Source organism: Zea mays, chromosome 3 (genome assembly GCF_902167145.1).
Source record: "Zea mays cultivar B73 chromosome 3, Zm-B73-REFERENCE-NAM-5.0, whole genome shotgun sequence".
NCBI classification, from domain to species: domain Eukaryota; kingdom Viridiplantae; phylum Streptophyta; class Magnoliopsida; order Poales; family Poaceae; genus Zea; species Zea mays.
In genome coordinates this window covers 206,698,489-206,770,577 of record NC_050098.1, presented here as the reverse complement: position 1 = coordinate 206,770,577, position 72,089 = coordinate 206,698,489, and the positions used below count along the sequence as shown (strand labels likewise).

The 72,089-nt window shown below is 49.4% G+C and overlaps 1 protein-coding gene across 1 annotated transcript; it reads left to right on the top strand.

Annotated features, from left to right (window-relative positions):
• Window positions 1-50,791: 50,791 nt before the first annotated feature.
• Window positions 50,792-51,562, top strand: LOC100285934 (uncharacterized). The gene has a single exon (NM_001158823.2). The coding sequence runs from the start codon at window positions 50,919-50,921 to the stop codon at window positions 51,450-51,452; it is 534 nt and encodes a 177-aa protein (NP_001152295.1). The 5' UTR covers window positions 50,792-50,918; the 3' UTR covers window positions 51,453-51,562.
• The last annotated feature ends 20,527 nt before the right edge of the window (window positions 51,563-72,089 follow it).

Sequence of the window (72,089 nt, the reverse complement as noted above, 5' to 3'; positions counted from 1 at the left end):
ACACACATCCGCCATTTCCCCCCTTTCTTCCTCACAAGCACAGGGTTGGCAAGCCATTCGGGATGGAATACCTCTTTGATGAACCCTGCTGCCATTAGCTTGTGGATCTCTTCGCCAATCACTCTGCGCTTCTCCTTGTCGAATCGGCGCAGAGGCTGCCTGACGGGTCGGGCTCCGGCCCGAATATCCAGCGAGTGCTCGGCGACATCCCTCGGTATGCCAGGCATGTCCGAGGGACTCCACGCAAAGACGTCGGCGTTTGCGCGGAGAAAGTCGACGAGCACTGCTTCCTATTTGGGGTCGAGCCCGGAACCGATCCGGACCTGCTTGGTGGTGTCGCCACTGGGGTTGAGAGGGACGGCCTTAACCGTCTCCGCTGGCTCGAAGTTGCCGGCATGGCGCTTCACGTCTGGCACCTCCTTGGAGAGGTTCTCCAAGTCGGCGATGAGGGCCTCGGACTCGGCGAGGGCCTCGGCGTACTCCACGCACTCCACGTCGCATTCGAACGCGTGTTTGTACGTGGGGCCGACGGTGATGACCCCGTTGGGGCCCGGCATCTTGAGCTTCAGGTAGGTGTAGTTGGGGACGGCCATGAACTTCGCGTAGCATGGCCTCCCTAGTACGGCGTGGTAGGTTCCTCAGAACCCGACCACCTCGAACGTCAGGGTCTCCCTTCGGAAGTTGGAGGGCGTCCCGAAGCAGACGGGGAGGTCGAGTCGCCCGAGGGGCTGGACGCGCTTCCCAGGGATGATCCCGTGGAAGGGCGCAGCGCCTGCTCGGACGGAGGACAGATCGACGCGCAGGAGCTTGAGGGTCTCGGCGTAGATGATGTTGAGGCAGCTGCCCCCATCCATCAGGACCTTGGTGAGCCTGACATTGCCGACAACGGGGTCGGCGACGAGCGGGTATTTCCCCGGGCTCGGCACATGGTCGGGGTGGTCGGCCTGGTCGAAGGTGATGGGCTTGTCGGACCAGTCTAGGTAGACTGGCGCCGCCACCTTTACCGAGCAGACCTCCCGACGCTCTCGCTTGCGGTGCCGAGCCGAGGCATTCGCCGCATGCCCTCCATAGATCATGAAGCAGTCGCGGACCTCGGGGAACTCTCCTGCTGGGTGATCTTCGTTCTTGTCGTCGTCGCGGGCCCTGCCACCCTCGGCGGGTGGCCCGGCCCTGTGGAAGTGACGCCGAAGCATAACGCACTCCTCGAGGGTGTGCTTGACGGGCCCCTGATGGTAGGGGCACGGCTCCTTGAGCATCTTGTCGAAGAGGTTTGCACCTCCGTGGGGCTTCCGAGGGTTCTTGTACTCGGCGGCGGCGACAAGGTCCGCGTCAGCGGCGTCGCGTTTCGGTTGCGACTTCTTCTTGCCTTTCTTCTTGGCACCGCGCGGAGCAGACGCCTCGGGAGCCTCTTCCGATGAGCGGCCCTAGGGCTGCTTGTCTTTTCGGAAGATAGCCTCGACCGCCTCCTGGCCGGAGGCGAACTTGGTGGCGATGTCCATCAGCTCGCTCGCCCTGGTGGGGGTCTTGCGATCCAGCTTGCTCACCAGGTCGCGGCAAGTGGTGCCGGCGAGGAACGCGCCGATGACATCCGAGTCGGTGATGTTGGGCAGCTCGGTGCGCTGCTTCGAGAATCGCCGGATGTAGTCCCGGAGCGACTCTCCCGGCTGTTGCTGGCAGCTTCGAAGGTCCCAGGAATTCCCGGGGCGCACGTATGTGCCCTGGAAATTGCCAGCGAAGGCTTGGACCAAGTCGTCCCAGTTGGAGATCTGCCCCGGAGGCAGGTGCTCCAACCAGGCGCGAGCAGTGTCGGAGAGGAACAGGGGGAGGTTACGGATGATGAGGTTGTCGTCGTCCGTCCCACCCAGTTGGCAGGCAAGGCGGTAGTCCGCGAGCCACAGTTCCGGTCTCGTTTCCCCCGAGTACTTCGTGATAGTAGTCGGGGGTCGGAACCGGGTCGGGAATGGCGCCCGTCGGATGGCCCGACTGAAGGCCTGCGGACCGGGTGGTTCGGGCGAGGGACTTCGATCCTCCCCGCTGTCGTAGCGCCCCCCACGCCTGGGGTGGTAGCCTCGGCGCACCCTTTCGTCGAGGTGGGCCCGACGGTCGCGCCGATGGTGCTCATTGCCGAGGTGGCCCGGGGCCGCAGGCGCGGTGTTGCGCGTGCGCCCGGTGTAGACCGAGGCTTCCCGCATGAATCGGGAAGTCGCGACATGAGGTTCCGAGGGATATCCTTGCCTTCGGGAGGCAGTGCTCTCGGCCCGTCGGGCCGCAGCGCCTTCCAGGAGATTCTTGAGCTCTCCCTGGATTCGCCGACCCTCGGTGGTTGATGGCTCCGGCATCACGCGGAAGAGCTTCGCTGCGGCTGCCAGGTTCTGACCAACCCCGCTGGATGCGGGCGGCGGCCTGACCCTGGCATCGTTGGCGACGTGGTGCTGGAGACCTTGGGGCAGGTGACGTATTTCTCCGGCCGGGGGTTGGCCCGCCCATACCTGCCCGACGTCCCGACGGATCGGCTCAAGCGCTCCTGTTCCCTCGTTGAGCCTGGCCTGCGCCTCGCGGACTTGCTCGAGTTGTGGGTCGTAACCCCCCGCCGGAGCGGGGACCACAACTAGCTCCCGTGGGATGTCGGCGCGAGGCGCCGGCCTAGGAAGATCACCGTCCTCCGGCATGTCGAGATGGTTGCCTTCGGAGGGATCCCCTAGCTCGATGTGGAAACATTCGCGGCTTGGGCCGCAGCTCTCGTCGCCAAGGCTGCGGCTTCCGTCGGAACAGTCGGATAGGCAGTAGTCACATGCGGTCATGAAGTCCCGCATGGCACTGGGGTTGCCAAGTCCGGAGAAATCCCAACAGATGCTGGGATCGTCATCTTCCTCGGACCCAGAGGGCCCGTAGGTCGAGACGTCCGTCAGTCGGTCCCAAGGCGACCGCATATGAAACCCCAGTGGGGTTGCACTCGCCTCAATGAGAGCGCCCGCCAAAACGAGGTCGTTTGGCGGGTAGAGGCCGAGTCGAAATGACGCAAGATGGGAGTTAGTCGGTACCTTTTGGTCGACGAGGAGCGACGTAGTCACATCGGGGACTGGTTGCACCGTCATCTCAGGTACGAGGGCGACGTCCTGCAGGCTTTCCGCGAGCGCGCTGGCGTCGTCTTCTTGTTCGGGGTCAGCGTGTCGCGGGGGGACGGCGCTTGCCTCCGTCTTGAACGCGAGGTCGACGTCCGGCGTGCCTTCCGTCGGGGCGTCGGGGGCGTCGATTCGCTCGACGGCCAACGAAGCGCGGCCTCCCGCCTGGCCTTGATGGCCCCGCCTCCTCCTCCGTTGGCGGGGGAGAGAACGGAGCGAGCCCGAATGTTGCTCTTCCACCACGCGGGGAAGATGTCGTCGATTCCGCCGCCGGCGGGCGGGTTGTCGGCCGCCATTGTCGTTGTCGCGCGGCGGTGGAAGAAGTATCATGTCGTAGCTGCCGTTGAAGGACATGAACTCAAGAGTCCCGAAACGAAGCACCGTCCCGGGCCGGAGAGGTTGCTGGAGACTGCCCATCTGGAGCTTGACGGGGAGCTGTTCGTCAGCACGCAGCAGGCCCCTACCTGGCGCGCCAACTGTCGGCGTTTCGAGACAGGGGGGTCCCTAAGCCGACGAGTGAGTGTGCTGCGTGCCCCAGCCCAGATGGGTCATGCGCGTGGGCGAGCGCGAAGGGGGGAGAGGCGAGGTGGCCGGAGTCGAGCGAGAGAGAGGTGGAAGTCCCGCGGCCTTCGTGTTCGTCCCGCGCCCAGGTCAGGTGCGCTTGCAGTAGGGGGGTTACAAGCGTCCACGCGGGTGAGGGAAGCGAGCGGCCCCAAGAGAGCGCCTGTCCCGTCCTCGGTCCCGCGCGGCCAACCTCCTCTAAGAAGGCCCTGGTCCTCCCTTTTATAGTCGTAAGGAGAGGATCCAGGTGTACAATGGGGAGCGTAGCAGAGTGCTACGTGTCTAGCGGAGGGAGAGCTAGCGCCCTAGGTACATGCCAATGTGGCAGCCGGAGAGATCTTGGCACCTTGCTGGCGTGATGTCGTGGCTGTCGGAGGTGCGACGGAGCCTGGCGGAGGGACAGCTGTCGGAGCGGTCGTGTCCCTGCTGACGTCGTCCTGCTTCCGTAAGAGAGCTGGGGGCCGCCATCGTCACAGAGCTGGTGGAGCGCCATCATTGCCCATCCGGCGGAGCTGGCCGGATGGGATGCCGGTCTTGTTCTCCGTGTCCCGAGTCGATTCGGGGTATGATGATGATGGCGCTTCCTGTTGACGTGGCGGGTCTGTGCCCTAGGCAGGGTGACGTGGGGGCTCCTCCGAAGCCGAGGTTGAGTCTGTCTTCTGTTGCCGAGGCCGAGCCCGAGCCATGGGGTCGGGCGAGGCGGAAGTCGTTCGAGGCCAGGGCGGAGTCCGAGCCCTGGGGTCGGGCGAGGCGGAGTTTCGTCGTCTTCTGGGTCTTAGCCCGAGTCCGAGCCCTGGGGTCGGGCGGAGCGGAGTTCGCCGTCTTCCGGGTCTTAGCCCGAGTCCGAGCCCTGGGGTTGGGCGGAGCGGAGTTCGCCGTCTTCCGGGTCTTAGCCCGAGTCCGAGCCCTGGGGTCGGGCGGAGCGGAGTTCGCCGTCTTCCGGGTCTTAGCCCGAGTCCGAGCCCTGGGGTCGGGCGGAGAGGAGTTCGCCGTCTTCCGGGTCTTAGCCCGAGTCCGAGCCCTGGGGTCGGGTGGAGCGGAGTTCGCCGTCTTCCGGGTCTTAGCCCGAGTCCGAGCCCTGGGGTCGGGCGGAGCGGAGTTCGCCGTCTTCCGGGTCTTAGCCCGAGTCCGAGCCCTGGGGTCAGGCGGAGCGGAGTTCGCCGTGGCGCCTTTGGCAAGGCCTGACTGCCTGTCAGACTCACTCTGTCGAGTGGCACCGCAGTCGGAGTGGCGCAGGCGGCGCTGTCCTTCTGTCAGACTGGTCAGAGGAGCGGTGGAGTGACGGCGGTCACTTCAGCTCTGCCGGGGGGGCGCGTGTTAGGATAAAGTCGTCAGGCCACCTTTGCGTTAAATGCTCCTGCAACTTGGTCAGTCGGTGTGGCGATTTAGTCAAGGTTGCTTCTGAGCGAAGCCAAGGCCTCGGGCGAGCCGGTGATGTGTCCGCCGTAAAAAGGGGGGCCTCGGGCGAGACGGAAGTCTCTCGAGGTCGGCTGCCCTTGGCCGAGGCTAGGCTCGGGTGAAGCGTGATCGAGTCACTCGTGTGGACTGATCCCTGACTTAATCGTACCCATCAGGCCTTTGCAGCTTTATGCTGATGGGGGTTACCAGCTGAGAATTAGGCGTCTTGAGGGTACCCCTAATTATGGTCCCCGACAAAGACGCCCGAGCGGTTTTGGTCGGAAGCTGTGAACACAGCTTGCCACGCCATAAACTGGCTCTATCTGCATCGCCTCCTCAAGAAGACCTCCTACGAACTCCTTACCGGTAACAAACCCAATGTCTCTTACTTTCGTGTATTTGGGAGCAAATGCTACATTTTGGTGAAGAAAGGTAGACATTCTAAATTTGCTCCCAAAGTTGTAGAAGGGTTTTTTACTAGGGTATGACTCAAATACAAAGGCGTATAGGGTCTTCAACAAATCATCGGGTTTGGTTGAAGTCTCTAGCGACGTTGTATTTGATGAGACTAATGGCTCTCCAAGAGAGCAAGTTGATCTTGGTGACATAGATGAAGATGATGTTCTGACGGCCGCAATGCGCACGATGGCGATAGGAGAGGTGCGACCACAGGAGCATGATCAACCATCTTCCTCTACAATGGTGCATCCCCCAACTCAAGATGATGTACAGGTTCCTCAAGAAGCGGCGAGTGATCAAGGGGGAGCACAAGAAGAACAAGTTATGGAGGAAGAAGCAGCATTGGCCCCTCCAACTCAAGTCCGAGCGATGATCCAAAGAAATCACCCCGTCGATCAGATTCTGGGTGACATAAGCAAGGGAGTAACAACTCGCTCACGTTTAGCTAATTTTTGTGAGCATTACTCGTTTGTCTCTTCTATTGAGCCTTTCAGGGTAGAAGAGGCCTTACAGGATCCGGACTGGGTGTTGGCCATACAGGAAGAGCTCAACAACTTCAAGAGGAATGAAGTTTGGAGCTTGGTGCCACGTCCAAAGCAAAATGTTGTGGGAACCAAGTGGGTGTTCCGCAACAAGCAAGACAAGCACAGAGTGGTGACAAGAAACAAGGCTCGACTTGTGGCAAAAGGTTATGCCCAAGTCACAGGTTTGGATTTCGATGAGACTTTTGCTCCTGTGGCTAGGCTAGAGTCTATTCGAATATTATTAGCCTATGCCTCTCACCACTCTTTCAGGTTGTTTCAAATGGATGTGAAGAGCGCTTTCCTCAATGGGCCAATCAAGGAGGAGGTGTACGTGGAACAACCCCCTGGCTTTGAGGATGACAGGTATCCCGACCATGTGTTCAAACTCTCTAAGGCGCTTTATGGACTTAAGCAAGCCCCAAGAGCATGGTATGAATGCCTTAGAGATTTCTTAATTGCTAATGCTTTCAAGGTTGGGAAAGCTGATCCCACTCTTTTCACTAAGACTTGTGATGGTGATCTTTTTGTGTGCCAAATTTATGTCGATGACATAATATTTGGTTCTACTAACTAAAAGTCTTGTGAGGAGTTTAGCAGGGTGATGACTCAAAAGTTTGAGATGTCGATGATGGGTGAGTTGAACTACTTCCTTGGGTTCCAAGTGAAGCAACTCAAGGACGGTACCTTCATCTCCCAAACGAAGTACACCCAAGACCTTCTAAAGAGGTTTGGGATGAAGGACGCCAAGCCCGCGAAGACACCGATGGGAACTGACGGGCATGTCGACCTCAACAAAGGAGGTAAGTCCGTTGATCAAAAGGCATACCGGTCTATGATAGGGTCATTACTTTATTTATGTGCTAGTAGACCGGATATTATGCTAAGTGTATGCATGTGTGCTAGATATCAATCCGACCCCAGGGAATGTCACCTTGTGGTCGTTAAGCGAATTCTTAGATATTTAGTTTCTACGCCTTGCTTCGGGATCTGGTATCCAAAGGGGTCTACCTTTGACTTGATTGGATATTCAGACTCCGATTATGCTGGATGCAAGGTTGATAGGAAGAGTACAATAGGGACGTGCCAATTCTTAGGAAGGTCCCTGGTGTCTTGGAGTTCAAAGAAACAAACCTCTGTTGCCCTATCCACCGCTGAGGGCGAGTATGTTGCCGCAGGACAGTGTTGCGCACAACTACTTTGGATGAGGCAAACCCTCTGGGACTTTGGCTACAATCTGAGCAAAGTTCCACTCCTATGTGACAATGAGAGTGTTATCCGCATGACGGATAATCCTGTTGAACACAGCCGCACTAAGCACATAGACATCCGGCATCACTTTCTGAGAGACCACCAGCAAAAGGGAGATATCGAGATGTACCATATTAGCACCGAGAACCAGCTAGCCGATATCTTTACCAAGCGGTTAGATGATAAAACCTTTTCCATGTTGCATAGTGAGCTAAATGTCTTAGATTCGCGTAATTTGGATTGATCTAGAGCATACATGCAGTCTATGCCTTTGATCATGTTACTTCATGCATTTATGTGATTTGTTGCTTATTTATGGTGCTCAAGTTGTGCAAGGGATCCCCGGACCTCACAAGTCCATGTGTGAATGATGCATATATTTAGGGGGAGATGTGCTACAACTTGACCCTTTAAGACTAACCTTTGTGTTTGAGTATACTTGATGTAGTCTCAAAGGTGCATTGAAAGGGAAAGGTGAACTTGGACCATGCAAAGACTTCCACTGCACTCCGGTATTTGTGTACTCATCTCCAAGTTCATACTTATGCTCTCATTGCCATTTTGCTCTTAATTGACATTTTTGGTGAGGCAATGGGGTTAAAGGGCCAAGAATGATCCCGTTTTGGTGCTTAATGCCAAAGGGGGGGAAATTAAGGCCAAAGCAAATGGATCAGCTACCACTTGTGAATTTTGAAAACAATAGAGTTAGAACAACAATAGAGTTAGAACTTTTGATTTGTCCAAAATACTCTTATTGCAAAATTTGGTCTCTTGTGGGGGACATTTTGATTACGGGAAAAAGGGGGAGTTTTTGGCACTTGATCAATTTTTCTCTTGGAATATCTCTCCTTGTGCCCAAACAAGCGTGTTTGACTTAGAGATAGGAAAATGAATTTGATTTACAAAAACAAACCAAGTGGTGGCAAAGAGCGATCCAAATATGCCAAATTATAGTAAAAAACAATTTGGTCCTCAATTGCATTAATGTTGCACTTCTTTTTGTTGCTTTTGGTTGTGTTGGCATAAATCACCAAAAGGGGGAGATTGAAAGGGAAATGTGCCTTTGGGCCATTTCTATAATGTTTTGGTGATTAAGTGCCCAACACATATTCTTTAAGTCCTAATATGACAAAGATTGAAAAAGTGCAAAACAAGGCATGAGGTATGTTTCTAGACTTAGTGCATTTGTTTTTGAATACTAACGAAGTTATCTAAGTGCTAGAAATAGTGAGAAAAGAAGAAGAAAAGAAACTAAAGAGACTTGGCTCGGTGCAGCCAAAACTCAGCTTAGTCTGGCACACCAGACTGTCCGGTGGTGCACTAGACAGTGTCCGGTGCGCCAGGCTGGTCTCCGGTGAAAAGGCCACTCTCGGGAAAAGATCAGCGGCGTACGGCTATAATTCACCAGACTGTCCGGTGATGCACCGGACTGTCCAGTGAGCCAACGATCGCCAGCGCAACGGTCGGCCGCGCAATCCGCGGGTGACGCGTGGCCCGCACCAACGGTCGACAGGGGGCACCGGACTGTCCGGTGCGCCATCGGGCCCGAAGCTACAATGGTTGACTGCGCCTTATTTGGAAGGCAATCGCGCACCAGACAGCTATAGTGACTGTCCGGTGGTGCACCGGACTGTCCGGTGCACCACACGACAGAAGGCAAGATTAGCCTTCCAAGAGTGTCTCCAACGGCTCCTAGCTGTCTTGGGGCTATAAAAGGGACCCCTAGGCACATGGAGGAGTCACTTAAGTTTTCACTAAGTATTCTAAGGCATCCAGACTCTGCTCCCGCGCATTCGCTTTGTTGTGTTAGAGATTTGAGCTCCATTCTAGTCACGAACTCCCTGTGTGGTCATTTGAGCTCGAGTCTTCACTTGTGTGTGTGGGTGTGCTGCGTATTTGAGTCGTGTGTGTTGCTCTTCCCAACCTTACTCTGTGCTTTCTTTGTGATATCTATTGTAAGGGTGAGAGGCTCCAAATTGTGGAGATTCCTTGCAAACGGGAAAACACTTGAAAGGAAAAGACCGTGGTATTCAAGTTGATCATCGGATCACTTGAAAGGGGTTGAGTGCAACCCTCGTCCATTGGGACGCCACAACGTGGAAGTAGGAAAGTGTCACTTGTTCGAACCACGGGATAAAAATCACGTGTCTCTTGTGTTGCTACTCTCTGTGATTGTTTGTGTTCGCAAGAGCTCACCTCATAAACTTGATTAACTTGCACTAATATCTCTTTAATCAAGCTTGTTGGAATTTAGTGTTTAATTTACAGGATCACCTATTCACCCCCCTCTAGGTGCTCTCAGTGCCCCCATCCTGAATAGATAAAGGGACTATATATGTACCATGGGTTTATCATCGTATCATTCCACATTTGAATAGGACAATATATCTACGATGAGTAGGTGGGTGGAAAGTATCCTGGTATCACTGGATAAATAGGTGATGATTGTTGCGTTACATTTCGGGTCGTTTTATTCAACCATTTTGTTTTAGTGGGTGACTGGGGTTTATTTGTTGGGTGATCGTGTAGAATGACCTTCTTGCTAGCGCATTTGGAGAACAATTGATCAAAAGTAGGGCCATCTTTGACCAGCTGACCATGTGTGTTATATGTGCTTTGCTCCTGCGTCTCTTTTTTTGCTTTGTGTGGAGGTCGATGCCTCTGTCCATGGGTGAACTATTCGGCTATGTTAGCCGGACCGTCTGCTTAAGCACCAGACCGTCAGCGCGCAAGTGCCGCACCGTCCACGATGCTCAAGTTAGTGAGCTTTGCTTGGCTGCTCGATTGAGCCTGCCCCCTGACGCCTCTGGACTTGTTAGTCTTTCTGTCTGGAGCTTTCCGAGCAACCCCACCTTGCGATAGATTCGACATGCGAGGATCACCAATGACGATGTTTTTGCCTTTGCCTTTATCGACCACTTCCGGTCGAACTAAGACTTTTTTGCTTGCTAGTTCTATTATATTGTCAAGAAATGGTTGCATGTCCACTTACATCTCCTAAAAACTCAACGGGCCCTCATTTATTGTTGATTGTATCTGTCGACGAAAAATGTTACAATAATCGGTAGCATGGGAGAAAGAATTATGCCACTTGTAGTAAGCATGTTTCTTTAATTCATCTAGAAGAGGAAGAGTATGAATTACTTTAATGTTGCCACTTTTCACTAGTTCGTCAAATATTTTATCACACTTCGCAACATTAAAAGTAAATTTAACTTCTTCTTGTTGATTCTTCTGAACCGGATGTAAAGAAGAACAAGGTGAAGGTTTGGACTTTATTTGCCAAACAAGTTCAGTGGTACATTTATTTGTGGATTCGTTTTCCGAATTATCGCGCTCCATTAGATGTATAGTACGACCGAACGATTTTGATGTCTCTTTATGAAAGGGAAATATGCCCTTGGGCCATTTCTATATTGTTTTGGTAATTAAATGCTCAACACATTTTGTTTAGACTAACATCATCTAATAAGAGAAATGAGCATAGGTACTTAAAAGCAATTTGAGCTTGGAAGGGGGCAAAACACAAATCTATTTGGGACCAAGTGAAAAAGGTAAGCTCTAGACACTTAGTCAATTGTTTTGGGTACTAATTATATTTGTCAAAGTTCTAGGGACTTCATGAAGTCAAACTAAAAGGAGCAAAAGAGATTAAGATTGAAAAATGAGAAAGCGGACTGGTCTCCGTAGCACCGGACGGTCCGGTGCACGGTCCGCCGAACAGCCAGCTCTCGAGAAAAATCAACCTCTGTCAACTATAATTCACTGGACCGTCCACGCGGTGTGCCGGACCGTCCGGTGTGCCAGCTAGCCAACGACTAGTGGCCACGTCGGCCTCAGGCCAACGATCAAATGGTGCACTGTACAGTCCGGTGCCACCTAGAAGCAGAAAGTAGCCGATCAAGGGATTCTTTGCTGTTGCACTGTTCACTGTCCGGTGCACCCATGGACAGAAGGCAACCAGAGCCTGCCAAATGGAGCTCCAACGGCTCCTAGGTCCCTTGGGGCTATAAAAGGGACACCTAGGCGCATGGAGCACTACACCAAGCATCTATTGAACATTCTACAACACTGAGACATTGCATTCACGCTCCTCTCTCAACTTGTGTGCTTGTGTTGTTGTGATTTTGTCTCTTGTGTGTGTTTCTACTCCCCCTTACTCTTGTGGTTTATTTGAGATCAACTGTGTAAGGCATGAGAAACTCCATGTTGTGGAGATTCCTCGCAATGGGGAAAAGCTTGAGATAAGAAAGAGAAATGTGGTACTCAAGTTGATCATTGGATCACTTGAGAGGGGTCGAGTGCAACCCTCGTCCATTGGGACGACACAACGTGGAGTAGGCAAGCATTTTACGCTTGACCGAACCACGGGATAAAAATCGATGTGTCACTTGTCTAAGTTAATTTACCTTATTGCGATTCTACTCTTTCTAGCCTTTAACTTAACTTACAATTTTGCTCTAAGTTTAATACTCACCTTGTGAGAGCAATTAAGTGAAGAAGTTCTCTCCTCTCATACTCTTCATTCGAACTTGGTTTTTGATCTCACTAATCCAATTTTAGACAAAGTTTGTTTTGTTGAGCTATTTTTATAGGATCACCTATTCACCCCCTCTAGGTGCTCTCACTTTACATCGGCTTCCACAGGCCAAAGATCGCTGATGTAGCTAAACTGTTGAAAAGAATTGAGTGACATCTAATTTGTCTCTTAAGTAGGATTGAAAGGGAAATAGGGTCAAACCTTTTCCTAAATGATTTTGGTGGTTGAAATTCCCAACACAAATAATTGGACTAACTAGTTTGCTCTAGATTATATATTCTACATGTGCTAAAGGTTCAACACAAACCAATAAGAAGATCAAAGTAAGGGTTCAAAAGAAACAGAAGAGAACCCTGGTCTGGCGCACCGGACTATCCGGTGCACCACCAGACAGTGTCCGGTGACCAAGGTCGTACTCCTTCAAACTTGCCACCTTCGGGTTTCTGGAGAGCCACTCCGCTATAATTCACCGGACTGCTCGGTGTGTCACCGGACTGTCCGGTGCACCAAGTGGAGCAACGGCTCCCAACGCAACAATCGACTCCAACGGTCGCCTGCAATGTGAACAGTGCGCGGATAGTTTGCGCAGAGTCAGAGCAGCGCCAGAAGGCGCACCGGACAGTGAACAGTGCCTGTCCAGTGCGGCACCAGACTGTTCGGTGTGGCACCGGACTATCCGGTGCCCCAAGATGTTAGAGCTCCAACGGTCAAAACTGTCAGAACCCTAACGGTTGGGTGACGTGGCTGGCGCACCGGACTGTCTGGTGCGCCCATCGACAGACATCCTCCCCAACGGTTGGTTTGGTGGTTGGGGCTATAAATACCCCCAACCACCACCACTTCAAACATTCAAGTTTTTCATACATCTCATTGAATACACGAGCTAGTGCAATCAATACAAGACACAATTCAATAGAATCAAAGCCTCTCCAAGTCCCAAATCCACTCCAAGCAAATAGTGACTAGAGAGAGTGTTTTGCTCGTGTTCTTTGAGCTCTTGTTCTTGGATCGCTTTCTTCTTCCCCATTCTTGTTCTTCAAAGCACTTGTAATCAAAGCAAGAGACACAAATTGTGTGGTGGTCCTTGTGGGGTATAAGTGACCCGTTTGATTAAGGAGAAAGCTCACTCGGTCTAGATGACCGTTTGAGAGAGGGAAAGGGTTGAAAGAGACCCGGTCTTTGTGACCACCTCAACGTGGATTAGGTTCTTTCGAACCGAACCTTGGTAAAACAAATCACCGTGTTCATCTGCTTTATTTCTTGGTTGATTTGTTTTCCCTTCTCTTTTGGACTCCGATTTATTTCTAACGCTAACCCCGACTTGTAGATTGTGTTTAAAGTTATAAATTTCATATTCCGCCTATTCACCCCCCCCTCTAGGCGACTTTCAAGGATAACAACCCATTAAAAGCCAGTCCATCTTGAAAGCATCTAGGTCCCTGGTTGGTTTTAGTGATTAATGACAACGTAATGTTATATGTGACTAACGTGTGTTTTGCAGAGACAAATGGTAAGTTAGGTCGCATGACAGGTAGAAGTACTACAACGGTGAAAACAATCCCGGAGATAAGAACTCGAAGCGACGGCTAAAACGACGAAACAAAAGGTGAAGGACTACAGAGTCCGAGTGTCAAGGAGATGTGGACACTCGTGATTTAGTTAGGTCTTTTATTCACTTTTAGCCGTACTATAAATAGGGGTTGTCGATAAGTAGTTTGACCAAGAGAGTTCTAGTGTAGTGTTGGTGCACAATCACACTCACATACAGTGTTAGGTGTCACTCTAGAACTCACTCACAAGTTAGAACGAAAACCGATTTGAAAAACAGCTGAAAAACAAGAAGTAGGGTTTCTGGCCCTGGGGCACCGGACTGTCCGGTGTACACCAGACTGTCCGGTGCACCCTCTGCCAGGTGGGGCCAGGCTGGCCCGGGGAAGAGCCTTTCCCACGCAGAAACCCGAGAGCGCAGGTTTCAGAGTTGAATTATAGTGGCGCACCGGACAGTGCACCGGACAGTGCACCGGACTGTCCGGTGTGCACCGGACAGTGACTGTTCACGGTCCGGTGTGCCATTAGCCCAACGGCTAACTGTCAGAACTAGACGTTGGAAACGACCGTTGGCGCACCGGTGGCGCACCGGACTGTCCGGTGCGCCCACGCACAGGAAAATGCTGGTAACGGCTAGTTGGTGGGTGAGGGCTATTTATACCCCTTCCACCCACCATATTCAATGTCTTGCACCCCACATTTATTCCAGCACATTGCTAGAGCATTGCAAGGACCAAAAAGCCTAGTGAGGAGATTGGAGAATCTTAATCCGCATTTGTTCCTCATTAGCGCTAGCGAGAGCCACCTAGAGCACACACCACTTGCATTAGGCATCTCTTGGTCAAGCGAAAGTCTACGACTTGTTACTCTTGGTGATCGGCATCACCTAGACGGCTTCGTGGCGTTGGGAGCTCGGTGATCACCGTGAAGATCTTGTTGGTGACCCGACTCAAGTTTGTAAGCGGTCTCGAGGGATCCACCGCGCCGGAGTGGCAAAGGATCATCTCGTAGTGAGCACTTGGTTCTTGCGAGGACCAAGGGGGAGCGATACCCTTGCGCGGGTGCTCCAACGAGGACTAGTGGAGAGTGTCGACTCTTCGATACCTCGGGAAAAATTGGAGGAGTCTTCTAAACCTTGCTTTACATTCCGCACTTAATTCAAGCACTTTTCATTGTGTATTTGTTTAGCAAGTATTTGAAGTATTGTCTTAGCATTATTGTATTTCTAGTATTATTATCTTAGTGCTAGTTGTTGGGGTGAAGTTGGGCTCTTGCTTAGCTCTTGTTTAGCTTTTAATTAGTGTTAATTTTTAGAAAAGCCCAATTCACCCCCCTCCTCTTGGGCATCGTGATCCTTTCAATTGGTATCAGAGCCTTGTTGCTCTTAGATTAGCTTAACCGCTAAGAGTTACGATGTCCGGTGGGGATGGACCTCCTCCCGTTTTTTATGGTGACGATTTTCCTTATTGGAAAATTCGTATGGAAGCATATTTAGAGGCCATAGACATTGGTGTCTATAAAGCCGCCACACAAGGATTCCCCGAACCTAGAGATCGCACAAATCTTGTAGGTGATGAGTTTAATTATGAGAAATGGAATGCTAAGGCCAAAAACACCCTTTTTAGAGGCCTTTGCAAAGATGTGTTCAATAGAGTAAGAAATCATAAAAATGCTCATGATTTGTGGATGGACATTTGTGCTCTACATGAGGGAACTAGAAGTGAGCGTGAGGAGAGATATCACATAGCCATGAGAAAGTTAAATTCTTTTGAAATGCTTGCTAATGAAAATGCCAATGACATGTACTCACGTCTCAATATTCTTGTAGATGAAGTTAATGGATTGGGGCTTACTCAAATCTCACAACCAGATGTTGTGAGGAAGATTCTTAGTGTCCTCCCAATAGACAAATATGGACACATTGTCACTGTGCTACATCAAATGGATCTTTCAGTTACCACACCTACACAGATTTTGGGAAAGATCAATGCTCATGAGATGTATATGCACATCAACGACAAAGAAGAATCATCTTCCAAAAGAAAGGATTTGGCTCTCAAAGCAAATCAAGAAAGAAAAGGAAAAGCAAAAATACAAGTTGAGGAAGAATCCTCAAGTGATGATGATTTTGATGCTAACATTGCCTTGATGGTAAGGAAGACCACCAAGATGTTGAAGAAGCTCAACAGAGAAGGCATCAAATTTGATTCAAGAAAGAAGAAATTCTTTTCCAACAAAAGAAAGCCCATTTCTGAGATGGATTGCTACAACTGTGGTGAGCTCGGTCATCTTGCTCATCAATGTAACAAGCCCAAGAAGAACAAGTTCAAGGGAAAGAAAGAAGATGACAGCGATGATGAAAAGAAGGAAAAGAAATTCTTCAAGAGGAAGGATGGGAAGCAAAAGAGGTTCCACAAGAAGAAGAATGGAAAGGCATATATTGTTGGTGACTGGCTCACTGACATTGAGTCATCAAGTGGATCTTCTTCAAGTGAAGAAGAGAATGATGAAAAAGTTGCCGCCATCGCCGGGGACTTCTCTTCACCACCACCATCGCCATCATCGACTCCTCACCTATGCCTCATGGCTAGAGGTGAACGGAAGGTACAAAATGATATTGATATTACTGATGATAGTGATAGTGATGAGGAATTTGCTTCACCTTCATATGATGAGCTAGCTGACTTTCTTAAAGAATATACTCAAATTATTAGAAAGTCAAAAGCTAAATGTGATAGGTTGAAAAATGAAAATGAATCTTTAAATGCCAAATATGATATAGTTATGAAAGCTAGTGATGAAATAAAAGAAGAAAATAAAACTATGTCATCAACTGTAAATGAGCTCGCAACCTCCCTAAAAGATGCTAAGGATAAATGTGACAAATTAAATGAAGCTAATAGGGAGTTGCAAGATAGACTAGTAAAAATCAAGGAAGACTATACTCAAATTAAATTTGATCATGACAATCTTCTTGTTGAAAATGAACTTTTATCTTGCAAAACACATGAGGCTATTAACCCTGTTGTTAAGATTGATGTAGCAACCTCATGTGATGATTTGAGTCAAGGAGAGCAAACTAGTATACATGCTGAATTGACTGAAAAAGTTGAAGTCTTGACTTTAGACAACCAAAAATTGAAGAAATACTTGACTGATGCAACTACTAGAGGAAAGGTTGCTATTGACAAAAATGATTTCAACAATGAGTTGGCAATGGATAATGAAAGGCTTAAAAATGAGGTCAAGAAACTAAAGAGTGAAAATGAACATCTTGCAACAAGTGTGCAAAAGTTCAATAAGGGTCAATACCTCCAAAATGAGCTGCTTATGAACACTGTCATGAAAAACAACAAGAGTGGTATTGGATACAATGCTTTTGTGCAAAAGAAAGCTACCACTCAATACAAGCCAAAGCAGACTCACAAGCCAATCAAATGCTTTGAGTGTGGAAATGAAGGTCATTTTGCCCACAACTGCAAAGCCAAACCACCAACTCCCTTGCCTAAGCACTCAAGACCATTTGCTTTCAATGCTCATTATGTTCTAAGAAAGGTTGCAAATGGAAAGGTCAAAGTTACATTCCTAGGTCCACCAAACAAGAGTAGACCTAGACAAATCTGGGTTGCAAAGTCCTTGATTGAAAGAGTCACTGGTCCTATGCAATATAGGGCTCTCAAAACTCAAGCTTGATTTGTCTCTGGATGTAGGTGAACTACAAGACCGGTGGGAGCCATTGGGTTATTGACAGTGGATGCACACAACATATGACAGGCAACCCACAGATGTTCACCTCACTTGATGAGAATGTTGATGGACAAGATAAAATCACATTTGGAGACAATTCAAAAGTAAAAGTGCAAGGACTTGGCAAGGTGGCAATTTCAAATGATTTATCAATATCAAATGTTCTCTTAGTTGCACCTTTGAGCTTCAATTTATTATCAGTGGGTCAACTCTGTGATCTTGGACTTCAATGCTTATTCACTCCAACAGAGGTTATTGTAACAAAGATGGATGATGAATCAATGGTGTTCAAAGGATTTAGATACAACAACCTCTACTTAGTGGATTTCACTTCAGAAGATGCAGACTTAAGAACTTGCCTCTTCACCAAAGCTTCACTTGGATGGCTTTGGCATAGGAGGCTTGCACATGTTGGGATGAGCACACTCAAGTAGGTATTAAAGAAAGACATGGTTAGAGGATTAAAGGATGTGGTGTTTGAAAAAGACAAGCCATGTAGTGCATGTCAAGCTGGAAAGCAAGTTGCTAATACACATCCTACTAAAGCTTTCATGTCAACATCAAGGCCACTGGAACTACTTCATATGGATTTATTTGGACCTACAAATTATGTAAGTGCCGGTGGCAACCTCTACTGTCTAGTGATTGTTGATGACTTCTCAAGATACACTTGGGTGTTCTTTCTCCATGATAAATCTGAAGTTGCATCTATATTCAAGAAGTTTGCCAAGAAAGCACAAAATGAATTTTATTGCAAGATCAAGAAGATTAGAAGTGATAATGGCAAAGAATTTGACAACACCAACATTCATGAGTACTGTGATGAAATTGGGATCACGCATGAAGTATCTGCAACATACACACCTCAACAAAATGGAGTTGTTGAAAGAAAAAACAGGACCTTGATCACACTTGCAAGAACAATGATTGATGAGTATAACACACCGGAGAGGTTTTGGGCCGAAGCTGTCAACACTGCATGTTATGCATCAAACATGCTATCTCCTCATCGGCTACTTGCGAAGACTCCCTATGAACTGCTAAATGGGAAAAGGTCAGACGTCTCCTTCTTCCGGGTGTTTGGGTGCAAATGCTACATCTACAAGAAACGCCATCACCTAGGGAAGTTTCAAAGATGTTGTGATATTGGTTTTCTTTTGGGTTATTCATTAAAGTCCAAAGCATATCGAGTATTCAACCATGCCACTGGCGTGGTAGAAGAAACATATGATGTGGAATTTGATGAGACTAATGGCTCCCAAGGAGCACTTGAAAATCTTGATGATGTAGGTGATGAGCCACTTAGGGAAGCAATGAAGAACATGCCAATTGGAGCTATCAAACCAAAAGAAGATGAAGAAGAGGTGCAAAACATTGGCAGGCCTTCTTCATCAAATGTACCACAAGATGATGATAAAGATGAGAGGCATGCAAATGAGGATACATTTGTCTCTCATGAACAAGCAAGGGTACAAGCCGAAGATGTTGATGCTCCAGGATCTTCTTCCCAAGTGGTTGACAGGAGAAACTCATCACTACTTCAAGCTCATCCTCAAAACCAAATCATCGGGAGTCCTTCACAAGGGGTTATTACTCGATCACATAGACATGCTTCTTTTATTGAACATCACTCCTTTGTTTCTTGTGTTGAGCCTACTTGTATAGATGAGGCGCTACAGGATCCGGACTGGGTGAATGCCATGCATGAAGAACTTAACAACTTCACCCGTAACGAAGTTTGGACCCTGGAGAAGCCCCCACAAGATGCAAGAATCATTGGAACAAAGTGGGTGTTCAGAAACAAACAAGATGATCAAGGTGTGATTGTAAGGAACAAGGCAAGACTTGTTGCAAAGGGATTCTCTCAAGTTGAAGGCTTAGATTTTGGAGAGACCTTTGCATCGGTTGCTCGACTGGAAGCCATCCGTATCCTATTTACATATGCATCATGCTATGATATAAAACTTTATCAAATGGATGTAAAAAGTGCATTTTTAAATGGCTTCATAAATGAACTTGTATATGTTGAGCAACCACCTGGATTTGAAGACCCTAGATATCCTAACCATGCTTACAGGTTGTCCAAGGCGCTATATGGGCTAAAGCAAGCTCCAAGGGCTTGGTATGAGCGCCTTCGCGACTTCCTCATCGAAAAGGGCTTCAAGATCGGGACCGTCGACACAACTCTATTCACAAAGAAACATAACGGTGATATTTTCATTTGTCAAGTATATGTTGATGATATAATCTTTGGCTCGATAAATGACTATCATTGCAAGGAATTTGGTGAGTTGATGTCGAAGGAGTTCGAGATGTCAATGATTGGTGAGCTAACGTACTTCCTCGGCTTTCAAGTCAAGCAAATGAAAGATGGTAACTTTCTCTCACAAGAGAAGTATACCAAAGACTTGTTGAAAAGGTTCAACATGGAGAAGTGCAAACCAATCAAGACCCCCATGCCAACAAATGGACATCTCGACTTAGATGAGGGAGGTAACCCGGTTAATCAAACTCTCTATCGTTCTATGATTGGTAGTTTATTATACCTTACCGCATCTAGGCCCGATATTATGTTTAGTGTCTGCATGTGTGCTAGATTTCAATCTAATCCTAAGAAAGCTCATCTTCGCGCTGTTAAGAGAATTCTTAGGTATCTCAGGCACACCACAAGCGTTGGTCTGTGGTATCCCAAAGGAGCTACTTTTGATCTAATTGGCTATTCCGATTCGGACTATGCCGGTTGCAAAATTGATAGGAAAAGTACTTCTGGGGGATGCCATCTGCTTGGTAGATCACTAGTTTCATGGACATCCAAAAAGCAAAATAGTGTTGCCTTGTCAACTGCTGAAGCGGAATACATTGCCGCAGGTGCGTGTTGCACACAAATTTTGTATATGAAACAAACTCTTCTAGACTATGGCGTAGTTCTAGAAAAGGTACCTTTGTTGTGTGATAATGAGAGTGCTGTTAAAATTGCCAATAATCTTGTACAACACTCTCGCACTAAGCACATTGATATCCGTCATCACTTCCTTAGAGATCATGTTGCTAAAGGAGATATCATTTTAGAAGGAGTGAGGTCGGAAGATCAATTAGCGGATATTTTCACTAAGCCTCTTGATAAGACCCGCTTTTGCATGTTGAGGAATGAACTAAATATTCTTGATCTCAGAAATTTTATGTAAGATGTCAAATGGTGTTGTCAAGCTTGCATTGCATGTTTAAATTTCTTGTATTGCATCTAGGGCTTGTCTAACCTAGTTGAGATAACCGCAAACAAAGCGAGTGAAAAAGCTTAACTCGGGTCAAACTTGACAAGTCTTAGTTTTAAGCTTTTAGCACTTAAATTCGTATTTTTTATGCAATTGTTGGTTCTTGAAATATGCATGAGGTTCTGCACTTAGGGGGAGTATTCAAAACTCAAATCACTCTGAAAACCCCTAGTGCAAGCCAAAATGCAAATTTCACCATTTGCCTATTTTCTCTAAAAATTATCTAGCCTATGGCAAAATATTTTGAAAAATATGAGAAAATATATGAGGGTGCCAATACCTGTCCCAACAAGTGTTATTTTATGTGTTTATAAGTTGGGATTTGGTTTTGTTGGAAATTAGATAGAAAAATTCAAAAAATTCAAATCTTCCCTCTGTCTGGCTCACCGGACAGTCCGGTGTGCACCGGACACTGTGCAATGTCCGGTGCACCGGCAGCCGCGCGCTTCAAATCTTTTTCCCTGTGGGCTGTCCGGTGGTTCACCGGACAGCTACTGTGCGCTGTCCGGTGTGCGCCGGACATGCACTGTAGACTGTCTGGTGCGCCCATATCGCGTTTTAAAAAATCGCCTCCAGCCCGCGACCGAGCCAGAGGCCTTCTTCTCCCTCTGTGCTCTCTGCTCTCTGATTCTCTGGCGACCACCCTATGCTCTCTGATCACCGGCGTCCACCGTCTCCGGCCATGCTCCGGCGACCTCTAGTCGCTGCGCTCGTCCCTTCTCCCTCTGGTGAGCAGCCATGTCTTCACTCCTCTCTCTTCTCTCTGTTCAGCCCAGTGAGCTCACCTCCACCCCTTTTGTGCCCAAATCAATTTTCTGTCAATTCTAGTGAATCCAAGTGGTGGAATGTGTTCCCATGTGTCTCTTAAATATCCTTGCAGGTTCCTAGCTCCTTCGGGAGGGTTTTCCCATCTCAAATAGCCATTTCCCCGAAACCCTAAAACTTCGCCCCCACGTGTTCGGTGAAATGCCCAAACCAGCCAAAAATGCTCCAATTGAACCCAAATTTTTCAGGCACTTTCACAACACCTCCCGTAACATATTCGCCAAATTTCATGCCCATCCGATATTCCAGGCTTTAATTTCACCCAATTCCCCGTTTCGAGCGATCGTTTCCGAGCCGAGTGCCCAAATCTCATTTTCTTCGCCTAAATTCAAACCAAACACATACTTCACTCATATTCACCTATATAAACCTATTCGTGATGTATCGGCTCAATTCCACGTCATGTCGTGCCTCAATTCGAATTCCAAACCTCCTATGGCACTTTTTATCGTTCAAACGCCGTTTTCACGTCGTTTGACCTCTCGATCGTCTCATCTCTTGTTTTCTGTGCCATATTTCTCTGTGTATGTATTTATTCACATTTCATATACTTATGACTATTTTACTAATACGTGCTCACCTCTTCTGTCATTTCAGTGACCTTGATTGACCGTGTGCCGTCTCTTGTCCTACCTAGATCGTCACCTCTCGTGTGAGCTTTCCAGGTAGTCATCTCATCCTTTGATATTCTATCGGATATTATCGACCTGTGCTTAGTCTCTCTCTCTCATTTGTAGTCGTCAGGTCAGGATGCCGCGCACAAAGAATGTGTCGGCGCTAGGGGGAGGCGATGATGAGGATCCTCGTCGCCCCTTCAGGCAGGTCAAGAGCAAGACAGTACACTTGGAGCAGTAGGAAGGCCACAAGAAGCGGCGTATGGACAGAGCAGCCCGTGCAGCGGCAGCAGCAGCAGCAGTCGCTGCGCAGGCCGAGCTTGGAGATCAGCCACAGACTCCGTCAGATCAGATTGTGTACCGTGTTCGTCGCCTCGCCTCCCGACCTCGCTCCTCCACTCACACCACTGCCTCCACTCCACCACCCACTCTGCCTGCTCCCGTCACCCCTGTTGCGCCATCCACCACCACAGCCATACCCTCTACCTCCACTACACCAGCTTCCACTGCTCCTCCTCCCGCTCCCGCTTCAGCTCCTCCTATCCCTCCACCTCGATTCCGAGAGCGCGATGAGACTGAGGTACGACCACTTGCTGCGGATCCCAGACTTTTTGACCTTCAGCGTGCTACAGCGGCACGAGTACGTAGGTTCAGATACGTACCCGTGGAGTCTTGGTTACCGGCTCAGAGGGACCCTGCTGCAGTTGACCTTTTCAGCACCAGGATTCAGGAATCCTTCTTCAGGGCACAGATGTCTGCACAGATTGCTCTGCGAGTGCACCGGCTTTTGGATCTTCCAGCTTTTCTGCTTGCCGTCGATGCTGACTCTGAGGTGCACCTCACATATCTGCCTAGCCTTCTGACTCTTTTGACTACCAGCGGCAGGTATGTTGAGGAGTGGGTCCGAGTTTTCTACGCGACTGTATGGATAGACCCAGATCATCACTGGATGAGGTTTCGTTTTGAGCGAGAGTATGTCACTATTACTGCCAGTCAGATTCGCCAGCTCTTTGGATTTCACGAGTCGTCGACTCGACTTCACAGCTTATGATACGGCACCTCTGACCCTCCTCGTCGCCCTCACGGCGGTGTGGCTCCGTGTACAGCTCACGTCGCGGCTCTGTTCCGCCCACCCTTCTCAGATGGGTCGCGACGTTCACCGGCAGATTTCACTACAGCAGCCAAGTTCTTATTTGAGCTTATCAGACGGACTCTTCTGCCGAGGATGGGATACAGGGAGGCTACCACACATATCCAGCTCTGGCTCCTTGCGTGCTTGACACCAGCTGTCGTATGCTCACTACTTGTGCCACATTTTTGCGCAGCTGATTCGGCCTCCACAGTTTCAGGGCACACTTGAGGCCTCACGCCTTGTCTTTGGGTCCTACCGTCCTGTGCCTGAGGCTCCTGTGCCAGCTTCTGCTCCAGTTTTTGACTCTCAGGTCGAGGATGCTACTCCTAATCAGTTCGAAGCTCAGGATGCATCAGTTGATGATGATGATGATGATGATTTTGGGATTCCTCCTCCGCCTCCGCCTCCTATGCCTCCACGCTCACATGATCATGAGGCTGGGAGTTCTAGTGCTACCCCTGCTGCCCCTCGTGCTATTGACCCCGCACTTGCTTCGATTCTTCAGACTCTCACTCAGCAGCAGGCTCACTTGGCAGCCGAGCAGCCCCGCCAGGCAGCAGCCCATCAGCAGTTATCCGAGAGGATGCTCTCGATGTTTCAGACCATACAGGACAGACAGGATTCCCTTCAGCAGCAGCTTCTCTAGGATCGGGCTGAGAGTAGGGCATTCATGGCTCTTATGCTATAGCATTCTGGTGTCTCGGTTCCCCCGTTTCAGTCTGCACCACCTCCTCCGCTTCAGGCTCCCGTTGTGCCAGCACTTCAGTCAGGACCCCCTTTTTCTTCTGTTGGTCCTTCTCCGCTCCGGTCGGTCACCCTGGCTTTCACGCCACCGGTTCTCAGCTCTGTCTGCCCTCAGCCGCCAGTGCCACCAGCTTCTGCTGTTACCACTACTGCTGTGGCAGTATCTATGACCACTTCAGTTCCGGCAGCTTCTGCAGCGCGGCCTCAATCCGAGTCAGTACCAGCTCCAGCTTCTACCGCAGATCCTGGATCCGAGACTGACTCTGACCCCCCGCCGGCGTTCGCTCTGCTGCCTCGACCACGACCGGATGCGCCCCCGCCGCCTCCTCCCGCCTTAGATGTGTAGGTTCGGGTAACCTTTTGGTGTTTGACGCTAAAGGGGGAGAGATATGAGTTGTGAGAGCTAGGGGGAGTTAGAAAGTTAGTAGAGAGTCATTTTGATGTAATATATGTGCTTGTTACTCTCTGTACTAGCTTGGTGCTTTTGGCTCACAAACTCTTTATATACTCTCGTTGCTTATGATTGACTGTGTGTATTATGTTTTCACCTTATATTTTATCACCAGTCTTCTAGTTCTTGATTCATTGATTTAATTTCACTTTTATATGAACAAGAATCTTACGATGTGTATGCGCTCACTCTTATTATTATAGTACACGTTCTTTCTGTCAAAGATTACTGAGTATAACTAACCATCCTTTCTATTGACAGAAACTTCAAAACAAACTACTCTCACAAATCTTGTAGGGTTGTCATCAATCACCAAAAAGGGGGAGATTGAAAGCATCTAGGCCCCTGGTTGGTTTTAGTGATTAATAACAACGTAATGTTATATGTGACTAACGCGTGTTTTGCAGAGACAAATGGTAAGTTAGGTCGCATGACAGGTAGAAGTACTACAACGGTGAAAAAAATCCCGGAGATAAGAACTCAAAGCGACGGCTAAAACGACGAAACAAAAGGTGAAGGACTACGGAGTCCGAGTGTCAAGGAGATGTGGACACTCGTGATTTAGTTAGGTCTTTTATTCTCTTTTAGCCGTACTATAAAGAGGGGTTGTCGATAAGTAGTTTGACCAAGAGAGTTCTAGTGTAGTGTTGGTGCACAATCACACTCACATACAGTGCTAGGTGTCACTCTAGAACTCACTCACAAGTTAGAACGAAAACCGATTTGAAAAACAGCTGAAAAACAAGAAGTAGGGTTTCTGGCCCTGGGGCACCGGACTGTCTGGTGCACCCTCTGCCAGGTGGGGCCAGGCTGGCCCGGGGAAGAGCCTTTCCCACGCAGAAACCCGAGAGCGCAGGTTTCAGAGTTGAATTATAGTGGCGCACCGGACAGTGCACCAGACAGTGCACCGGACTGTCCGGTGTGCACCGGACAGTGACTATTCACTGTCCGATGTGCCATCAGCCCAACGGCTAACTTTCAGAACTAGCCGTTGGAAACGACCGTTGGCGCACCGGACTGTCCGGTGCGCTGTAACGCCCTGAATTTGGGGGTAGAATTTTTTCTTCTTTTCTCTCACCAAATTCAGGCGTTACTCTTTTCTTTTCTCGTTCTCTCGCTAAACCTTGACCTTTTCCAAAGTTTTAGCGGGGTTCGGCTTGGAATTCCCGTGTTAAGCAAAACCTTAAAATACTTTATTTTGTGTAATGCACCATGCCGAACCATGCACACTTTTTGTTTGATTAAAAATGTGAATGCTTTCGTCTAGAGAAAATTAGAAATTAGAAAAAAAAGAAAAAGCCTTTTCTTTTTTCTTTTCTTTCTTTCTTTTTCTTCCCTCTCCCCCCCTTCTCCCCTATTCGGCCCAGCCGCGCCCCCCCTTCGGCCGGCCCAGCTGGCGGCCCAGCCGCCCCCTTCCCCCCCCTCCCGCGTGGGCCCCGCGCCGGCCCAGCCGCGCGCCCCCTCCCTCCCCCACTTTGGGCTCAACCGGCCCAGCCGCCCCCCACCCCTTTTCTTTTTTTCCAAAAATTCTCCCGCGGGCCCCGCCCGTCATCTCTCTCTCTCCCTCCCTCACCCTAACCCCTGCCCTAACCGCCGCCGCCCTCCCCTGCTCGCCCGAGCTGCCGGCGCCGCCCCTCCCCGCCCGCCGGTGAGGCTCCCCCTCCCCCCTCCTCCCCTCCCTCTCCTTCCTCCCTCTCCTCCCTCTGGCGCCCTTCCCCGCGCCCCCGCGCCCGGCGAGCTCGGCCGCCCGCGCCCCGCCCGCGCCCGGCGAGCTCGGCCGCCCGCGCCCCCGGCGTCCCGCCCGGCCGCGTCCCGCCCCGACCCCGCCCGGCTCGGCCCCCGGCTCGGCCGTCCCGGCGAGCTCGGCCCGGCCCCGGCCACCCCGCGCCGCCCGCGCCCGGCTGCGCTCGCGCCCGCTCCGGCGAGCCGCGCCCGGCCGCGCCCTCGTCCGGCGAGCCCGCGCCGCCCGCCCGCTCGGCCGGCTCCCTGGCCGCCCCAGCGACCCGCGCCGCCCCGCCCGCTCAGCCCCGGCGACCCGCCCTCGCCGCGCCCGGCCCCGGCTCGGCGAGCCTCGCCCGCTTGGCCCGGCTCCCTGGCCGGCACCTGCGCCCCGCCCCGCCCCTCAGCTCAGCCGGCCGTGGTGGCCCGGCGTCCTCCCGCGGCGCGGCGAGCCCCGCTCGCCCGCGCGCGCCCGCCTCCCGGCGAGCTCGGCCGCCCCCCCGGTTCAACCGCCCCCGTGCCCCGGCTCGGCCGCCCGTCCTCGCGCTCGGCCTCGTCCGGCCGTATCCTCGCTCGCCCGCGCTCGCTTTCCCCGGCGTGCTTGCCCGTTCGCCCCGACGCGTGCGCGACTCGTTCGCAGCACGTTAAGTGTGGCTTTGCGCGTGCGCGTGTTCGCGCAGCGTTCCGGCGTAGCTCGTCGTGCCCGCGACGCGATCGTCTACCCCCCCCCCCCCCCCCGTCTCCTATATGCGCTAATCACGTTGTTTATATTAATAAGGTAGGAGTCTCAATTTTGAAATTGGTTACGTTAGTTAATTTGTATAGTCAATCGTCTATCTTATTCAATGTTAATCTACTAAAAGTGATCGCGTTTATATTAGTGCATGTAGCTAATCCGTTTGTTAGAACCAACTGGAACTAGAGCGCGTGACGTCTAGTCATTCGTTTACCCGTAGTGCCCCTCGAGCATAAGCCTTAACCCCTGCGAGACCTTCCCTCGTTTCTTTCTAACCAAGGTAAATCCATTATCGTATATGGTATTCTATGCATATTTGCTTTATTTGTTCTCTTGTATGGTGTACTGTTGGTTTCCTAATTTCAATGGATGGATGTATGTATGTTTGCACCCGCTTAGAGAACGATCCGGTTGAAGAGCCCGAGGAACTCGCAAGAGAAGCCCCTGAGCAGCAGTCGGTTGGTGGAGGCAAGTGTCCTTTGACCTATCTCTGTCCTATTCATTATTTAATTCACCTCCCGCTTTACACATTTATGCCTAAGGATTGACTAGCTTTTGATATCCATGTCCTTGTTTACCTATTTGGGTTGGATTATTATTGTTTAGCTTTATGCTATTGCTCAAACTCTAATCAATGAACATGATGAGATTATCTATGATACGCTGTTTTCCCTTCTCTTAATATGATGTTGTACTTGTGGTCATCAAGGGGGCTCGAGCGGTTTCTCGAGTGCCTCTTCGTAAGGACCTGTTCTATGGATGACCGCCCGGGAAAACAGTGCAACCATGAGGGTGGAATGGGGTGCCCTTAGCTGAATAATTAGAGGATCTGGGGTGTAGTTTGCTTCGCCGTCGTGCCGTCAATGGGGCTCGGTGTATGCGGCTCGCTCTGCCAAGGTTGATTTGTCCCTTGGGGAGGAGTGCGGTACATTTAGGAAACCTAACGGGCGACTACAGCCCCGGGGAATCTTTGTAAAGGCTACGTAGTGAAACCCTGCCTATTCACCTTGGTAGTGTTTAAGGGTTTGATCGGCCCGAGGCAAGAGGGAATCACGGCTTGTGGGTAAAGTGCACAACCTCTGCAGAGTGTTTGAAAACTGATATATCAGCCGTGCTCGCGGTTATGAGCGGCCAAGGGAGCTCCAGTGATTAGTGGTACTTGATCAGAGATACTTTGGTACAGGTGGCGATGAGATCGATGGTTTTGGTTATGACTATGGTGCTGGTAAGTGGTATTCTTTCCGTTTGGAAAGGGTACATCGGGTTAATAACTTGGGTTAATGCTAAAACTTGGCTTTCTATTAGTAAATAATAATCTGACCAACTAAAAGCAACTGCTTGACTTATCCCCCACATAAAGCTAGTCCACTACAACCAAACAGGATACTTGCTGAGTATGTTGATGTGTACTCACCCTTGCTCTACACACCAAACCCCCCCCATCCCCAGGTTGTCAGCATTGCAACCACTGCTCAGGCGAAGATGAAGCTGTGGAAGGAGACTTCCAGGAGTTCCAAGATTACGACGAGTTCTAGGTGTGGGTTAGCGGCAACCCCCAGTCGGCTGCCTGTGAAGGCCGCGGTTATCTACATTTCTTTTCCGCACTTTGATTTATTGTAAGGACTATATGGACGTCTCAGACGTATGATGTAATCGACTATTATTTCCCTTTTAATACTATTTTGAGCACTGTGTGATGATGTCCATGTTATGTAACTGCTGTGTACGTGAATAACTGATCCTGGCACGTACATGGTTCGCATTCGGTTTGCCTTCTAAAACCGGGTGTGACATAAGTGGTATCAGAGCCGTGCTGACTGTAGGACCGCTAACCTAGAATAGAATGGTCGTTCTAAGGACTATAGACCTCTGTCTCTGCCTTGACTTTGATATCCCTTCAAAAGTTGGTCATACCGACCAAACCTATGTTCTACTATATATTATACCTTGCTGAAAATCATGTTTTATTATAATCCTTCATTTACTTATGATTCATTACTTGCTGGTCATATTAATTCTGTTCTCACCCTTTTGCTTGCGATGCCTTTTGTAGATGGCTCGACTTAGACACACTGCACGAAAGTCTGTCATCCCCTTCTTACCCTCCCGCCTTGCTGAGCGTCCGCTTCGTCGTCCCGTGGCCGGACAGTCCAGCCACTTGGAGAGACTGCACCACCGCCTGCATGAGGAGCAGGAACGTCGACGACAGGAGCAGCAGGGCTCTTCCTTCTCGCTCCAGCAGGAGATAGAGTCTGTGAGGAGCTGCTCCCCTGTGCTTCCTCTGGAGGCGCCCCCTGCACCACCACTGGGTGCCCCAGCTTCTGGAGTAGCTGCTAGAGGAGACCCAGACGACGGAGGTGGCGACGACAGCTCGAGCCACGACATCGACTTCTCTGCTAACCATGAGCCGGAAGGATGGGTTGCTCGACCCATCACTCGCGACGCTGCTCGCGGGTGTCACTTCCACGATGCGCTCGACACCCTGCTACGTCGGGCACTTAACCGGCATACTTGGTCCATCGAGTATCGCTGTGTGGTCTACCAGCACAGTCGCGGGGTCTACCCGGACCGCTGGGAGGCAACCTGCTTGGTGCGCCGCCCGGAGAACAGTCTCCAAGGTGTGGAGGCCTGCTCGGAGCACTATTCTATCTTTGAGCGGGACTCAGCTGAGGCAGCCATGCAAGATGCTGCACGGCGTGCGCTTTCGCACTACTGCTCGGTTTTCGGTGGGGTAGCTGACGGCCTTGACCTGAAGTACTACCCCCGCCGTCCATCTGGCAGCACAGGAGGCGTGATTGTCTCACCTATCGGTGAGGGCAATCCTAGGTTGAGCAGCACAGTCAACCTAGCCGCCGTGCTAAACACGGAGCTGGACCATGCATTAGACGAGCTGAGTAGGGCTCGTGCTGAGATCGCCCTGCTGCGGGCTGAGCGCGCGGAACGTCGTCACCTGGATGATGGTTCCCCCGCTCCCGTCGGGACTCATCACCCGTACTGCTCACCTCGGCGTGGACACCAGTCTTATGGCAATCCCGACTGCAAGACCAAGATAAATCTAGAACCATAGATCGTTAGAGTTGGATTTTGTAATTAATACAAAATATATATACGTAGAAGCTTCAGTCTTAGCGTTAGTCTCGCTTTTAGTTAGTCTTAGTTAGACAGGGTAGTTTGCTATATCCTGTGCATTTATGTTTGTCATGATGAACTATGTTTGGTTTGGATCTTTGTAATGACTGTCACCAGAGTGTGGGTATCCCCTGCATTTTGGTTTACCTATTATGTTAATGGAGTTATTTATATAGTTGGGAAACCTTTTTATTCCACTTTCCTCTTTATCTGAGAAGCTGTGTGGTCTGTGTTGGAGATCAGTGAAGATGCTCATCTGTTCAGTGCTGTTGAAGAATTCTAGACTCTTTTCTTATGCTGCAAGATTTGTCAGATCAGTTCTGATGTGTGGTTGCATTCTGCAGATGTCAGAGAACAGGCGCAGAGGAGGAAGGCGTGCTCAGCAGGAGCGAGCCGCTCAACAGGAGGAGGTGCCCCAGCAGCAGCACCTGCCGCCCCCGCCCCCGATGTCCATCGAGCAGATGTTTCTGATGCAGACTCAGGCAGTTCAAGCCATCGGTCAGACTTTGGCCGCCATTCAGCAGCAGCAGCAGGCCCCACCTCAGCCTCAGATGCCTCAGATGCCCAGAGACAAGCGCGCTGAATTCATGAGAGGTCATCCACCAACGTTTGCCCATTCTTCTGACCCCATGGATGCTGAAGACTGGCTGCGCACTGTGGAGCGGGAGTTGCATACCGCTCAGTGTGATGACAGGGAGAAAGTCCTGTATGGTCCCTGTCTGTTGAGAGGAGCAGCCCAATCATGGTGGGAGTCTTACCTCGCCACCCATGCCCACCCTGACGCCATCACCTGGGAAGAGTTCAGAGGTAGCTTTCGTCAGTACCATGTTCCTGCAGGTCTGATGACAGCGAAGAAGGAGGAGTTCCTGGCCCTCAAGCAAGGGCCATCGTCTGTCAGTGAGTACCGGGACAGGTTTCTGCAATTGTCTCGCTATGCTCCTGAAGATGTCAACACCGACGCCAAGCGACAGTACCGTTTCCTGAGAGGCTTGGTTGACCCTCTGCAGTACCAACTGATGAATCACACCTTCCCGACATTCCAGCACCTGATTGACAGAGCAATCATGACAGAGAGGAAGCGTAAGGAGATGGAGGATCGTAAGCGCAAGATCAGTGGACCCCAGCCTGGAAGCAGCAATCGTCCTCGTTTCTCAAGCAATCAACCTCAGCAGTTCAGGCAGAACCAGCGTCCACCTCAGCAGCATCTGCAGTTTCAAAGGCAGTATCCTCAGCATCAGTACCAGAACCGTCAGAGCAATCAGTCAGGAGGTCAGTTTCAGAGGCAGAATCAGCAAGCACCTCGCCTTCCTGCCCCAACAGCCCAGTAGAACAGTCAGGCAACACCAGCTCAGGTTGGAAACAGAGCATGTTTCCACTGTGGAGAGCAAGGCCATTGGGTGATGCAATGTCCGAAGAAGGCAGCCCAGCAGCAGTCAGGCCCCAATGCCCCAGCAAAGCAGAACGTGTCTCAGCCTGGAGCAGGCAACCGCTCTCAGCCACGTTACAATCATGGGAGACTGAATCACTTGGAGGCTGAAGCAGTTCAGGAGACCCCCGACATGATAGTAGGTATGTTCCCAGTCGACTCCCATATTGCAAAAGTGTTATTTGATACTGGAGCAACGCATTCTTTCATTACTGCATCATGGGTAGAAGCACATAATCTTCCAATTACTACCATGTCAACCCCCATTCAAATTGACTCAGCCGGTGGTAGAATTCGAGCCGATAGCATTTGTTTGAATATAAGTGTGGAAATAAGGGGGATAGCGTTTCCCGCCAACCTCATAGTAATGGGTACTCAGGGAATAGATGTCATCCTAGGGATGAATTGGCTAGATAAGTATCAGGCAGTTATCAGTTGTGATAAGAGGACAATCAAGTTGGTGTCTCCACTAGGAGAGGAAGTGGTGACCGAGTTAGTCCCGCCTGAGCCAAAGAAAGGAAGTTGTTATCAGATAGCTGTTGATAGCAGTGAAGCGGACCCAATTGAGAGTATCATGGTTGTGTCTGAGTTCCCAGATGTGTTTCCAAAGGACTTACCGGGTATGCCACCAGAGCGGAAAGTTGAGTTTGCCATGGAGCTTCTTCCTGGAACCGCCCCTATCTTCAAGAGAGCTTACAGAATATCCGGACCATAGTTGGTTGAGCTTAAGAAGCAGATTGATGAGCTGTCAGAGAAAGGTTACATCCGGCCAAGCACCTCGCCTTGGGCCGCCCCTGTCCTATTTGTGGAGAAGAAAGATGGCACCAAGAGGATGTGTATTGACTACCGAGCTTTGAATGAAGTCACGATCAAGAACAAGTATCCCTTGCCCAGAATAGAAGATCTGTTCGACCAGTTGAGAGGAGCCAGTGTGTTCTCCAAGATTGATCTGAGGTCAGGTTATCATCAGCCCAGGATCCGACCTTCGGACATTCCGAAGACGGCATTCATTACCAAGTATGGTTTGTATGAGTTCACGGTGGTGTCATTTGGTTTGACCAATGCGCCAGCGTTCTTCATGAACTTGATGAACAGTGTATTCATGGATTACCTTGATAAGTTTGTGGTGGTATTCATTGATGACATTCTGATTTATTCTCAAAGCGAAGAAGAGCACGCAGATCATCTGAAGATGGTATTGCAGAGATTGCGAGAGCACCTGTTGTATGCAAAGTTGAGCAAGTGTGAGTTCTGGATCAATGAAGTCCTGTTTTTGGGTCACATAATCAACAAAGAAGGATTGGCTGTGGATCCTGATAGTCGCCTAGAGGGGGGGGGGTGAATAGGGCGAAACTGAAATTTACAAATATAAACACAACTACAAGCCGGGGTTAGCGTTAGTAATAATAAATGAGTCCGCAAGAGAGGGCGCAAAACAAATCGCAAGCAAATAAGGAGAGTGACACGTGGATTTGTTTTACCGAGGTTCGGTTCTTGCAAACCTACTCCCCGTTGAGGAGGCCACAAAGGCCGGGTCTCTTTCAACCCTTCCCTCTCTCAAACGGTCCCTCGGACCGAGTGAGCTTTCCTTCTTCTCAATCAACCGGGAACAAAACTTCCCCGCAAGGGCCACCACACAATCGGTGCCTCTTGCCTCGGTTACAATTGAGTGTTGATCACAAGAGCAAAAGAGAAAGAAAGAATGCGATCCAAGCGCAAGAGCTCAAAAGAACACGGCAAATCTCTCTCGCTAGTCACTAAAGGCTTGAGTGGAATTGGAGAGGATTTGATCTCTTTGTATGTGTCTAGAATTGAATGCCTAGCTCTTGTAAGTGGTTAGAAGTTGGAAAACTTGGATGCAATGAATGGTGGGGTGGTTGGGGTATTTATAGCCCCAACCACCAAACTTGACCGTTGGCTGGAGGCTTCTGTTCGATGGCGCACCGGACAGTCCGGTGCACACCGGACAGTCCGGTGCCCCTGCCACGTCATCACTGCCGTTGGATTCTAGCCGTTGGAGCTTCTGACTTGTGGGCCCGCCTGGGTGTCCGGTGCACACCGGACATGCACTGTTTGATGTCCGGTGCATCGGTATGGGCAGCCCTGACGTCTGCGCGCGTTGCGCGCGCATTTAATGCTGCGCAGGGAGCCGTTGGCGCCGCAGAGAGCCGTTGCTCCGCTGGCACACCGGACAGTCCGGTGCACACCGGACAGTCCGGTGAATTATAGCGGAGCGGCTGTCGTGAAAACCCGAGGATGACGAGTTCCGGAGGCCGCGGTTCGTTGGCGCACCGGACATGTCCGGTGCACACCGGACAGTCCGGTGAATTATAGCGCGCCGGCCTCCGCGAATTCCCGAGGGCGAAGGGTTGGAGTCTGAGTCCCCTGGTGCACCGGACAGGTACTGTTCACTGTCCGGTGGCACACCGGACAGTCCGGTGCGCCAGACCAGGGGTGCCCTCGGTTGCCCCTTTGCTCCTTTATTGAATCCAAAACTTGGTCTTTTTATTGGCTGAGTGTGAACCTTTTACACCTGTATAATCTATACACTTGGGCAAACTAGTTAGTCCAAAGATTTGTGTTGGGCAATTCAACCACCAAAAATATATAGGAACTAGGTGTAAGCCTAATTCCCTTTCAATCTCCCCCTTTTTGGTGATTGATGCCAACACAAACCAAAGCAAATATAGAAGTGCATAATTGAACTAGTTTGCATAATGTAAGTGTAAAGGTTGCTTGGAATTGAGCCAATAAAACTACTTACAAGATATGCATGGAATGTTTCTTTCTTATATAACATTTTGGACCACGTTTGCACCACATGTTTTGTTTTTGCAAATCTATTTCAAAGATCTTTTGCAAATAGTCAAAGGTACATGAATAAGAGTTTGCAAAGCATTTTCAAGATTTGAAATTGTCTCCCCCTATTTCAAATGCTTTTCCTTTGACTAAACAAAACTCCCCCTAAAAGAGATCCACCTCTTAGTGTTCAAGAGGGTTTTGATATACCATTTTTGAAATACTACTTTCTCCCCCTTTTGAACACAATAGGATACCAAATGATAAAGACTTTTGGAAAGCACTAAGTTTTTGAATTTGGTGGTGGTGGTGCGGTCCTTTTGCTTTGGGCTCATTTCTCCCCCTTTTTGGCATGAATCGCCAAAAACGGAATCATTAGAGCCCTCGAAGTAAGTTCTTCCCCTTTGGTCATAAGTAAATGAGTTAAGATTATACCAAAGACGAAATCCGGTCCTTTTGCTTTTGAGCTTTTACTCTCTCCTCGAAGGATGAAGTCCTTTTCTTTGATGCTCATTTCTCCCCAAGGAATAGAGAGTTGCTCGGAGTGATGGCGAAGCATGAGTTACGGAGTGGAAGCCTTTGTCTTCGCCGAAGACTCTAATTCCCTTTCAATATACCTATGACTTGGTTTGAAATAGACTTGAAAACACATTAGTCATAGCATATAGAAGAGATATGATCAAAGGTATTCAAATGAGCTATGTGTGCAAGCTTAGCAAAAGAAATTTCTAGAATCAAGAATATTGAGCTCATGCCTAAGTCTGGTAAAAGATTGTTCATCAAGTGGCTTGGTAAAGATATCGGCTAATTGATCTTTAGTATTAATGTAAGAAATCTCGATATCCCCCTTTTGTTGGTGATCCCTAAGAAAATGATACCGAATGGCTATGTGCTTAGTGCGGCTATGCTCGACGGGATTGTCGGCCATTTTAATTGCACTCTCATTATCACATAGCAAAGGGACTTTGGTTAATTTGTAACCATAGTCCCGCAGGGTTTGCCTCATCCAAAGCAATTGCGCGCAACAATGTCCTGCGGCAATGTACTCGGCTTCGGCGGTGGAAAGAGCGACCGAATTTTGCTTCTTTGAAGCCCAAGACACCAAGGATCTTCCCAAGAACTGGCAAGTCCCTGATGTGCTCTTCCTATTAATTTTGCACCCCGCCCAATCGGCATCCGAATAACCAAGTAAATCAAATGTGGATCCCCGAGGGTACCAAAGCCCAAACTTAGGGGTATAAGCTAAATATCTCAAGATTCGTTTTACGGCCGTAAGGTGGGATTCCTTAGGGTCGGATTGGAATCTTGCACACATGCAAACGGAAAGCATAATGTCCGGTCGAGATGCACATAAATAAAGCAATGAACCAATCATCGACCGGTATACCTTTTGATCCACGGACTTACCTCCCGTGTCGAGGTCGAGATGCCCATTAGTTCCCATGGGTGTCTTGATGGGTTTGGCATCCTTCATCCCAAACTTAGCAAGAATGTCTTGAGTGTACTTCGTTTGGCTAATGAAGGTGCCCTCTTGGAGTTGCTTGACTTGGAATCCTAGAAAATACTTCAACTCCCCCATCATCGACATCTCGAATTTCTGTGTCATGATCCTACTAAACTCTTCACATGTAGACTCGTTAGTAGACCCAAATATAATATCATCAACATAAATTTGGCATACAAACAAGTCATTTTCAAGAGTTTTAGTAAAGAGTGTAGGATCGGCCTTGCCGACTTTGAAGCCATTAGCAATAAGGAAATCTCTAAGGCATTCATACCATGCTCTTGGGGCTTGCTTGAGCCCATAAAGCGCCTTAGAGAGCCTATAGACATGATTAGGATACTCACTGTCTTCAAAGCCGGGAGGTTGCTCAACATAGACCTCTTCCTTGATTGGTCCGTTGAGGAAAGCACTTTTCACGTCCATTTGATAGAGCTTAAAGCCATGGTAAGTAGCATAGGCCAATAATATGCGAATTGACTCAAGCCTAGCTACGGGTGCATAGGTTTCACCAAAATCCAAACCTTCGACTTGTGAATACCCTTTGGCCACGAGTCGAGCTTTGTTCCTTGTCACCACACCATGCTCATCTTGCTTGTTGCGGAAGACCCATTTGGTTCCTACAACATTTTGATTAGGACGTGGAACTAAATGCCATACCTCATTCCTCGTGAAATTGTTGAGCTCCTCTTGCATCGCCACCACCCAATCCGAATCTTGGAGAGCTTCCTCTACCCTGTGTGGCTCAATAGAGGAAACAAAAGAGTAATGTTCACAAAAATGAGCAACCCGAGATCGAGTAGTTACCCCCTTATGAATGTCGCCGAGGATGGTGTCGACGGGGTGATCTCGTTGGATTGCTTGGTGGACTCTTGGGTGTGGCGGTCTTGGTTCTTCCTCATCCTCCTTTTCTTGATCATTTGTATCTCCCCCTTGATCATTGCTATCATCTTGAGGTGGCTCGTCTTCTTGATTTTGCTCTTCATCATTTTGAGCCTCATCCTCATTTTGAGTTGGTGGAGATGCTTGCATGGAGGAGGATGGTTGATCTTGTGTACTTGGAGGCTCTTCGGATTCCTTAGGACACACATCCCCGATGGACATGTTCCTTAGCGCGATGCATGGAGCCTGTTCTTCACCTATCTCATCAAGATCAACTTGCTCTACTTGAGAGCCGTTAGTTTCATCAAACACAACGTCACAAGAGACTTCAACTAGTCCAGTGGACTTGTTAAAGACCCTATATGCCCTTGTGTTTGAGTCATAACCAAGTAAAAAACCTTCTACAGTTTTAGGAGCAAATTTAGATTTTCTACCTCTTTTAATAAGAATGAAGCATTTGCTACCAAAAACTCTAAAATATGAAATGTTGGGCTTTTTACCGGTTAGGAGTTCATATGATGTCTTCTTGAGGATTCGGTGAAGATATAACCGGTTGATGGCGTAGCAGGCGGTGTTGACCGCTTCGGCCCAAAACCGGTCCGGTGTCTTGTACTCATCAAGCATGGTTCTTGCCATGTCCAATAGAGTTCGATTCTTCCTCTCCACTACACCATTTTGTTGTGGCGTGTAGGGAGAGGAGAACTCATGCTTGATGCCCTCCTCCTCAAGGAAGCCTTCAATTTGAGAGTTCTTGAACTCCGTCCCGTTGTCGCTTCTTATTTTCTTGATCCTTAAGCCGAACTCATTTTGAGCTCGTCTCAAGAATCCCTTTAAGGTCTCTTGGGTTTGAGATTTTTCCTGTAAAAAGAATACCCAAGTGAAGCGAGAATAATCATCCACAATAACTAGACAGTACTTACTCCCGCCGATGCTTATGTAAGCGATCGGGCCGAATAGATCCATGTGTAGGAGCTCCAGTGGCCTGTCAGTCGTCATTATGTTCTTGTGTGGATGATGAGTGCCAACTTGCTTCCCTGCTTGGCATGCGCTACAAATCCTGTCTTTCTCAAAATGAACATTGGTTAGTCCTAAAATGTACTCTCCCTTTAGAAGCTTATGAAGATTCTTCATCCCAACATGGGCTAGTCGGCGGTGCCAGAGCCAACCCATGTTAGTCTTAGCAATTAAACATGTGTCGAGCTCAGCTCTATCAAAATCTACGAAGTATAGCTGACCCTCTAACACACCCTTAAATGCTATTGAATCATCACTTCTTCTAAAGACAGTGACACCTATATCAGTAAAAAGACAGTTGTAGCCCATTTGACATAATTGGGAAACAGAAAGCAAGTTGTAATCTAATGAATCAACAAGAAAAACATTGGAAATGGAATGGTCAGGTGAAATAGCAATTTTACCCAAACCTTTGACCAAACCTTGATTTCCATCCCCGAATGTGATAGCTCGTTGGGGATCTTGGTTTTTCTCATATGAGGAGAACATCTTTTTCTCCCCTGTCATATGGTTTGTGCACCCACTGTCGAGTATCCAACTTGAGCCCCCGGATGCATAAACCTACAAAACAAGTTTAGTTCTTTGTTTTAGGTACCCAAACGGTTTTGGGTCCTTTGGCATTAGAAATGAGAACTTTGGGTACCCAAACACAAGTCTTGGAACCCTTGTGCTTGCCCCCAACAAATTTGGCAACTACCTTGCCGGATTTGCTAGTAAGCACATAAGATGCATCAAAAGTTTTAAATGAAATGGCATGATCATTTGATGCATTAGGAATTTTCTTCTTAGGCAACTTGGCACGGGTTGGTTGCCTAGAACTAGATGTCTCACCCTTATACATGAAAGCATGGTTAGGGCCAGAGTGAGACTTCCTAGAATGAATCTTCCTAATTTTGCTCTCAGGATAGCCTGCAGGGTATAAAATGTAACCCTCGTTATCCTGAGGCATGGGAGCTTTGCCCTTAACAAAGTTAGACAAGTTCTTAGGAGGGGCATTAAGTTTGACATTGTCTCCCCTTTGGAAGCCAATGCCATCCTTGATGCCAGGGCGTCTCCCATTATAAAGCATGCTTCGAGCAAATTTAAATTTCTCATTTTCTAAGTTGTGCTCGGCAATTTTAGCATCTAGTTTAGCTATATGATCATTTTGTTTTTTAATTAAGGCTAGGTGATCATGGATAGCCTCAATATTAATATCTCTACATCTAGTACAAATGGAAATATGCTCAACATTAGATGTAGGGGGTTTGCAAGATTTTAGTTCAACAACCTTAGCATGCAACATATCATTTTTAGTTCTAAGGTCGGAAATAGTAGCATTGCAAACATCAAAATCCTTAGCCTTAGCAATTAGTTTCTCATTCTCATTTCTAAGGCTAGTAATGGAAGCATTTAACTCATCAATCCTAGCAAGCAAATCAACATTATCATTTCTAGGATCAATGCAAACATGAGAATCTACCTTAGTAATTAATTTAGCATTTTCATTTCTAAGGTTGGCAATAGTGTCATGGCACATGCTTAGCTCACTAGATAATTTGTTACATTTTTCTACTTCTAGAGCATAAGCATTTTTAACCTTAACATGTTTCTTATTTTCCTTGATTAGGAAGTTCTCTTGGGAGTCCAAGAGATCATCCTTTTCATGGATGGCACTAATTAGTTCATTTAATTTTTCCTTTTGTTCCATGTTAAGGTTAGCAAAAAGAATGCGCAAGTTATCCTCCTCATTTTTATCATCATCCTCATCACTAGATGTTTCATATTTAGTGGAGGACCTTGATTTTACCTTCTTTTTGCCGTCCTTGGCCATGAGACACTTGTGGCCGACGTTGGGGAAGAGAAGGCCTTTGGTGACGGCGATGTTGGCGGCGTCCTCGTCGTCGGAGGAGTCGCTTGAGCTTTCGTCGGAGTCCCACTCCCGACAAACATGGGCATCGCCGCCCTTCTTCTTGTAATACTTCTTCTTCTCCTTTCTTCTTCCCTTCTTGTCGTCGCCCCTGTCACTGTCACTAGACATAGGACATTTTGCAATAAAGTGACCGGGCTTACCACACTTGTAGCAAACCTTCTTGGAACGGGGTTTGTAGTCCTTCCCCTTCCGTTGCTTGAGAATTTGCCGAAAGCTTTTGATGATTAGGGCCATCTCCTCGTTGTCGAGCTTGGAGGCGTCAATTGGTTGTCTACTTGGTGTAGACTCCTCCTTCTTCTCCTCCGTTGCCTTGAAGGCCACCGGTTGCGCCTCGGAGGTGGAAGGCTCGTCAAGCTCGTTGATCTTCTTGGAGCCCTTAATCATGCATTCAAAACTCACAAAATTCCCGATAACTTCCTCGGGGGTCATTAGTGGATATCTAGGATTCCCACGAATTAATTGTACTTGAGTGGGGTTAAGGAAAATAAGAGCTCTTAGAATAACCTTAACCACTTCGTGGTCATCCCATTTTGTGCTCCCGAGGTTGCGCACTTGGTTCACCAAGGTCTTGAGCCGGTTGTACATGTCTTGTGGCTCCTCCCCTTGGCGAAGACGGAAGCGACCGAGCTCCCCCTCGATCGTTTCCCGCTTGGTGATCTTGGTGAGTTCATCACCCTCGTGCGCCGTCTTGAGTAGGTCCCAAATCTCCTTGGCGTTCTTCAATCCTTGTACTTTGTTGTATTCCTCCTTGCTTAGGGAGGCAAGGAGGATGGTTGCGGCTTGGGAGTTGAAGTGCTCGATTTGGGCCACTTCGTCCGTGTCATAGTCCTCATCCCCTATTGATGGTACCTGTACACCATACTCAACAACATCCCATATACTCTTGTGGAGAGAGGTTAGATGAAATCGCATTAAATTACTCCACATAGCATAATCTTCACCATTAAAAGTTGGTGGTTTACCTAATGGGACGGAAAGTAGAGGTGTATGTTTAGGAACACGAGGATAGCGTAGGGGAATCTTACTATACTTCTTACGCTCTTGGCGTTTAGAAGTGACGGACGCCGCGTCGGAGCCGAAGGTAGATGTCGATGAAGTGTCGGTCTCGTAGTAGACCACCTTCCTCATCCTCTTGTGCTTGTCCCCACTCCGATGCGGCTTGTGAGAAGAAGATTTTTCCTTCTTCTCCTTGTGGTGAGAAGAGGAAGATCTTTTCTCCTTCCGTTTGGAGGAGTTCTTCTTCTTCTCCCTTTTCTTGGTGCGGGACTCTTCCGATGAGGTGCTCCCTTGGCTTGTAGTGGGCTTGTCGCCGGTCTCCATCTCCTTCTTGGCGTGATCTCCCGACATCACTTCGAGCGGTTAGGCTCTAATGAAGCACCGGGCTCTGATACCAATTGATAGTCGCCTAGAGGGGGGGGGGTGAATAGGGCGAAACTGAAATTTACAAATATAAACACAACTACAAGCCGGGGTTAGCGTTAGTAATAATAAATGAGTCCGCAAGAGAGGGCGCAAAACAAATCGCAAGCAAATAAGGAGAGTGACACGTGGATTTGTTTTACCGAGGTTCGGTTCTTGCAAACCTACTCCCCGTTGAGGAGGCCACAAAGGCCGGGTCTCTTTCAACCCTTCCCTCTCTCAAACGGTCCCTCGGACCGAGTGAGCTTTCCTTCTTCTCAATCAACCGGGAACAAAACTTCCCCGCAAGGGCCACCACACAATCGGTGCCTCTTGCCTCGGTTACAATTGAGTGTTGATCACAAGAGCAAAAGAGAAAGAAAGAATGCGATCCAAGCGCAAGAGCTCAAAAGAACACGGCAAATCTCTCTCGCTAGTCACTAAAGGCTTGAGTGGAATTGGAGAGGATTTGATCTCTTTGTATGTGTCTAGAATTGAATGCCTAGCTCTTGTAAGTGGTTAGAAGTTGGAAAACTTGGATGCAATGAATGGTGGGGTGGTTGGGGTATTTATAGCCCCAACCACCAAACTTGACCGTTGGCTGGAGGCTTCTGTTCGATGGCGCACCGGACAGTCCGGTGCACACCGGACAGTCCGGTGCCCCTGCCACGTCATCACTGCCGTTGGATTCTAGCCGTTGGAGCTTCTGACTTGTGGGCCCGCCTGGGTGTCCGGTGCACACCGGACATGCACTGTTTGATGTCCGGTGCATCGGTATGGGCAGCCCTGACGTCTGCGCGCGTTGCGCGCGCATTTAATGCTGCGCAGGGAGCCGTTGGCGCCGCAGAGAGTCGTTGCTCCGCTGGCACACCGGACAGTCCGGTGCACACCGGACAGTCCGGTGAATTATAGCGGAGCGGCTGTCGTGAAAACCCGAGGATGACGAGTTCCGGAGGCCGCGGTTCGTTGGCGCACCGGACATGTCCGGTGCACACCGGACAGTCCGGTGAATTATAGCGCGCCGGCCTCCGCGAATTCCCGAGGGCGAAGGGTTGGAGTCTGAGTCCCCTGGTGCACCGGACAGGTACTGTTCACTGTCCGGTGGCACACCGGACAGTCCGGTGCGCCAGACCAGGGGTGCCCTCGGTTGCCCCTTTGCTCCTTTATTGAATCCAAAACTTGGTCTTTTTATTGGCTGAGTGTGAACCTTTTACACCTGTATAATCTATACACTTGGGCAAACTAGTTAGTCCAAAGATTTGTGTTGGGCAATTCAACCACCAAAAATATATAGGAACTAGGTGTAAGCCTAATTCCCTTTCAGATCCGAAGAAAGTGGCAGACATTTTGAACTGGAAAGCGCCAACAGATGCTAGAGGAATCAAGAGCTTCATTGGAATGGCCGGATACTATCGGCGATTCATTGAAGGGTTTTCGAAGATTGCGAAACCAATGACAGCGTTGCTAGGCAACAAAGTTGAGTTCAAGTGGACCCAGAAATGTCAAGAGGCCTTTGAAGCGCTGAAAGAGAAGTTGACTACAGCGCCTGTCCTAGTCTTGCCTGATGTGCACAAGCCCTTCTCAGTGTATTGCGATGCTTGTTACACAGGTTTGGGATGCATGTTGATGCAAGAGGGAAGAGTTGTGGCTTACTCGTCCCGACAGCTGAAGTTCATGAGAAGAACTACCCAATCCATGACCTAGAGTTGGCAGCAGTGGTTCATACACTGAAGTCATGGAGGCACTATCTGTATGGACAGAAATGTGATGTTTACACAGACCACAAGAGTCTGAAGTACATATTCACTCAGTCAGAGTTGAACATGAGGCAACGAAGATGGTTAGAGTTGATCAAAGATTATGAGTTTGAGATTCATTACCATCCAGGCAAAGCAAACGTAGTGGTAGATGCTTTGAGCAGAAAGAGTCAAGTCAATCTGATGGTCGCTCGTCCGATGCCTTATGAGTTGGCCAAGGAGTTTGACAGGTTGAGTCTCGGATTTCTAAACAATTCACGCGGGGTCACAGTTGAGTTGGAACCTACCTTAGAGCGCGAAATCAAAGAAGCGCAGAAGAATGATGAGAAAATCAGTGAGATCCGGCAACTGATTCTAGATGGCAGAGGCAAAGATTTTCGAGAAGATGCAGAGGGTGTGATATGGTTCAAAGACCGCTTGTGTGTTCCCAATGTCCAGTCCATTCGGGAGTTGATTCTCAAGGAAGCTCAACGGCCTATTCGATTCACCCTGGCAGTGAGAAGATGTATCAGGATCTGAAGAAGAAATTCTGGTGGTACGGAATGAAGAGGGAAATCGCAGAGCATGTGGCTATGTGCGATAGTTGCCGAAGAATTAAGGCAGAGCACCAGAGACCTGCTGGATTGTTGCAACCGTTGCAGATCCCTCAGTGGAAATGGGACGAAATCGGTATGGATTTCATAGTCGGATTGCCTCGCACTCGAGCCGGCTACGATTCCATTTGGGTAGTAGTGGACCGCTTGACCAAGTCAACCCACTTCATACCTGTCAAGACCAACTACAGCAGTGCAGTATTGGCAGAATTGTATATGTCTCGGATCGTTTGTATTCATGGTGTGCCAAAGAAGATAGTGTCAGACAGAGGAACACAGTTCACCTCTCATTTCTGGCAGCAGTTGCATGAAGCCTTGGGCACGCATCTGAATTTTAGTTCAGCTTATCATCCGCAGACAGATGGCCAGACCGAAAGGACCAACCAAATTCTTGAAGACATGTTGAGAGCCTGTGCGTTGCAAGATCAGTCCGGATGGGATAAGAGATTGCCTTATGCAGAGTTTTCCTATAACAACAGTTACCAGGCCAGTTTGAAGATGTCACCATTTCAGGCGCTCTATGGAAGGAGTTGCAGAACTCCGTTGCAATGGGATCAGCCTGGAGAAAAGCAGGTGTTTGGGCCAGACATTTTGCTTGAAGCCGAAGAGAACATCAAGATGGTCCGAGAGAATCTGAAGATAGCGCAATCAAGGCAGCGAAGCTATGCAGACACAAGAAGAAGAGAGCTGAGTTTCGAAGTCGGAGACTTTGTCTATCTGAAAGTGTCACCGATCAGAGGAGTCAAGAGGTTCGGAGTCAAAGGCAAGCTAGCACCCCGCTACATTGGTCCGTATCAGATTCTTGCAAGACGTGGAGAAGTGGCCTATCAGCTCAGTCTGCCAGAGAATTTGTCCGCTGTGCATGATGTCTTTCATGTGTCTCAGTTGAAGAAGTGCTTGCGTGTGCCAGAAGAGCAGTTGCCAGTGGAAGGTCTTGAGGTCCAGGAGGACTTGACCTACGTTGAGAAGCCAGTGCAGATCCTTGAGGTTGCAGACCGAGTCACCCGAAGGAAGACCATCAGAATGTGCAAAGTTAGATGGAATCATCACTCTGAGGAAGAAGCAACCTGGGAGCGTGAAGATGATCTGATGGCCAAGTACCCTGAGCTCTTTGCTAGCCAACCCTGAATCTCGAGGGCGAGATTCTTTTAAGGGGGATAGGTTTGTAACGCCCTGAATTTGGGGGTAGAATTTTTTCTTCTTTTCTCTCACCAAATTCAGGCGTTACTCTTTTCTTTTCTCGTTCTCTCGCTAAACCTTGACCTTTTCCAAAGTTTTAGCGGGGTTCGGCTTGGAATTCCCGTGTTAAGCAAAACCTTAAAATACTTTATTTTGTGTAATGCACCATGCCGAACCATGCACACTTTTTGTTTGATTAAAAATGTGAATGCTTTCGTCTAGAGAAAATTAGAAATTAGAAAAAAAGAAAAAGCCTTTTCTTTTTTTCTTTTTTTTTCTTTTTTTTTCTTCCCTCTCTTCCCCCCATTCTCCCCTATTCGGCCCAGCCGCGCCCCCCCCCTTCGGCCGGCCCAGCTGGCGGCTCAGCCGCCCCCTTCCCCCCTCCCGCGTGGGCCCCGCGCTGGCCCAGCCGCGCGCCCCCTCCCTCCCCCACTTTGGGCCCAACCGGCCCAGCCGCCCCCCCACCCCTTTTCTTTTTTTTCCAAAAATCCTCTCGCTGGCCCCGCCCGTCATCTCTCTCTCTCTCCCTCCCTCACCCTAACCCCTGCCCTAACCGCCGCCGCCGCCCTCCCCTGCTCGCCCGAGCCGCCGCCGCCGCCCCTCCCCGCCCGCCGGTGAGGCTCCCCCCTCCCCCCCCTCCTCCCCTCCCTCTTCTTCCTCCCTCTCCTCCCTCCGGCGCCCTTCCCCGCGCCCCCGCGCCCGGCGAGCTCGGCCGCCCGCGCCCCCGGCGTCCCGCCCGGCCGCGTCCCGCCCCGACCCCGCCCGGCTCGGCCCCCGGCTCGGCCGTCCCGGCGAGCTCAGCCCGGCCCCGGCCACCCCGCACCGCCCGCGCCCGGCTGCGCTCGCGCCCGCTCCGGCAAGCCGCGCCCGCGTTGGCCTCGCCTCGCCGCGCCCGCGTCGGCCTCGCCTCGCCGCGCCCGCGCCGGCCGCGCCTCGCCCCCGGCGAGCTCGCGCCCGGCCGCGCCCTCGTCCGGCGCGCCCGCGCCGCCCGCCCACTCGGCCGGCTCCCTGGCCGCCCCAGCGACCCGCGCCGCCCCGCCCGCTCGGCCCCAGCGACCCGCCCTCGCCGCGCCCGGCCCCGGCCCGGCTCCCTGGCCGGCACCTGCGCCCCGCCCCTCGGCTCGGCCGGCCGTGGTGGCCCGGCGTCCTCCCGCGACGCGGCGAGCCCCGCTCGCCCGCGCGCGCCCGCCCCCGGCTCGGCCGCCCGCCTCCCGGCGAGCTCAACCGCCCCCCCCGGTTCAACCGCCCCCGTGCCCCGGCTCGGCCGCCCGTCCTCGCGCTCGGCCTCGTCCGGCCGTATCCTCGCTCGCCCGCGCTCGCTTTCCCCGGCGTGCTTGCCCGTTCGCCCCGACGCGTGCGCGACTCGTTCGCAGCACGTTAAGTGTGGCTTTGCGCGTGCGCGTGTTCGCGCAGCGTTCCGGCGTAGCTCGTCGTGCCCGCGACGCGATCGTCTACCCCCCCCCCCCCCGTCTCCTATATGCGCTAATCACGTTGTTTATATTAATAAGGTAGGAGTCTCAATTTGGAAATTGGTTACGTTAGTTAATTTGTATAGTCAATCGTCTATCTTATTCAATGTTAATCTACTAAAAGTGATCGCGTTTACATTAGTGCATGTAGCTAATCCGTTTGTTAGAACCAACTGGAACTAGAGCGTGTGACGCCTAGTCATTCGTTTACCCGTAGTGCCCCTCGAGCATAAGCCTTAACCCCTGCGAGACCTTCCCTCGTTTCTTTCTAACCAAGGTAAATCCATTATCGTATGTGGTATTCTATGCATATTTGCTTTATTTGTTCTCTTGTATGGTGTACTGTTGGTTTCCTAATTTCAATTGATGTATGTATGTATGTATGTTTGCACCCGCTTAGAGAACGATCCGGTTGAAGAGCCCGAGGAACTCGCAGGAGAAGCCCCTGAGCAGCAGTCGGTTGGTGGAGGCAAGTGTCCTTTGACCTATCTCTGTCCTATTCATATTCACCTCCCGTTTTACACATTTATGCCTAAGGATTGACTAGCTTTTGATATCCATGTCCTTGTTTACCTATTTGGGTTGGATTATTATTGTTTAGCTTTATGCTATTGCTCAAACTCTAATCAATGAACATGATGAGATTATCTATGATACGCTGTTTTCCCTTCTCTTAATATGATGTTGTACTTGTGGTCATCAAGGGGGCTCGAGCGGTTTCTCGAGTGCCTCTCCGTAAGGACCTGTTCTATGGATGACCGCCCGAGAAAACAGTGCAACCATGAGGGTGGAATGGGGTGCCCTTAGCTGAATAATTAGAGTATCCGGGGTGTAGTTCGCTTCGCCGTCGTGCCGTCAATGGGGCTCGGTGTATGCGGCTCGCCCTGCCAAGGTTGATTTGTCCCTTGGGGAGGAGTGCGGTACATTTAGGAAACCTAACGGGCGACTACAGCCCCGGGGAATCTTTGTAAAGGCTACGTAGTGAAACCCTGCCTATTCACCTTGGTAGTGTTTAAGGGTTTGATCGGCCCGAGGCAAGAGGGAATCACGGCTTGTGGGTAAAGCGCACAACCTCTGCAGAGTGTTTGAAAACTGATATATCAGCCGTGCTCGCGGTTATGAGCGGCCAAGGGAGCTCCAGTGATTAGTGGTACTTGATCAGAGATACTTTGGTACAGGTGGCGATGAGATCGATGGTTTTGGTTATGACTATGGTGCTGGTAAGTGGTATTCTTTCCGTTTGGAAAGGGTACATTGGGTTAATAACTTGGGTTAATGCTAAAACTTGGCTTTCTATTAGTAAATAATAATCTGACCAACTAAAAGCAACTGCTTGACTTATCCCCCACATAAAGCTAGTCCACTACAGCCAAACAGGATACTTGATGAGTATGTTGATGTGTACTCACCCTTGCTCTACACACCAAACCCCCCCCATCCCCAGGTTGTCAGCATTGCAACCACTGCTCAGGCGAAGATGAAGCTGTGGAAGGAGACTTCCAGGAGTTCCAAGATTACGACGAGTTCTAGGTGTGGGTTAGCGGCAACCCTCAGTCTGCTGCCTGTGAAGGCCGCGGTTATCTACGTTTCTTTTCCGCACTTTGATTTATTGTAAGGACTATATGGACGTCTCAGACGTATGATGTAATCGACTATTATTTCCCTTTTAATACTATTTTGAGCACTGTGTGATGATGTCCATGTTATGTAACTGCTGTGTACGTGAATAACTGATCCTGGCACGTACATGGTTCGCATTCGGTTTGCCTTCTAAAACCGGGTGTGACATGCGCCCACGCGCAGGAAAATGCTGGTAACGGCTAGTTGGTGGGTGAGGGCTATTTATACCCCTTCCACCCACCATATTCAATGTCTTGCACCCCACATTTATTCCAGCATATTGCTAGAGCATTGCAAGCACCAAAAAACCTAGTGAGGAGATTGGAGAATCTTAATCCGCATTTGTTCCTCATTAGCGCTAGCGAGAGCCACCTAGAGCACACACCACTTGCATTAGGCTTCTCTTGGTCAAGCGAAAGTCTACGGCTTGTTACTCTTGGTGATCGGCATCACCTAGACGGCTTGGTGGCGTTGGGAGCTCGGTGATCACCGTGAAGATCTTGTTGGTGACCCGACTCAAGTTTGTAAGCGGTCTCGAGGGATCCACCGCGCCGGAGTGGCAAAGGATCATCTCGTAGTGAGCACTTGGTTCTTGCGAGGACCAAGGGGGAGTGTTACCCTTGCGCGGGTGCTCCAACGAGGACTAGTGGAGAGTGCCGACTCTTCGATACATCGGGAAAAATTGGAGGAGTCTTCTAAACCTTGCTTTACATTCCGCACTTAATTCAAGCACTTTTCATTGTGTATTTGTTTAGCAAGTATTTGAAGTATTGTCTTAGCATTATTGTATTTCTAGTATTATTATCTTAGTGCTAGTTGTTGGGGTGAAGTTGGGCTCTTGCTTAGCTCTTGTTTAGCTTTTAATTAGTGTTAATTTTTAGAAAAGCCCAATTCACCCCCCTCTTGGGCATCGTGATCCTTTCACATCTAGCTCTTTGTCTGTGACATGGATTTGAAAGCATCGGTTTCTAGTGTCCCGGAATCTTCGAATATAATCATTAACCGATTCTTCGCATCCTTATCGGACTGTGGCTAAATCAGCCAACCCTAATTCATATTCCTTGGAAAATAAATGCTCATGAAATTTACTTTCTAAATCATTCCCGGAATTAATGGAATTAGGAGGCAGGGTGGCGTACCATGTAAAAGTGGTTCCAGTAAGGGATAAAGAAACTAAATGAACACGAAAGGCTTCCCCATCGGCCAATTCTCTAGGTGTGCTAGGAACTGGAGGCCTACATATTACTGTGTGCTTCTACCACTTTCGCCAAAAAACTTGGAAAACTCAAAATCCTTGCCCCTTGTGGGTACGAGACCGTGTCAAACCGGTGATCATATGACTTTTGATATGAATGTCTTACCTGGCTACACTTACTTCGAGCGTATCTCGAAATAGTCCAGTCATCTCTTCCCTAATTTTATCCATTGCGCTCGGTGGCATACCACTAGACTCTGGGCTGTGGGGCTCATTTGGTCGGGCATTGTTATGTCGACCTTCCTGTTGTGGCTGATCGAGAACGTTGACAGGCCTGTGATCATATGATGCGTTGTGGTTTAAATATGTAGGGGGAGGAATGCACTTCTTCTATGATGTGTAATAAATTGGTGTATAGTGTGCAACAGTAGATTCTGTGTATGCGTATCCGAACTGTCCGACCCAAGCGACCAGACAGCCCGACGCGAAGCTGGACTGTCCGATGGTAAATTCGGATTGTCCAATTGTGTTCGCTACCATAGGGGTGTCATGTGGTGATCCTCGTGCAGTCCTAGATCATCTGATAGGAAAAGCCGGGCGGTTCGTGTAGGGGCCGGGCTGTCCTGGCAAAGGCTCGGACGGTCCAACCGTATCCAAGGGCACGAATCTACCAAACAGAGATGACGGTGGTGGTATTTGTCAATCCCTATTTGTTGCCGATGTATTAGACATAGACATTCTGTTACTAGTTTCAAATTATGGAAAACTAGGAGCAATAGACTTCTCCGATGAACACATTAATTTTCTAATTGATTATTCTAACCCTCTAATATGTTGTTTCATTTGATTTTGTTGCTGATCTACATATTGTTTAATAGATTGGATGTCGTCGGGTTTACTCACATTGGGGATTTGAAGCAAAGATAGAAGAGATGCGACCTCGATCTCCCAATGTTTGACAACCTTCTGGTGGCGATCCACCGTGAATTATGACAAGAATTTCTCCTTCGTCTGACGCATGTAGTCTTCGTATTGTTATTGCTCATCGACCGACAGACTTTCAACAGTCGGCTTCAGGATGTTGCCTGGGAAGATACCAGCCATTTGAGGGCCTAATTTTTAGTAGATCTAGACACATGTTCTCCAGCAGAGTCGTCAAAAAGTGTGTTGGGGCCGATCTGGGCACCAAACACCCGAGATGAACAACCTAGTGGTGTTCTTTACGGTGGTGTGAACGGTCCACGACCTGGACGCAGGAGTGACTCCTTCTCTGTATATGGCCGGACGGTCCGCGCTTGGGGCTCGGACGGTCTACAATGACGCAGAGGGTTGTCTTCTTCGTAGCAGACCTAGATCTCGCCTTCTGAGAGGGGCCATCGAGGAGAGATCCTAGGGAGTGTCTTGGCATCGACAGACCACTCAAGATGCCTCTAGTCGATGTAAAGTCGAAGACAGGCAAAGATTCGATGTAGAGGAAGGCTAAACTAGAGCTAAACTAAGGGTACTCCTAATGCATTCAATCGGTCGTAACCTTCGTCTATATAAAGGGGTAGGTCTAGACCCGCTACAGGACGGTTCTCGAGTAAATCCCGCAGTTTTAGCTAATAAATCCCGCAAAAAATATGTAACTCTAACTGATTTTGTGAACGCGCGTGGATGGTCTGTGACACTACGACGAACAGTCTGGACCGCGGATTGTCCGATCAAAACTAGTGCTCAACACTTCTATTTAGCTAGTAGACGGACAATGTTTGATATGCGCCCAAATGATAAGCTACATGCTTGAACGTTCCGTACTATATAGGGTATACTACTAGGTGATGTTTTGTTTACGTATATGTAACGTGAACGGTAACCAATAACGTTAAACAACCATGTTTGTCTAAATTTAACGGTAATCAGATATCACACTAGAAACTAATACTGTACTATTCAAAAAAAATTAACGCTAGTAATCAAGTGTAGATCATTATCATTGTCACTAACTATTTATGAATCAAACGGCACCTTATATCCCAAGACGAACACGGCACAGAAGGACATGTTTTTGTCGATATTATTTTACGCGATTTATGATGGCTCAATCCATGTTTGGACCTACTATCCTGTAGACCTATACTATAGGGTTGAAGCCCATGCACGCAACGCAAGCAACCCAGACCCAGCCAGCCCGACCCTGCCAGCTCTGCCATCGGACACGGTCGCCTCAGCGAGCGGTATCTCGCATGTGACAGACCTTTGCACCAACCATCGCCACGCACATCAGGACAGGCATTCATATTCATCAGGGTACTCTACCCGGTCCCGGTTGGACACTTGGACAGCCCAGCAGCCAATGGCGTTGGTATAAAACACAGGTCGCATCGCCGCTACAAGTCGCGCGCACACGATACCATTATATTCCATGGACCACGACGCGTCACGGCAAGAAGCGGCGGCGGCCGTGTGGCGCGGCACGGTGCGCGCGGTGGCGTCGGGGCCGACGCCCGACGAGGCGTGGGCGCTGCTGGGCGACTTCTGCTCGCTGCACCGGTGGGTGTCCACGGTGCGGGCGTGCCGGCGCGTGGAGGTGGAGGGCGCGGCGGCGGCGGAGCCGGAGCCGGAGGGGCGCCCCGCCCCCGGCTGCGTGCGCTACTGCGAGGGCCCCGTGAACATGGCCGCGCCGGGGGAGCTCGTGGGCTGGTCCAAGGAGCGGCTCCTGGAGATGGACCACGCGGGGCGGTGGTACAGCTACGAGCTGCTGGAGAGCAACAAGGGCTTCGGCAGGTACCGGGCCACCGTGCGGGTGGAGCATGACCCGGCGGGATGCGCTGTCAGGTGGTCGTTCGAGGCCGACCCGGTGAAGGGCTGGACGCTCGACGGGTTCCTGGGGTTCCTGGAGAAACTCGCGCGTGGCGTCGCCCAGCGGCTCCAAGAGGAGATCATGGTGAAGCCGTGAAGTCGCCTAGGATTGGTTTGTGGCCGCGCGTTCGTTTACACTTATTTTCAATCCATATGGATATGGATTGAAGTGAATTGATACAGATTGAAAGATATTTTGATTTACTAGAAATTGAAACTCTCTCAACCCTCTCAATCCATATGAATTAGGATAGAACCAAATAAGCCCTAATTATACTTCCGTTTCACATAAAGATAAGAACTCGCAAAGTTCCTTTTTTTAAAAAAAATACAAAACGCATACATGTCTATGTGAAATTCTCCCGATGGAGTTGAAGTTTGTTGATAATTCAAAGTGGTCAAAGTGTACAATAAAGTCTGTCATCATGTTTCTATCGTCAAGATGATCAGGCCGAGATGAAGGAATCAACCTTTCGGAGGTTGACCTAGTCAAAATTAGTTTTGTCGGTTTCTAAACCGATGAGACCAGGTTTTCCAACTTTCTTTAATAAAAAAATGTATTATATTATTGTGTTCCTCTCGTCAAGCTGACTGAAAAACATATATAGATCGCTTCATTTAGAGTCGAAGTGAATAAATACGATTTTTTAGATGATTTTCGGCGCTGCGTTTGCATTAGAACCGTCCAAGCCGATTTTGCTGGCTACGTGGTTGCCCAACCCTCATCAAAATTGGCTAGACATACTTAGGGACGAAGCGCGCATGAAGTCTAACTAAACTCGTGTGCACGAGGATGGAAAATCTTGTACCGTCCAATTTCGAATACAACATGGTCGAGAGTGTCTCAAAGATGGACACCCTCGGCCTGCCCTATCTCCACTTCTGGTCGATTTCGACGGTGTCGTCCTCAGTCTCTCACCTCCATTCTACCCGTCTGCCGTTGTCACCTTCTTCACCCACCTTGCACGAACCGCCCCCGCCCTCACATTCCTCCATACCGCTGCCGCCAACAGGAACCACCATGCTCTCAAGTCTCATCTCTACACACATGAAAGGTTGCTCCAACCAACGACGTGTGCCGCTCCCATCCCCCCAGCCTAGATGCAGTTGTACAGATTCCTGCTGGAACACAATCAGCCTATGTGTGTCCATGCGCAGGCTGGCGCCGTCCTGACCAACCAGATACGATAATTTTGAGCGTATGAGTGGATGCAAAATAAGCCATTTTGATTATATTAACCTGCATACAAGCAACTAAACATAATCTCAAGAGTAGAGACTCATACAGACTATGACTCTCACATACAAGCAACTAAACATAATCTCAAGTAAAGTCAACACATGCGGTGATCCAAGATAAGATAGTGCGGGTAACCAATCAGGGTGAATGTGGTGGAAGAAGTACATGCGGCGAGTATAGAGCCGCTCATCGTTGGAGGATAAAATATTCTTAGGCCGGCTGCACCGGTGACCGCTCGCCAGCCCCCTCCCTTGCATGGCGTCTATAGGGGGCGTGGGCGCAACGCTGGCCCCTGCAAGGCCCCTTACGTGTCGGCACCTTTCTCTCTCCCTCTGTATATAGTGTTTCACTGTTCACTCCCTCCAGCATTATTCATTTCTATAGATGTGGGTCCATGAATAATTGTTAGTAGATGAAAATTGATATTAGATAAAAAGTAGGTATATGAAATGATATTTTATGGTTGTAGTAGGGTATTGGGAGAGTATTTAGGGGGAGACGTTGCGGGAGATAAAAAAATGGGGATAAACTGTTGATGATGTGACATAAAAAGGTGATATAGGGGAAACTTTTAGAAATAATCGCTGCGGATAGTGAAAGGGAAATAGGCTTACACCTTTTCCTAAATGATTTTGGTGGTTGAATTGCCCAACACAAACAATTGGGCTAACTAGTTTGCTCTAGATTATAAGTTCTACAGGTGCCAAAGGTTCAACACAAACCAATAAAAAGTCCAAGAAAGGGTTCAAATAAAAAGAGCAAAAGACAACTGAAGGCTGCCCTGGTTTGGCGCACCGGACTGTCCGGTGTGCCACCGGACAGTGTACGGTGCACCAGGGTGGATTCTCTCCAACTCGCTAGCTTCGGGAATTTGGGGAGCCACTCCGCTATAATTCATCGGACTGTCCGGTGTAGCACCGGACTATCCGGTGTGCCAAGCGGAGTAACGGCTAACAGCGCCAACGGTCGTCTGCAAAAGGTGAACAGTGATCAACAGTGCGCGACTGCGCGCGCAGAAGTCAGAGCAGGCGCAGAAGGCGCACCGGACAGTGAACAGTGACTGTCCGGTGCACCACCGGACTGTCCGGTGGCCCCACATGTCAGAGCTCCAACGGTCGGAACCCAACGACTGGGTGACGTGTGGCGCACCGTACTGTCCGGTGCGCCATACGACAGAAGCCCTCACCAATGCCATTTTGGTGGTTGGGGCTATAAATACCCCCCAACCACCACACTTCAATGCATCCAAGTTTTCAGCCATCAAACCTCATACAAGAGCTCTAGACTTCATTCCAAGACACAAACAAAGAGATCAAATCCTCTCCCAAGTCCGGAATCACTCCAAACAAATTAGTGACTAGAGAGAGAGACTTTTGTGTTCTTTTGAGCTCTTGTGCTTGGATCGCTTTTCTTCTTCCTCTATTCTTGTTTCCAACTCACTTGTAATCAAAGCAAGAGACACCAAGTTGTGGTGGTCCTTATAGTGGACTAAGTGTCCCATTTGGTTGAAGAGAAAGGCTCACTCAGTCTAAGTGACCGTTTGAGAGAGGGAAAGGGTTGAAAGAGACCCGGTCTTTGTGACCACCTCAACGGGGAGTAGGTTTGCAAGAACCGAACCTCGGTAAAACAAATCACCGTGTTCATCCGCTTTATTTCTTTGTTGATTTGTTTTCCCTCTCTTTCAGACTCGATTTTAATTCTAACGCTAACCCCGGCTTGTAGTGTGTGCTAAAGTTTGTAAATTTCAGATTTGCCTATTCACCCACCCCCCTCTAGGCGACTTTTAATTGGTATCGGAGCCCGGTACTTCATTAGAGCCTAACCGCTCGAAGTCATGTCGGGAGCTCACGCCAAGAAGGAGATGGTGACCGGCGAGAAGCCCGCCACAAGCCACGGGAAGGCTCCATCGGTAGAGTCCGGTAACAAAAGGGAGGAATCACCTCCCCGCATCAAGTCGCACCAGAGTGGTGACAAGAAAAAGAAAATGAAGAAAGTGGTCTACTACAAGACCGATTCTTCGTCGCCAACCACCTCCGGCTCCGACACGCCTTCCGTCACTTCTAAGCGCCATGAGCGCAAGAAGTTTAGTAAGATCCCCTTACGCTATCCTCGCATTTCCAAACGTACTCCTTTACTTTCCGTCCCACTAGGCAAACCACCGGTTCTTGACGGTGAAGATTATTGTATGTGGAGTGATAAAATGAGGCACCATCTAACCTCACTCCACGCTAGCATTTGGGACATTGTTGAGTTTGGTGCGCAGGAACCATTCGTGGGGGATGAAGGCTATGATTCGGATGAGGTAGCCCAAATTTGGCACTTCAACTCCCAAGCCACCACTATACTCCTCGCCTCTCTAAGTCGAGAGGAGTATAATAAGGTGCAAGGGTTGAAGAGTGCCAAAGAGATTTGGGACGTGCTAAAGACCGCGCACGAAGGAGACGAGGTGACCAAGATCACCAAGAGGGAAACGATCGAGGGGGAGCTCGGTCGCTTCATGCTTCACAAAGGGGAGGAGCCACAAGCCAGCCATGTACAACCGGCTCAAGACCTTGGTGAACCAAGTGCGCAACCTCGGGAGCACCAAATGGGATGACCATGAAATGGTCAAGGTTATTTTTAGATCACTCATTTTTCTTAACCCTACTCAAGTTCAATTAATTCATGGTGATCCAAGATATAAACTAATGTCTCCCGAGGAAGTGATAGGAAAATTTGTGAGCTTTGAGTTAATGATCAAAGGCTCTAAGAAAATCATTGAGCAAGGCGCCACCTCCACACCCGAGGTGCAACCCGTTGGCTTCAAAGCAACGGAAGATAAGAAAGAAGAGTCTACGTCAAGTAGGCTCCCCATCGACGCCTCCAAGCTCTACAATGAAGAGATGGCTTTAATCATCAAAAGCTTTCGCCAAATCCTCAAGCAAAGGAGGGGGAAGGACTATAAGCCCCGCTCCAAGAAAGTTTGCTACAAGTGTGGTAAGCCCGATCATTTCATTGCTAAATGTCCATTATCAAGTGACAGTGACAGGGGCGACGACAAGAAGGGGAGAAGGAAGGAGAAGAAGAAATATTACAAGAAGAAGGGCGGCGATGCCCATGTTTGCCGGGAGTGGGACTCCGACGAGAGCTCCACCGTCTCCTCCTCCGATGAGGACGCCGCAAACATCGCCGTCAACATCGCCGTCAACAAAGGTCTTCTCTTCCCCAACGTCGGCCACAAGTGCCTCATGGCAAGGGACGGGAAAAACAAGGTAAAAGCTAGAGCCTCCACTAAATATGAAACATCTAGTGATGAGGCTAGCTCTAGTGATGATGAGGATGATTTGCTCACCCTTTTTGCCAACTTAAACATGCAACAGAAAGAAAAATTGAATGAATTGATTAGTGCTATTCATGAGAAGGATGAACTCTTGGATAGCCAAGAGGACTTCCTAATTAAGGAAAATAAGAAGCATGTTAAGGTTAAAAATGTTTATGCTCAGGAAGTAGAGAAATGTGAAAAATGAACTAGTGAGCTAAGCACTTGCCATGATGTTATCTCAAACCTTAGTAATGAAAATGCCAAATTAATTGCTAAGGTTGAGAAATTAGATGTTTGTGATGATTCTCTTGTCAACCTTAGAAATGATAATGCTAATTTGATTGCTAAGATTGACAAATTGAATGCATCTCTCTCTAGCCTTAAACTTGATAATGAAAATTAATTGCTAAGGCTAAAGATTTAAATGTTTGCAATGTTTCTATTTCCAATCTTAGAGATGAGAATGCTATTTTATAAGCTAAGATTGTTGAATTAAATACTTGCAAATCCTCTACATCTACCGTTGAGCATGTTACCATTTGCACTAGATGTAGAGATATTAATGTTGATGCTATTCATGATCACCTAGCTTTAATTAAACAACAAAATGATCATATAGCTCAACTTAGTGCCAAATTAATGAGCATGACTTAGAAAATGAAAAATTTAAATTTGCTAGAAGCATGCTCTATAGTGGGAGACGCCCTAGGATTAAGGATGGCATTGGCTTCCAAAAGGGAGACAATGTCAAGCTTCATGCCCCTAAGAAATTGTCTAATTTTGTTAAGGGTAAGGCTCCCATGGTTTAGGATAATGAGGGTTACATTTTATACCCTATCGGTTATCCCGAACATAAAATTAGGAGAATTCATTCTAGGAAGTCTCACTCTGGCTCTCATCATGCTTTTGTGTATAAGAGTGAGGCATCTAGTTCTAGGCAATCCACTCATGTTAAATTGTCTAAGAATAAAACTCCTATTGCATCAAATGAACCTAATATTTCATTTAAGACTTTTGATGCTTCTTATGTGCTCACTAACAAATCAGGCAAAGTAGTTGCCAAACATATTGGGGCCAAACACAAGGTCTCAAAGACTTGTGTTTGGGTACCCAAGGTGCTTGTTTCTAATGTCAAAGGACCCAAGACCGTTTGGGTACCTAAGAACAAGGCCTAAATTTGTTTTGAAGGTTTATGCATCCGGGGGCTCAAGTTGGATAATTAATAGCGGGTGCACAAACCACATGACTAGGGAGAAAAAGAATGTTCTCCTCCTACGAGAAAAACCATGATCCCCAAAGAGCTATCACATTCGAGATGGAAATCAAGGTTTAGTCAAAGGACTTGGTAAAATTGCTATATCTCCTGACAATTCTATTTCCAATGTTTTTCTTGTAGATTCTTTAGATTACAATTTGCTTTCTGTTTCTCAATTATGCAAAATGGGTTACAACTGTCTTTTTACAGATATAGGTGTTACTGTCTTTAGAAGAAGTGATGATTCAGTAGCATTTAAGGGAGTGTTAGAGGGTCAGCTATACTTAGTTGATTTTAATAGAGCTGAACTCGACACTTGCTTAATTGCTAAGACTAACATGGGTTGGCTCTGGCATCGCCGACTAGCCCACGTTGGGATGAAGAATCTTCATAAGCTTCTAAAGGGAGAACACATTTTGGGACTAACAAATGTTCATTTTGAGAAAGACAGGGTTTGTAGCGCATGTCAAGCAGGGAAGCAAGTTGGTGTTCATCATCCACACAAGAACATCATGACAACTGACAGGCCACTTGAGCTACTCCACATGGATCTATTCGGCCCGATCGCTTACATAAGCATCGGCGGGAGTAAGTACTGTCTAGTTATTGTGGATGATTATTCTCACTTCACTTGGGTATTCTTTTTGCAGGATAAAACTCAAACCCAAGAGACCTTAAAGGGGTTCTTGAGACGAGCTCAAAATGAGTTCGACTTAAGGATAAAAAAGATTAGAAGCGACAACGGGACGGAGTTCAAGAACTCTCAAATTGAAGGCTTTCTTGAGATGAGGGCATCAAGCATGAGTTCTCTTCTCCCTACACGCCACAACAAAATGGTGTAGTGGAGAGGAAGAATAGAATTCTACTTGACATGGCGAGGACCATGCTTGATGAATACAAGACTTCGGACCGACTTTGGGTGGAAGCAATCAACACCGCTTGCTACGCCCTCAACCGTCTCTACCTTCACTGAATCCTCAAGAAGACATCATATGAACTCCTCACCGGTAAAAAGCCCAATGTTTCATATTTTAGAGTCTTTGGTAGCAGATGCTTTATTCTTGTTAAAAGAGGTAGAAAATCTAAATTTGCTCCTAAGGCTGTAGAAGGCTTTTTACTTGGTTATGACTCAAACACAAGGGCATATAGAGTCTTTAACAAGTCCACTGGACTAGTTGAAGTTTCTTGTGACATTGTGTTTGATGAGACTAACGGCTCTCAAGTAGAGCAAGTTGATCTTGATGAGCTAGATGATGAAGAGGCTCCTTGCGTCGCGCTAAGGAACATGTCCATTGGGGATGTGTGTCCTAAGGAATTCGAAGAGCCTCCACATGCACAAGATCAACCATCTTCCTCTATGCAAGCATCTCCACCAACTCAAGATGAGGATCAAGATCAAGAAGATGAAAATGAAGATCAAGAGGAGCCACCTCAAGAGGAGGACAATGATCAAGGGGGATATACTAATGATCAATACAAGGAAGATGGTGAGGGTCCAAGGCCGCCTCACCCAAGAGTCCACCAAGCAATACAAAGAGATCACCCCGTGAACACCATCCTCGTCGATATTCAAAAGGGGGTAACCACTCGATCTCGTGTTGCTCATTTTTGTGAACATTACTCCTTTGTGTCTTCTATTGAGCCATACAGGGTGGAAGACACATTAAGGGATTCGGATTGGGTGTTGGCAATGCAAGAGGAACTCAACAACTTCACGAGGAATGAGGTATGGCATTTAGTTCCACGTCCTAATCAAAATGTTGTAGGAACCAAGTGGGTCTTCCGCAACAAGCAAGATGAGCATGGTGTGGTGATAAGGAACAAAGCCCTACTTGTGGCCAAGGGATATTCACAAGTCGAAGGTTTGGATTTCGGTGAAACCTATGCACCCGTAGCTAGGCTTGAGTCAATTCGTATATTACTTGCCTATGCTACTTACCATGGCTTTAAGCTTTATCAAATGGACGTGAAAAGTGCCTTCCTCAATGGACCAATCAAAGAGGAGGTCTATGTTGAGCAACCTCTCGGCTTTGAAGATAGTGAGTACCCTAACCATGTATATAAACTCTCTAAGGCGCTTTATGGGCTCAAGCAAGCCCCAAGAGCATGGTATGAATGCCTAAGAGATTTTCTTATTGCTAATGGCTTCAAAGTCGAAAAAACCGATCCTACTCTCTTTACTAAAACTATTGCAAATGATTTGTTTGTATGCCAAATTTATGTTGATGATATTATATTTGGGTCTACTAACAAATCTACTTGTGAAGAGTTTAGTAGGATAATGGTTCAAAAATTCGAGATGTCTATGATGGGGGAGTTGAAGTATTTCTTAGGATTTCAAGTCAAGCAACTCCAAGAGGGCTGAAAGGGAATTAGGCTTACACCTAGTTCCTAAATAATTTTGGTGGTTGAATTGCCCAACACAAATAATTGGACTAACTAGTTTGTTCTAGTGTATAAGTTATACAGGTGCTAAAGGTTCACACTTAGCCAATAAAAAGACCAAGAGTTGGGTTCAACAAAAGAGCAAAGAGCCAACCGAAGGCACCTCTGGTCTGGCACACCGGACTGTCCGGTGTGCCACCGGACAGTGTCCGGTGCACCACCGGACATGTCCGGTGCACCAGAGGACTCCAACTCGAACTCGCCACCTTCGGGAATTTCCAGAGGCACTCGCGCTATAATTCACCAGACTGTCCGGTGTACACCGGACAGTGTCCGGTGCGCCAAGGAAAAGCGGCCTCAGGAATTCGCCAGCTTCGGGAATCTCCAACGGCTAGTCCGCTATAATTCACCGGACATGTCCGGTGTGCACCGGACTGTCCGGTGCAACTCCGGAGCAACGGCTTCTCCGCGCCAACGGCTACCTGCAGCGCATTAAATGCGAGCGCAGCGCGCACAGAGGTCAGGCGTGCCCATACTGGCACACCGGACAGTAAACAGTACATGTCCGGTGTGCACCGGACATCCAGGCAGGCCCACAAGTCAGAAGCTCCAACGGTCGGAATCCAACGGAACTGGTGACGTGGCTGGGGCACCGGACATGTCCGGTGTGCACCGGACTGTCCGGTGCGCCATCGAACAGACAGCTCCACCAACGGTCAAGTTTGGTGGTTGGGGCTATAAATACCCCAACCACCCCACCATTCATTGCATCCAAGTTTTCCCACTTCTCAACCACTTACAAGAGCTAGGCATTCAATTCTAGACACATACAAAGAGATCAAATCCTCTCCAATTCCACACAAGGCTTTAGTGATTAGCGAGAGAGATTTGCCGTGTTCTTTTGAGCTCTTGCGCTTGGATTGCTTCTTTTCTTTCTCACTTGTTCTTGAAATCAAAACTCCATTGTAATCAAGGCAAGAGGCACCAATTGTGTGGTGGCCCTTGCGGGGAAGTTTTGTTCCCGACTTTGATTTAGAAGCTCACTCGGTCCGAGGGACCGTTTGAGAGAGGGAAGGGTTGAAAGAGACCCGGCCTTTGTGGCCTCCTCAACGGGGAGTAGGTTTGCGAGAACCGAACCTCGGTAAAACAAATCCGCGTGTCACACTCTTCATTTGCTTGCGATTTGTTTTGCGCCCTCTCTCCCGGACTCGATTATATCTCTAACGCTAACCTGGCTTGTAGTTGTGTTTATATTTGTAAATTTCAGTTTCGCCCTATTCACCCCCCTCTAGGCGATTTTCAAGGGCACCTTCATCAGTCAAACGAAGTACATACAAGACATACTCACCAAGTTTGGGATGAAGGATGCCAAGCCCATCAAGACATCCATGGGAACCAATGGGCATCTCGACCTCGACACGGGTGGTAAATCCGTAGATCAAAAGGTATATCGGTCGATGATAGGATCTTTACTCTATTTATGTGCATCTCGACCGGATATTATTCTTTCTGTATGCATGTGTGCAATATTCCAAGCCGATCCTAAGGAAGTTCACCTTAGGGCCGTGAAACGAATCTTGAGATATTTAGTTTATACTCCTAAGTTTGGCCTTTGGTACCCTAGGGGATCCACATTTGATTTAATAGGTTATTCAGATGCTGATTGGGTAGGCTGTAAAATTGATAGAAAGAGCACATCAGGGACTTGTCAGTTCTTGGGAAGATCACTGGTGTCTTGGGCTTCAAAGAAGCAAAATTCTGTCGCTCTTTCTACCGCCGAAGCCAAGTACATTGCTGTGGGAGATAGATATCCCCCGGGTCCACTAAAAGAGTAAAGGACCTCACGAAAGGCCCAAGGGCCCAATAAATCGTAAGGTCATTCTTTCGTGGGCCTGGGGAGAAACAACCGGCAAAGCAGAACGACATGAGGCTGGATTGGTGCAAACCCGGACGGCCCACGGCGTCGAGCGAATGGCTGCAACAGAGATCCGACTTTCCCGCGCTGGAGTCTCCATGCAACGAAGCCATGCGAGGATAAGTCGGCGAGGGTTACGTAGGGATAATCTCAAGAGGTTCACTATCTTTTAGCTACTTGTTGTTATCTTACCCACGTGTACTGCCCCACGGTCGAGTATATAAGGCCTAGGGGGCACCCCTTCAGAACGATCGACCCTATCCTACTTAGCCACCCACGTAAACTCTCTGTGCCTTCAACCCAGAGAGCCCTCTTGTAACCACAGCCGAATTCTCATCAGGACGTAGGGTGTTACGCATCTCTAAGCGGCCCGAACCTGTAAATCTTGTTCATTGTCTCTCGTGCGATCGGCACGAACCATTTTGCTACAGTCGTTGACACCGTCCTACTCCTAGAAAACACCTTGAGGGGCAACCCCGGGTGTGCGGTCGGACCCAAAACACCGACAGCTGGCGCGCCAGGTAGGGGGTGTGTCGACGATCCAAGCTAGCTCAATGGCCATCACCTTCCACAGCAAAATCGCCGTGCGTCCCGGATCTGTATTCTGCTTCGGGACAATCTCGTCCGTAGCAGATGAAGAAGGAATTCTACACCGCCTCGCGGATCTGCCGGAACGGAAGTCTCCTCCAACAAACTCCGAAAATGCTGGAAAGACACTACCTCCGGCTCTTCGGAAAAAGATCGTCCCCGGGGAGGCTGGAGCTAGAAGCTCGCTGACCCGGAAGACTCCGCTGTCCACTTCCCCGACGAAAGAATGGATACGGGTCGTGAGAAAGAAGGAGACCAGGGAGAGGCAAGTCGTTCTTCCCGTTCCTCCGACCTCAAAGGAGAACGGAAAGAAAGTCGCCGCCGCAGCAATACCGTTCTACCCCGATGTCCTCTTCATCGGGAGAGCAGAGTCGCTCGCCATCTCCGACGACGAACCGACCGCGCCTGGAGAAGAACCGCCTCAGCGAGAATCCCGCCGACGAAGGAACCGACGCAGGAACGTTCGACGACATCACGCGGCCGGAGAGCGGGATCCGGAGCAACCTGTCTCGCGAGACGAGGTCTCGGAGATAGGAGAAACTCCGGAAGAACGCGTCTTCAGGGAACGAAGGAACTCTCGACGACGTGATCGCCGTCGGACTCAGGAGCAAGCCGAGCAAGATGCAAGGCAACGACGCGAGAATCCGCTCTTCGGGCGCAACTTGAACCCCGACTTCGCTCGAGCTATGAACACGCTGAGCGAAGTCGGAGGCGTTCTAGCTCGGATAGCTGACGGACTTCCTCGGACTCCCGACGCCGAGGGATACCGACGCCTGTTTACTCAGGCGGCCAACCATCTTCTACCGCTCGCTCACCCGCCGAACGATTTGCGGCACACCATCAACAGTCGCCGAGACGCGCGAAGCTCCATCAATGCTTCGCGCGAACGGCGGCATGAGAATGAAATTCGCCGTCGGGAGGAGTATGACCGAGATCATGGCTTCCCGACTCAAAGCCAGGCTACCAGGACTGAGTCGGCAACAGCTTCAACTGGCGGTACCACCCGGGGACGGTCGAGGAACCGCCACCACCACTCCCCTCCCCGGGACAGACGACATCCCTGACGACAGGAGGACACGTGCGGAGTATCTGCACTTACTCCGCGCCTTAGGGCCATCCAATGGCCTCCCAATTTCAAGGTATCCAATGTCGACAAATATGAACCTAAACAGGATCCAGGGGGTTGGTTAGCCGTCTACACCACTGCCGCTCGAGCTGCCGGAGCATCTGAAGACGTCATGACCGCATATCTGCCCATTGTCCTTGGGCAAGATGCGCTGCAGTGGCTGCGACATCTACCCCGACACTGCATCGACGACTGGAGAGACTTCAGTCGACGTTTCATCGCCAACTTCCAGTCCCTCTCCGACAAGCCGGCGCAACCATGGGACCTCAAATCCATCAAGCGCCGGGGGGATGAGACTCTCCGGTCATACCTTAAAAGGTTCCAGACCATGAGAAACCGCATCCCCGAGGTCACGGAGGCGACCGTGATCGAGGACTTCTACAGAGGATCCAATGACTCGGTTTTCGTCCGAGCCATACTACAAAAGGCGTCGACTACCTCCGAGGAGCTGTTCCTGGAAGCCGACCTCTACATCACCGCCGACGAGCGAGCCCAGGATCTCATCGGAGGAGCAAAGCCTGCACCGGCAGCGCCACGACGTGACGCGAACCAGCCGTCCGACAAACGCTGGGAGAAGAGGCCTCGAGAAGAAGTACACGCCGCCGGACCACCCGCCTCTCGTGCCCGAGGAGGACCTCGTGGAGGCGAGCGCACGCTGGACGACATCCTCGACGCCCAGTGCCCGTACCACAAGGACATGCGCCACACCCTTCGAAACTGCCGGGACTTCAAGCACTCTGTCGGGCACGGCCGACCCTTCCAACCTCTACCGCCTCCTCCGCCGAGGGGAGGACCAGATGAACCACGACAGCCCCATCGGCAGGAGGAGGGGGGAGGAGGAGCTTTCCCGCGCGTTGACAGGGAGGTCAACGTCATCTTCGGCGGACATGGGTCGCAGGAGAACAAAAGACAACAAAAGCTCAACGACCGCCAGATACTGGTGGCGACCACCGGTCCTCCCGCCCCGTACCGGTGGTCGGAGCACCCGATCACTTTCACTCGGGAGGATCAGTGGCTCAACTTCGACCATCCTGGCAAATACCCGCTCCTCGTCGATCCGGTGATCCGAGAGAGCCGGGTAAAGAAGGTGCTAGTGGACGGGGGGAGCAGCATCAACGTCACCTTCCCCCGTACACTCCAAGGCTTGGGAGTTCACCTCAAAGAGCTCCACGAGTCGGACACTCCTTTCTTCGGCATCGTGCCGACGGAAGGGGAATACCCGCTGGGCCACATCTACATGCCGGTCACCTTCGGAACTCCGGAGAACTACAGAACCGAGTTCCTGAGGTTCGAGGTGGCGAACTTCGACTGCGGGTACAACGCCATCATCGGGAGGCCGGGACTGGCCAAATTCATGGCCATTCCGCACTATACATACATGATACTGAAGATGCCGGGACCACGAGGAATCATAACTGTGCGTGCCGACTTCCAAGGTGCCGCAGAGTGTTTCCGAGTGGCCATTCAGGCAGCCCTCACCACCAAGCCGTCGGCGTTTCCTTCTACATCGGCGAACTCTAAGCCTGAGGAAGGCCTCACGGTACCGGCGAATGAAACTCAGGCCGTGACCTCTATGCGGCCGACTGAAGAAACCAAAAGAATCAACCTGGGGTTCGCTGACGAGCGCAAGACGGCTGTCATCAGCTCCAGTTTGAACAACAAATAGGAAAGCGCGCTCGTCTAGTTTCTGCAAGATAACCGGGACGTATTCGCGTGGCAACCTGCGGATATGCCGGGAGTCCCAAGAGAACTGGCCGAGCACAAATTGAAGGTCTATCCTCAAGCGAGGCCGATTCGGCAAAAGTTGCGTCGTTTCACGCCCGACAAGAGAGAGGCCATTCGTGCCGAGTTAGCTCGTTTGGTCGCGGCTGGATTTATTAGAGAAGTATTACATCCCGAGTGGTTAGCCAACCCTGTTCTTGTACTCAAAAAGAATAAAGTGGATTGGCGCATGTGCGTCGACTACACTGATCTCAACAAACACTGTCCGAAGGATCCCTTCGGGCTCCCGAGGATAGATCAAGTAGTGGATTCCACCGCTGGATGTTCTGTGCTGTCTTTCTTAGATTGCTATTCCGGGTATCATCAGATCAGTTTGGCAAAAGAAGACGAGGAAAAAACGGCGTTCATCACCCCGTTTGGTGCTTTCTGTTATACCTCCATGCCGTTCGGCCTCAAAAACGCTGGAGCAACTTATCAGAGAGCCATTCAAACATGCCTAGCCGATCACTGGGGCAAGCGTGTGGAAGCTTACGTTGATGACGTGGTGATCAAAACAGAGAATTCGGAAAACTTCATCGAAGATTTACAGCTGGTTTTCAACAGCCTGAGGAGATATAGATGGAAGCTCAATCCTGAAAAATGTGTTTTCGGGGTACCAGCAGGAAAGCTGCTCGGATTTATTGTCAGCCACCGGGGAATTGAGGCTAATCCAGAAAAAATTGAAGCTATCATGAAGATGGAAGCTCCTCGGTCACAAAAGAAGGTTCAGCGACTCACTGGATGTATGGCAGCTCTAAGCAGATTTATATCCAGACTGGGAGAGAAAGGTTTACCATTTTACAAACTACTCAAGAAGGTGGACAAGTTTCAGTGGACTTCAGAGGCACAAGAAGCTTTAGATGCACTGAAGAAATTTTTGACAACACCACCAGTATTGAAACCGCCCTGGCGAGCTACGCCGACTCAACCGGCTGAAGATTTGCTGTTGTATATCTCTTGCACGACTCACGTGGTAAGCACTGCGTTGGTAGTCGAGCGAGTGGAAGAAGGGCATGCCTACCCGGTACAACATCCTGTTTACTTCATCAGTGAAGTTCTAGGTCCCTCGAAGAAAAAATATCCTCAGGTTCAGAAGCTATTATATGCAGTACTTCTAACTGCCCGCAAGCTGCGTCACTACTTTGACGACCACAAAGTCATAGTAGTTACTGGTTTTCCAATAGGAGATATTCTTCACAACAAGGAAGCCATTGGCCGAATAGCCAAGTGGGCTTGCGAGTTGGGATCCCACGATATCGAGTTCCGACCTCGCACTGCCATCAAAACTTAGGCACTGGTTGATTTCGTATCAGAGTGGACAGAACAGCAAGTTCCAGACAATCCAGAGGCAACAGAAGTATGGCGAATGTATTTTGATGGCTCGCTGAAGCTGCAGGGAGCAGGAGCAGGGATTCTCTTCACTGCACCGGGAGGTGAACACCTCAAGTATGCTCTCCAGTTGCTATTCCCAGCCTCAAACAATGCAGCCGAGTATGAAGCCTTGATACACGGATTAAACATCGCCATATCACTGGGCGTCAAGAGATTAATGGTATATGGAGATTCTCTGGTAGTCATCAGCCAGATAAACAAAGAATGGGATTGTTCAAGTGATTCAATGGGAAAATATTGCACTGCCGTCCGAAAGCTGGAAGATAAATTCGAGGGTCTGGAATTTCACCATGTAGAAAGAGATCGGAACACGGCAGCCGATATACTATCCAAACTCGGATCCGGTCGAACTCAGGTCCCACCCGGAGTCTTCGTGCAAGAAATCCTGCAGCCGAGTATCTCGATGAATCAAGCAGAAGAGTGCAACGTCATGGATCAACCCGGGTCAGACTCTGACGATTGGAGACAGCCGATTACTAAGTATATAAAGAATGAGGAAGAACCAGATGACAAGAACTCGGCAGAGCGTATTGCCAGACAATCAGCTCACTATACCCTCATTGGGGAGGTATTATACAGGAGGGGCGCGTCAGGCGTCCTCATGAAATGCATTCTCCCGTCCACCGGGAAGCAACTTCTGGAGGAAATCCATGCAGGGCAGTGTGGAGTACACGCAGCATCCAGAACACTAGTTGGGAAGGTTTTCAGGTCAGGATTCTATTGGCCGACGGCGAAGAACGATGCAGCCGAGTTAGTTCAGAGATGCGAAGCTTGCCAATACCTGTCAAAGCAACAGCACATGCCAGCGCAGCAGCTGCAGACCATACCAGTAACTTGGCCTTTCGCATGCTGGGGACTGGATATGATTGGACCTTTCAAGAAAGCTCAAGGAGGATATACCCATGTGTTGGTGGCAATTGACAAATTCACTAAATGGATAGAGTTTCAGCCTATTGCTTCTTTAACCTCTGCTAAAGCCGTGGAATTCATACAAAGCATAATATTTAGATTCAGGATACCAAACAGTATCATCACTGACTTGGGATCCAACTTCACCAGTTCAGAATTCTTTGACTTCTGCGAGCAAAAGAGCATTCAGGTCAAGTATGCATCCGTAGCACATCCAAGAGCCAACGGGCAGGTTGAGCGAGCCAATGGAATGATATTAGAGGCACTCAGGAAAAGGGTCTTCGATAAGAATGAAAAATTCGCTGGAAAATGGATAAGAGAGCTGCCTTATGTTGTTTGGAGCCTGAGAACCCAACCCAGCCGAGCCCTACATGGAAATACTCCTTTTTTCATGGTCTATGGGTCGGAGGCAGTGCTACCTGCTGATCTCAAGTTTGGGGCGCCAAGATTGATCTTCGAAAGCATAGCAGAAGCCGAGGCCACCAGGATGGAGGATATTGATATACTTGAGGAAGAACGACTGAATGCAGTGATCCAATCAGCACGGTACCAGCAAACTCTAAGGCGTTATCATGACAAGGCTGTACGACAACGTTTCTTTTCGATAGGAGACCTCGTCCTCCGCCGAACTCTAACGGGGGAGGGGCGGCACAAGTTATCACCCTTATGGGAAGGGCCTTTCATAGTAGCAGAGGTTACTCGGCCTGGATCGTATCGCCTCACCCAGATGGATGGCACAGAAGTTGGTAACTCTTGGAACATAGAGCACCTCAGAAAGTTTTACCCCTAGCTGTATTTCAAGACAGCCGGGGCGACCATGTACTCTGTAAAGTGGAAATATGTCATCAATAAAGATAGATCTCAAAGATACTTGGTTCGTTTATGATCGACTTGCATTCTTACTTAACTCGGGGTGACCACTATGCCCTACAAACGGAGCAATCGACTTAAGTCGGCGACGACTTAAGGCGGTGCAACATGCTCACGCTTACTTAACTCGGGGTGACCACTATGCCCTACAAACGGAGCAATCGGCTTAAGTTGGCAACAACTTAAGGCGGTGCAACATGCTCACGCTTACTTAACTCGGGGTGACCACTATACCCTACTAACGGAGCAATCGGCTTAAGTTGGCAACAACTTAAGGCGGTGCAACATGCTCACGCTTACTTAACTCGGGGTGACCACTATGCCCTGCAAACAGAGCAATCGGCTTAAGTTGGCAACAACTTAAGGTGGTGCAACATGCTCACGCTTACTTAACTCGGGGTGACCACTATACCCTACTAACGGAGCTATCGGCTAAAGTCGGAGATAGCTTAAGCCGACGCAGCATACTCGCACCTATATAATGCAAGGGATGATTTCCATATTCCATAAACAAATTTCATAATCATCATGTGGCATTACCACAAATCTACGAACCAACAAATTCTGATACAATAAGGGAGTAATCATATCATTCGAATGATAAGCTGATGTCTTCTAACGAATACTTGATCATGCTAACCACGCGCTCAGAGCATGCAAAATGTTTCTCTATTTTCCAATGTCTTTCTCAGGAACGACCGACGAAGAAGGGCGATTCGAGGAATCGGGGGTAGCATTCACATCAGCTTTTATATCTTCAGGAACTACCACTCCGGGTCTTCTCATCAAGATTCGCCCCGCTCGAATAGCCTTGTCCATGGCTTTATCGCGCTGGGCTTTGAGAGTAGCAGCAGTCTCTTCGGCGGTTTTAGCGGCCAGCTGAGCAGTTTCTAACTCCTGGGCAATGGTTTTCTTGGAAGCTCGGAGTTCCTTGATGGTGGCATCCTTTGTTGATATCAATTGCTTAAGGCGGGTCACTTCGTCCACAGATTCTTGTAGCCTACAACGCTGATTGTCCAGTTCCTCCATTGTAAAGCGGTGGCTCCTCTCCAAGATGGTTAGCGAGTTGCTAGAATCTCGATACAATCTGTCCAGATTGTCGCGAGAAGCGGCAAGGATGCGTTTTTCTTCCTACAAGCAAAAACCAACTCATTCAGAATCCAAGCATGTAATAAGGCGAAGCATGGTTTCGTAAGTTACCTTTTCGGAGTCAAGCCGAGCATGAAGAGAAGAACTCAGAGCGTTGGCATCATCCAAAGCAGCAGAAACCTGATTCAGTTCAGTCTGGCTCTGAAGATACTTATCCTCGAAGTCAGCACACCGTTGAGCCATTTCAGCTTGATCTCGAGAATGTTTTTCCTCAAGAACTGCGATCTGCCGAGTCATTCCTATCAAGAGATAATCAAATGAAGTGAGGTCAGAAGGTAAAACAATCCACGAGCAAGGGTAAGGAAGAAGAAGAAAGGGCACTAACCAGCATTAGTTGCCTCCAACTCGGATACACGACGATGAAGCAACACTGGATTCCAACGCTCGAGAGATGAAGCCACTTCTGGGGTGGAAGCACCCTGTGATTTCAGTTGACTGGCCAATCCATTCACCAAAGCCTGATGAGAAGAACAGATGAGCATAATGACAGCAATTCATGCAACATAAAGATCAAACTAAAGCACGGCACAACACCTGGAGGTTGGAAAAGAACGAAGGGATCCCCAAGTCAGGAGAAATCAGCTGATAATCAGGTGCCAGACCACCACCCGAAGCAGCTTGCAGCAGACCAGCAGGAACGAGCTCAGTACATTCAGCGGAGCCTAACGCCAGACCAGTGGGGATGCTTCCCTCTAAAGCGACCCCCTGATCTGGAGTTTGAGACACCACCATGCCGCCAGAGTGTGGAGGTGAACCCGCGTGAACGTCCATAGAAGTGCAGGAAGGAGACCCTGCTCGGGCACCCTCGGGGGCTGGGTCACAGTCGGCGCTGCCCACCTGAGCCGGATCATCCCCGGCAACACCCTCGGGGGCTGGGCAGTGGCCTACACTCTTCGCCCGAGCTAAGTCACTCCCGACGACATCCTCGGGGGCTGTGCATATATCAGCGCCATTCTTGGGACCCAGGCTCTCTGCCGTGACCACCTCTAAGGTTGACGGGCCTTCAGCTACTTCCATGGGATCAGAACGATCCAGGTCAGCATCCCGACCCTCGAGATCATGCTCTAAGGTCGACGAGGCACGGGATGACCTCAACCCAGCATCTGGCACGGCTGCACAAGTTTCTGTCGCATCAGCATCTGCAGGCCCCGATAGCAAGTCTTCTGGGACCATATCCTCTAGAGTTTTATCAAAGTCGGCCATGGACAGCTCTTGCAAGCCAATAAGGGCAGACAAAGCAGGAGAAGGGACTCCACTACTTCCACCGCTAGCAATGAATTGCTGACTGTTTTTCCGAGTTAAAGGAATTTCATCTTCTTCCTCTTCATCCTCTACAGCGGCAACACAAGCAGCACTCCCATTGAGATCAACGACAGTTTGGGCACACACATTGGGATCAACGACAGTTTGGGCACACCCATTGGGATCAGTATCAGTAAGACCGATAACAGGCACTTCTTCAGCAGCAGGAGCTAAAATGCCGGCGTCCTCATCAAAACTAGATACTCGCCGGAGGCGTCTTTTCTTTTTCTTTTGCTCATCAGCAGAAGGCTCGGGACGACTAGCTCGGCTAGGGCGCCTCGGACGAGTGCTGACAGTTTTTGAGACATCCAAAATCGTATCAACCTCTGGAAGGGGCACCACTGCCAAGGTACCAACAGGAGCAGCATCGGACGAATCCTCAGCTAATAGATCAAGCATATCATTTATGTCAGCATCACTGGGATTCAGAGGCACTTCAAAATAAACCTGCCGTTCATCATCAGGAATCGCCCCGAGCGAAGCAACCAAAGAATTGACTTCCTCAGCAGAGGGTCGCACTCTAAGGCCCAAATTGCTGTCAGTCACAGGCGGATTTGACACAAAAAGGGTGAAATCTTTGGGAGGAGGCAGGTTCCAAGCCGAGTATGCCACTGGAGCACCAACATTCGAAACTTTACCTCTGAGGATCATTTCAAGTCGGCTTACCAAATCAACAGAAGGAATTCTCCTATTGGTAACTCGGGTTGAGTCGGCCAGCCCTCGGTAAAGATATGCCGGATAGGCCCTGTCTTTCAGCGGCTGAATGTTTTTGAAAACGAAATCTGTGACCACAGCTTCGGCAGTCAGACCTCTCTCTTTCAGTAATCCGACTTCAGTAAGCAACACGCTTGCCTCGGCCACTTCTTGATCCGTGGGAGACTCAGTCCAACTCAGAGTACGAACGTCTGGCTGTCTTCCTGAGCGGGGAGGGAGAGAATTTCCATAATTATCAATTATAAACCACTCCAGACGCCAACCTTTAATGCTGTCCTTGAGGGGTATCTCGAGATACTCGGTCTTCCGTCCACGGCGCATTTCCAAACTAGCACCTCCAACCAGCTGATGTTGCCCCCCGGCCATCCCAGGGCGACAATGGTACAGATACTTCCACAAACCAAAATGCGGCAGCACACCGAGGTAGGCTTCGCATAGGTGGACGAAGATGGAGATTTGGAGAATAGAATTAGGGTTCAAATGGGTCAAGTTGATATGATAAAAGTCAAGAAGGCCACGGAAAAAAGGAGAGATTGGAAGGCCGAGGCCGCGGAGAAGGAAAGGAGCGTAAACTACTGATTCGTGGGTATCTTCGGTTGGGACAGTAGTCCCGTGGCAAACTCGCCAAGAACAGAGTTCCCGCGGAGGGAGAACCCCGATGGAGACAAGACGGAGAAGCTCATCTTCGGAAATTACAGACATGTGGTTACCTGCGAAAGGTAACTGACTGTTCGGGTCGATTGGGGGGATCACCGCAGCAGACGAGCTCGCAGTTTTCCTCTTGGGCGCCATCTTGCTTCTCACTGGCGAAACAGAGTAGGAGGCGA

Coding starts and splice junctions, on each gene's coding strand:
- LOC100285934 (NM_001158823.2), top strand. CDS start 50,919: ATGGACCACGACGCGTCACGGCAAGAAGCGGCGGCGGCCGTGTGGCGC.